Below are 51,561 nucleotides of genomic sequence, written 5' to 3'. Positions count from 1 at the left end.
GCCGCCGGTGTCATCTCCATCTGCTTCCTGCCGGCTCCTTGAGAGCAGGGCTGTGCCCGGGCAGCTGCTCCCAGCACCGTCACGGAGGGGACCGGTGCAAGGTGCCGGCATTGTTCCCGCGGCCACCGCATTCCTGCCACTGCCGGCGGAAATGCCGGAGCGAGCGTGAAGCCCTGCTGCTCCCCGGGGATGGGGCTGAAGGCTGGGCCTGCCCATCCTCCAGGCTCAGCCAGGGGCACGGGGGACCTTTGGGGCTGTTGGTGCACTGCTCTGCACCCTGCGTGGAGGTGGGGGGCTCACGGACGCCTGTCGGCCCACCATGGACATGGGGGGACTGAAGGATGCTGATGACACATGGATGGTGGGACTGGCGTAGCTGGTAGCATCCCAGCAGCACATGCCTGCCGTGAGCGGTGGGGCTCAGCCTGCAGTTTTGGCACAGCCGGTGTCCTTGTCCACCCTGGGTGTCCCATTGCCAGTCCCAGGCGGGGCAGTGAGCCCTGCCCATCCCCCTGGATGCAGCCAGAGGTCCCCAAGGACTGGAGGGCTCCAGCGATTCCTCAGCCCATTCCTATCCCCTCTCCCAGTGCACCCAGCATCCTTGTTTCCCCACTCAGTGAGGCGGGACCTGTCCTCGCCATGCCGGGACCGGCACCTGCACACATGCCCAGGGGCGGCAGCCAGGCAGCTGCCTGGGGTGGGGGGGGCTGCCTGTACGTGCTCGCCTTCTGCCCTTGGCTCTGGAGGCCTTGCAGCTCTCTGGCTTCAAAACCCCCCCCCCCCGGCAGCACTTGCAGCAGCCACCACGCTGCAGATGCTGTTCCAGCAGTGCCTCTCCCCACCTGCCCGCCTCTGCCCATGCCCCTGTCCTTGGCACTGCCCTTGTGCCCCGCTGCCCACACTGCCGCAGCTCCCCGCCGCGGTGCAGGGGCTCCGGCACCGCAGGCAGCGTGCAAGGGAGCTGCCATGGCACGCGGTGCATGGGGAACGTGGCCGAGCCCGGCAGCCTCCCACCTGCCTGCGGGCAGCCGGCCAGGCCAGGAAAAGCCAGAGATTCCTTAGGTCTCCCGGCCCAGGAGCCTTTTCCTCCGGCACTGCCTGGCCACAGCCCAACCGGGGGGTCCTCCCTGGCCTCCTCCTTCCAGGCTGGCGCGGGAGGGCTGGGGTCAGGCCTCAGCTGTGCATCCCCTGGCCGCAGCCCAAGCCCTCGCGCTCGGGGCTGGGCGATGCCCGGCGGGGCCGTGGGGCATCGCTGCCTCACAGCAGCCTGCTCCAGGGGAGGCTGCCAGGCCAGCCCCCGGCTGCCTGCCCTGCCTGCGCCCAGGCAGGCGCCCCAGCCGCGGGATTTTGTGGGCAGGGTGCTGGCTGCCTGCACCCAGGGCCGGGGGGGGCAAACCATTGGTGCTGAGGGATGGTTTGACGCGCAGGGGGAGAGCCCTCCCAGTTCAAACCAGTATCAGCAGCACCGTAGGGTGGCAATGGAGGAACGGGTCAGCCGGGGGGAGCTGTGGCCGGGGCGTCACATCCCGCCCCCATCACAGCACCGGTGGCAACCGCCGCCGCGGGCCGGGAGGCTGACGGGACTGGAAACCACGGCGCGAGGGCCAGGACGGGACTGGGCAGCCAGCTGGCAGCCCTCGCCCACCCACCCCATCCCGGCGCGGGGGGCACAGGCGGTGTCGAAGCAGGGCCGGCAGCGGCTCCCCGCAGGCACGCGGGGCGGCCGGCCGCCACGGCGGGCGTGGGTAGGCGGCGTGGCGGGAGCGCGCTGGCGTGTGGCCGGGGAGCACATCCCTCCCCAGTCCCGGAGGATGAGCTAATGGAGGCCAGCTGGGCCCAGCCCTGCTTCCCCCAGGCTCTGCTCCCAGCCCCGCAGCTGCAGCCTTTCCGCTCCTCGGCGGCCCCGTTAACCCCCTCCCAGCCGGTGCTGCCAACCCCCCCTGGCCCGTGCCCCCACGGCTGGCGCGCTCCCCTGCTCGCAGTCCCGCCGTGGTGCTGGGGCTGAGTTGCCCTCTGCCCCGGGATGTCTCTGGTGGGAGGCCTGCTGCAATCAATCTGGGGTTTGGGGGGGCCCTGCACGGGCACCGCCTCGCTTGGGGTGGTGGCTGGGGGAGGTCCTGTGCCCGGGGGTCCCATCCCTTTGCAGGGCTCAGCCCCCACCCACCTGCAAGGTCCTACAGGGACCCTCAGTCTGCTGAGCCCTGACGCGCTGCCCCCCTGCATGGATCCTGCTCACACACAGCCCTGTGGGCGCAGGGACACCAGAGACAGGGACACTAAGGACGGGGACACCAGGGAGGGGGATGCCAGGGACAGGGATGCCAGGGCTGGAGATGCCAGGTACCAGGCACCCACAGCTGCTCCTGCGTGCGGGGCTGTGGGAACAGCTGCCCAGGGCTGGTGGGGTCAGGCTGGGGGAAAAGGGGGGATCTGGCAGCCGCTGGGGCTGCCTGAAGGCAGCAGAGTCAAACGGAACCAGTCAGAGAGCCGTGCCCAGGACTGGGCCACCATCCCGCAGCACTGGGACGGCTGCCTGCCCTTCACCAGGGGCTGGAGCATCCCGGCAAGGTGCTCGGCAGAGACAGCTCCGGCAGCCACCACGCGGTCCACGCCTGTCCCACTGGCCTCATCCTCCTGCCGTGGGGCCAGGTCAGGCCCAAACCCTCCTCCCTGCCCCGGCACCGCGCTGCTGGACACGGGTGCTGCACCCTCGGCTTCACCCAGCACCCGTGGGTGCTGGTAACCACGGCAACGGCAGCATCGCGGGAGCAGGGCAGGAGCATCCGCGCGCCCGCACATCCCTGTAGAAACCGCCTTACAAAAGCCGTTATTCCAGCAAAGGCTTTGGCTAATGAGTCGCTCGAGTCCCCAGACCCAGGCCCCATTGGTGCCTGGGGGACAGTGGGCAGGATCGGCCGGGCTGTGTCCCCTCTCTGGGCATGAAGCATCCCTGCACAGCCCCTCGGCGGCAGAGCCCGTCCCACTGTCCTGCTCCCTGCTTTTAAAGGCGTTATTACTGCTCAGCCCTTCATCATGCAGCCGATGCCAGCCATGGAGGGGAATTCGGGTGAGCAGAAAAATAAACCCCAGAAGGGGATAAAGGCAGCGGGGCTCAGGGCAGAATTTGCAGCCAGTCTTTGCTCCACAGCCCGAGGGTCCCCCAGCCCCAGCCACTCCATGCTGCCCTGGCTGGGACCAGCATCCCTGTGCCCTTCCAGCATCCCCTCCTCCATCACCCAGCCCCTCTGAAAGCTTGAGGGGTGCTGACCTGTGTTTTCCCACCCTCCTCCCCAGTCTTACAGGCCAGGCAGCCCCGCAGCTTGTTTCTTTGCTGGGGGCATCTTCTCTGCCAGCACCGGGCTGGGGAAGGGGCTGCCTTGGCCCCAAGCTGCCCCCGGGCAGCTCCAGGAGGGAGCAGAGGGCCCCTGGGAGCCCTTCCCACTGGCAGGTGAGCAACCCCTGCCCACACCTCCAAAACTAAGGGTTTGCTGTCATCGTAACTCTTTATTATAAAGATGTATTTACACAGAATAAATCTTTACAGACACGAGAGACATGGTCAACAGGACCCAGTGGCACTCAGAGCAAGGGCCCCCCCCCTTTGGCATATGTCAGTGTTTGACAGAGACCCCCCATGCCCCTCCATTCTCCTGCTGTCCCATGGCATGGAGCAGGCAGAGGGGCCCAGGACCCCAAGCTGTGTCCTGGGCAGGCACCCCACGCCTTGAGGGTCCCCAGGAGGCAGGTCTGCCAGTGGGAAGGGGACCCCACGCTAGCCAGGGAGAGGAAGGCAGCTCACCCAGGGTGTGGGATTAGCACCATGGGAATAAATAGACCCCTCCCCACGACAAGCTGTGTGCTCACCCCGGCATGCGGGTGACTAGCAGGGACGGGGCAGGAGCCCCGAGGGAGCTCGCAGACCCCTGCGGAGAAGCTCCTCTGCCTGACAAAGTGCTTTGCGCAAAGCCCACAGGTCCCAGCAAGCCGATGCCCAGGGCAGCCCCGTACCCAGCGGGACAGGGGCAAGCATGGCGGCACCTGGCCCCACCATGAGCTACATGGGTGACCCACCCCCAGCCAGCCCCAGGAGGCGGTGAGGGGAGGCAGGAGGCACCCGTGGTGCCAGACATGGTGCCGGGGCCACCGGGGACAGCCGCAGGGAGGAGGTGACACCAGCCGAGGGCTCACAGGTGGGACCCTACGCTCAGGGCCAGGAGACGAGCAGAGCAGGCTAGGACACAGAGCGGGCAATGGGAGCCACGTCCCTGGAAGGCTGGTGGCAACCCTGCAACAAGAGCAAACCCAGGTACTTGTGAGTTCCCTCCCTACAATGTCACACGTGTCCCCTTGTCCCCCCGACACCCCGCTGCTCCTCACCTGCCTCAGAAGGGCATGGGGCCCTTGTGGGAAAGCCGGGGCCGGGGCCGCCGGTACCTCCTCCAGCCGCTCGGCCGGTGCCCAGCCCCGCGCCGTGCACCCCGCGGCCGCACCAGCGTTCGGATGAGGCCGTCCTCCGCATCCTTCCCATCCGGCGCCTGGCCCAGCGGCCCTGGGGACGGCAGGAAGAGCATTAGCCAGGTCCCCCTCACCCTGCATGTGGGACGGGGATGCTGTGGCGCTTGCCTGCACCTCCCGCTGCCTGGCCCAAGGCAAGCAGGACCGGGCAGCCGCCCGTTTCCTGAATTGCCCGCAGCAGGAGCCATTCGCCGGCCGAGTGCTTCCTGCGCCGAGGCGGCCAGGCCACCTGCGCCGAGCATGGCCACCTCGTGTGGCCGCTGCCACCGGCCTCGCCGAGGGCCACCCAGCAGCCCAGCCTCAAGCTTTGGCCCCCAGCCCTCCCCAAAGCCACCCTCCTGTGCCCCCCTCCCTGCCAGCAACGGGCAGGGTCCACCGAGACCCTCACCCCCTCTCCCTGGGCAGCGCCCTCTCCCTGCAGCCGGCTCCCCCCGCCCCGCTCCACTCCCCGGGGCGCCTGGCAGAGATGCTCCGGTGCCAGCACCGGTCCCAGCACCCCCAGTCCCACACCCAGCACACGTGTGGCAGTGCCATGCTGAGCCGGGACTGGGATGGCACCCGGGGAAGGGGGCCGAGACCCGCCGTGGGCAGCCTGGCAGGGCCGTGGCTCCCGCTGCCAGCACCCCGGCGATGCCCCGGGCTGTCACCCGCGGCACCAGGCGGGTCGTGCCCCGGCAGCCGGTGGCAGCGACGGCTCTCCGGCCCTCGGCCGGCTGTTGTTCTGCTCGCCTGCCCGGATGGACAGGGGGGGGTTTGTTGGCACCATGAAAAGAGCTTTGTCCTCCCCAGCCCGGCGGCAGCGGCTCCCGGCCGGCACGGGCAGGGGGTGCCGCTCCCCCCCCCCCGAGCCCCGCTCAGCCCACCCTGCCCCACGGTCACCCGGGCACGGTCCCCTCCATCCTCCCCGCTGCCGGCCCGGACACCGGGCGATGCCGGAGCGGGGGAAGAGGGGACTCGGGGGCGCGGGGGGGTGTCCCCAGTACGGCGCGGAGCCCGGGGGTCCCGGCACTCACCCGCGGCGGCCAGGGCGAGCCAGAGCAGCAGCAGCGCCAGGAGCCAGCGCGGCGCGGCCATGCTGGGGGGGCTGCGGGGCGGCGGGGGCGGCGGCGGCGGCTGCAGCGGCGGCCCCGCTGCGGGGGAGCCGCATTTGTAGGCGGTGAGAGCCCGGCCCGGCCCCGCCGCCCGCCCGGTCATGTGGCCGCCGGGCCCCCGGGGGGGGTGTCCGCCCCCCGCCCCGCCCCGCCCCGCCCCAGCGCCCGCACCCCTCCCGGGACACCCCCCAGCCCACCCCAGCCTGGTCCCCCCCACCGGCACCCCCTCCTGGGGATCCCCCACCCACATCCCCCCCCTCAGCCCGGCCCCGGCCCCAGGGCTCGGGGACCACCCCCCCCAGCTCGGTCCTGGGATTCCCCCAGCCAGCCTGGATTGGGGACGCGCTCCCAGCCTGGTCCTGGGACCCGGGACCCCCCACCCAGGCTGGACTGGGGACGCGCTCCCAGCCTGGCCCGGGACCCCCCACCCAGGCTGGATTGGGGACCCGCTCCCAGCCTGGCCCGGGACCCCCCAGCCAGGCTGCATTGGGGACCCGCTCCCAGCCTGGCCCGGGACCCCCCACCCAGGCTGGATTGGGGACCCGCTCCCAGCCTGGTCCTGCGACCCTGGGACCCTCCACCCCACCTAGACCAGGCCCCCCCTTCCAGCCCACCCCCCCCCTTCCCCCGGCATCCAAAGGGGCAGGAGGCTGTTCTGGCACCACCCCCCCCATGCCCACTGACCCTGGCAGCCCCTGCCCCTCTGCCCCCCCACCCAGGAGGTGCCCGCAGAGGGGTACATCAGCAGCCCCCCCACTGCCCTCCAGGTCATCCAGCCACTGCCCAGGGGGGGCACGAAGCCCCCTCTGCCCGGGGTGCCGCTGCCTGTGCAGGAATGGGGGACAGACCACCGCTGCAGGATGGGCGCTGCAGCCCCCGGCCCTGCGGTGCATGGGCCAGGGTGGGGGCTAAAGCACCCTGGGCCCCCCCGTGCACAGAGGTGCGGGCTGCGGGCACTAGTCCTGCATGGCCTGGGTGCTGGCTGAGCACCGACAGAGTCCCTCATTGACCCGGGTGTGCGGGTACAGCCGCTGGCATGGTGTCGTGGCGGGTGACGAAGGCAGAGCTGAAGTCTCCCACGGCCTGGTGGCCCCTTTGCCTGCAGCTGGGTGCTGCCAGGGAGGCCATGGGGACCACGCACCGTGCCGGGACATCACCCTTCAGCCCCCGCAGACCTCGTGGGAGGGTTTGGGGAGGCACAACCCTGTTTGTAACACTCCCCTCCCCAGCATCCTGGGGGTGAGGGCTGCTGGAACCCCCCCCCCGTGCCGCTCCTCAGGGATTTGGGGCTGGGAGATGGCAGCTGGAGAGGGGGCAGTCGGGACACACTGTGAAACATGCACCAAGGACTGACGCAGTGACAGCCGCAGCACACCGAGGACACAAGCGGGGCTCTGCAAGCCAACAGTCAGAAAGCGACTGCTCCAGGTCTGGGCACGGGCATGCCCTGAGCGGGTGGCTAAGGGCAGCATGTAGGTACACGTATGTGTTGGTTTGCATGGCAAGGTTTTGGTAGCGGGGAGGGCTACAGGGGTGGCTTCTGTGAGAAGCTGCTAGAAGCTTCTCCTATGTCCGACAGAGTCAATGCCAGCCGGCTCCAAGATGGACCCGCCGCTGGCCCAGGTTGAGCCCATCAGCAACGGTGGTAGCGCCTCTGGGAGAACATAATTAAGAAGGGGGAAAAGTTGCTGTGCAACAGCAACTGCCGCTGGAGAGAGGAGTGAGAATATGGGAGAGAAACCACTCTGCAGACACCAAGGTCAGTGCAGAAGGAGGGGGAGGAGGTGCTCCAGGCGCCGGAGCAGAGATTCCCCTGCAGCCCGTGGGGAAGACCATGGTGAGGCAGGCTGTCCCCCTGCAGCCCAGGGAGGTCCACGGTGGAGCAGGGGGATGCCCGAAGGAGGCTGTGACCCCACAGGAAGCCCATGCTGGAGCAGGTTTGCTGGCAGGACTGCAGCCTGTGGGAAGGATTCACGTTGGAGAAGTTCATGGAGGACTGTCTCCTGTGGAAGGGACCCCACGCTGGAGCAGGGGAAGAGTGAGGAGTCCTGCCCCTGAGGAGGAAGGAGTGGCAGAGACAAGGTGTGATGAACTGACCATAACCCCCATTCCCCATCCCCCTGTGCAACTCAGGGGGAGCAGATAGAGAAAATCAGGAGTGGAGTTGAGCTGGGAAGGAGGGAGGGGTGGGAGGAAAGGGTTTTACAATTTAGTTTTTATTTTCTCATTATCCTGCTCTGATGTGATTGGTAATAAATAAAACTAATTTCCCTAAGTCGAGTCTGTTTTTTCCGCGATGGTAACTGGTGAGTGATCTCTCTTGTCCTTATCTCGACCGATGAGCCTTCCATTATATCTTCTCTCACCTGTCCAGCTGAGGAGGGCAGTGATGGAGCAGCTTTGGTGGGCACCCAGCGTCCAGCCGGGGTCAACCCAACACAAGGTACAAGGTATCGCCACTGCAAAAAGTGGGTGACAAGTACAACTGCACCCTGGGACAGCACCTACCAGCAAGGTGAGCGAGGGGTGGCCCTGCCTTGCCAGCACCCTGACAGTGTGTACAGCGGGGGCTGTGCGGAGGGGCTGTACTGGGGGAGTGAGGGGGTGAGGAGGGGCTCCAGGGGGTGTGTGGGCACCACGTCACAACCCTGCCCTTGTCTGTAGGCACCGCAGGAGGAGGACATCCTCTGCGCCGGTTCCAGTCCTGCTGGCTGTGCCCCGCTCCCGCACCACCGCCGCCTGGCCAAGGGCTCTGGGCAGGTTCGCCTGCGGCCCCCCTGCTGCTGGCGCAGTGTGGGGTCACTGCTCCCCACCAGCATTGCGCGACCCTGAAGTGGGATGCTCCTTCGAGAGGAGGTCCAGGAGCTGGAGCCCCATGCCTGCAGGCCAGCTGCCAGGCTCTGGGGTGCAGTGGGGACCCCCCACAGCCCACCCCCCCCAGGCACGCATCACCTGCCGGGCTTCAGGGCAGGCAGCGGCAGGCAGGCCCTGCCTTCGCAAGGGGTTGTCACAGCATCCCCGTGCCACCGCTCGCTTCCGCATTCCTGCGGCCTCGCACACCCTCCCTCCCTCCCCGATCCACGTCCTGTTTGCCGGGCGCGTCACCCCGGCCTGAGTCACCCCACGGCCTCTGCAGGTGACGGAAGGCCAACAATAGCCCACAAAGGGAGGATGTCCCCCCAAAGCCTTCCTCCGGCCCGTCTTCGAGGAAACCTCCCGCGGGAGAGAAGGGCCCCACCGGACGCGCGGCGGCCGATGAGCTTCGTCCTGTTGACGCTGGCTTGCTTGGAGCGGCACGCGGCCCCAGGGGTCCCCAGGGATGGCCGGTGCCACCCCCCCCCCATGCTGGGCGAGGAGGAGGAGGAGGGACGTGTAGCCACAGGGCTCACGCTGACGCTGTACCCATGGGGATGGGACGGCTCAGCCCCAGCCCCATCCCTTGGATGTGGTGGGGGGGGGTGGCATCGGGGATGGGATTGCGGAGTTGAGCTCAGAGGTTGGGAATAAGGGGGTGGGGGGGCTCCCTTGTCACCGTGCGGACCCCATGGGACCGGGTGTGCAGCTGTGCGGTGAGGGGCGGCCGGCAGGCAGGGCTGGGGGGGGCCGCGGGGGCCTGGGCACCGCCGTGGACGCAGCCCCCACCCTGGCACGGGGAAGAGACCAGGCGGGGAGGATGGAAGCATCATTAGCGCATTTCACTAATTAGCAGGATGGCAGCAAACTGCTGCCTGACCGTCACCACGGCAACCGCGTCACACGTCCTTGAGAAACTTTTGTTGCCATAACAATTACAGGCAGCTTTGGTGTCCCCCCTCCCTCCCGTCCCTATCCTGCCTGCGCTGGGGCTGGGGATCCCCAGTGCCCCCCCCCCGCGGCTTCTCTGAGCGGGGGACCTGAGGGAGACGCCAGGGCCAGGCGGCCTGAGAGCATTTGTGACATGAGTGCGCCAGTCCTCGGCCCGCCCGCAGGCAGGGACGGGATGGCAGCGGGACCACCAGGCTTTGCTGCTGCCGGCCCCCGCGCTGCACCGGAGCTGTGGCAGGACCGGGTGGGTGGGCAGGGGACGGGACAGGGGGACAGGGGTCTGTGCGGCTCCACAGCGCAGTCCTGGTGCCACCTCGTGGTGAGCAGGATCCCGGTGACACAGCTGGACAGTCGCTGCGGCGACACACACAGCTGGACAGACAGTCGCTGCGGTGACACAGCCGGACGGTCACCGCATGGAGCAGACAGCCCCCGCGATGGCACAGCCGGACAATCCCCCTGCGGGCCAGGCAGCCACCGCACAGCCTCGGCAGTGGCTCGGTGGCAAAGCCGGGCAGTGGCCATGTGGGCACGCTGCCCCCCCCAACCCTCCAGTCCCAGGGCCAGGCTGCTCTCCAGCGCCTTGAGCCGACTAGCCGGCTCATGCCAGCAAAAGTAGGGTTGGAGGGTTGAGGGCAACAGGGTGGGACAAGAGGGTGGCCAAAGGGCCGCTGCGTGTGTCCCAGTGCCGGCAGGCGCTGCGGCAGCTTGTCCTGGCTGCAGCCCACTGCCCAGCGGGTTCCCTCTGTCCTTGCTGTCCTGGCACTGTGAGCTTCTCCACTCTGGGGGACAAGCCTGGTCACCCCAAATCCCACCGCCTGGAGAGGCGGCCTGTGCCGGTTCCCTTAGTGCTGCCGTGACGCCGGGATGGAACACGCCAGCTGCCCTGGGGCAGATGAAGGATTTCCATTGCCATTCAAGAGGCTCGAAGGATACCACAGAGGTGCTGCCACATTAAATGGGTTAAAAAGTGGCTGTCCAATAGGTCATAAAACGCTGCTGGGAAAAGGCAGCGCCTCTGAGGGGGTCTGTGGCTCCCATCCCTGGCCTGGCTGTATCCAGCCTCATGGCCGTGCCCGCGCAGGGGAAGCAGAGAGCTCATGTGAGACGGTGCAGGGACCCACAGCCCAGTGCTGGAGGTGGTCCCAGGAGAGGGGTCTGGCCACGCAGAGAGGCTTGTGAAGAGGAGGGAAGGAGCAGCAGAAGGGTGGTGGGCAGCCGGCAGAGCCGGCAGAGCCCGGGAGCCAGCCGGACAGGGCTTCCTCCCCGCCCATTGCACTGGGAGTCCACAGGGATTTGCTGCCCAGGTTTCCTGAAGGACCTCTTATATTTTCAGGGAGGTTTGTTTATAAAACATCTGTTTGTTCATTTACTGTAGGACCTACCAGATCTCCTGCAACTTGCATCCTGCAGTGCAAGCCACCAAGCGCAAGGTCCTGCCGCAACGGCAGCAAGGTCCTTCCAGCCTTCTCCGGGCATTTGCTCTCAGCACACCTCTCATCCTTGCCCCATGCCTCACCCAGTCCCCCTCTCTCTTTTACCCTCCTCCAAATGTGTGTTTGTGCCACGCAGCTGGCTGTGCCCTCAGACGGAGCCCCGGGGCCGTCTGGCAGTCAGCTGGCTGTGACAGTGATGCTGCGGCCACCCTGTGGTGCAGCAGATCTGTGAGACATGCCGGCCAGTGAAAAAGGAGCTTCACAGTCTGTGATGAGCAACTCTCCAGCAGGGACTCCTCCAGGTACCCCTGTCCTGGGCGGGTACATGCATCCTCCCCTGAAGGTCCGTGTCTGACAGTGGACGGACACCTCTGCTGCCTGCCAACAACAGGTCTGTCCTTCAGCCAGCCTTTCTCTTCAATAACCACAGAGAAGTCATCAAACCAGTTAGAGGAAATATGTGTGCAATAAAAGTGACAGGCCTTGGGGTCAAGGCTCATTATGACTAACATAACGAGCTTTTTAGCAAGGCAATGCCACAGCGGTCCGGAGCTCACGGGCTTGGTGGGACAAAGGGCACATCCCAGGGAGCGGGGTCCCAGTGCAGCCCTCGGAGGTGGCCGCTGGTCCCCGAGACCTGTGCCTGGGGTGTGGGCAGGGGCTGGTACCCTGCCTGCACGGCGTAGCTTGGTCTGTTCACCACCACCATGCTCCCCTCCCTCCATACACTGCCACCAAACGCATCTCTGATCGCGTAAGGCTGCTCGATGCTAAAATATTGCCGTTGTCTCCTTTGCCAGCATTTCCAACCCGACACACTAATGCGTTCCAAATTTATTATTCCTATTACTCCATTAGCAGGACCATGTGCTCTTGCTAGCACTGAAGTTACCCCGCGCTTACCTTCAAGGCCTCACGTGTATTCCTGCTCCCCAGAAGCCCGTACCCACACTCTAGAGGTGGGGTCAGACATTCAGCTCTGTCTCTCCAAAGCCCGGTCCCTTTTCTGTATAATTGCACTGGCTAAAAGCTGGGATGCCAGCACCACGCGTGCTCTGGCCCCATCCCTCCGCACTCCTCTCGGACACCATCTCCGTGTCCTGCGGGGTCCCCGTGCTCCCCCATGACCCCTCTCTGCCTCTGCCCCTACCCGCAGGCAGGGGCTGGGGAGGGCATACAGGAGCGGTGGGAGCATCCGCCTCTGCTCCTTCTGCAGTCCATGGGGGGGGCCCGTGGCAGGATTTTGGGTGCCCTCCAGCCAGCCTCCCTCAGGCCAGGAATACCCAGCAAGACCTGTCCCATCCCCAGAGCATTCAGGGTTTTCCTGCACCACCACCTCTCATGCAGCCCGAAGCATCTGCAGGTGCGTGGGACCCACAGCCGGCCTGCAGACCAGAGGCATCGGCAAGCACGGTGCACCACGCTGCTGCCCGTGCCGCCCCTTGCTCCTCTCCCATCCCCTTCTCGCCCCACTTTCCCCTGGCTCTGCCCACAGGCATCCCCGGGGAGCTCAGAGCTCGCCGCTGAGGATGGTCGGCTCCTTCCCACCCACGGCTGGGTGCCGGCACCTCGCCTCACCAAAGGGGTGCAGAGGTTTCAGCAGGGAGCAGCCAGAGTGGTACGGGCACTGACGTGGTCCTCGGTGCCGACTGGCTTTTCCCTGGCATAAAAAGCCTGCCGGTGCCAGACTGCTGACCCTGTTACTAGAGCCACAGTGGAAGAACAGCCGCATAAAAAAAATCAGGGGCCCAGCCGTGGCCAGGGGATGCAAAATCGTGTGTTACCGGCACACAGCCATCCGCAGGAGCCAAAAACTGGGGCGCGTGTTTCATCAGTGCTCCTGCTGCCCCACTGGCCAGCTCCCAGCCCTGCTCATGCAGTTAGGGCCCTACAGGGAGGAAGGGCATTTTTGCCTCCCCGTGACAGCTGTGATGTTTAGCAATTGCTGTGGAGTCCCCCCCCCGCCCTCACCCCAGCCTCTGCCAGCTCCAGCCTCGGGGGTGCCACTGGGCGCTGGGGTGGGGACCGGCACGGCCGTGCCCGGGGGGATGCTCTGCACGGCTCCATGTCCTGGTGGAGGAGGAGGGCTGGCTCCGGGAGTCGGCTGGCCGCGGCAGCATGGCCCCCCCGGGGTGCCCTCACCCCGGGACCCCCGTGTCAGGTCTCCGTGGCTCCAGGGGGTAGAGGTTTCCCCAGGGACACAAGGGAGCAGAGCAGAGCTCCTCGCCTGCTTTGAACCCCGGGCAGCTGGCACGTGCCAGGCTGAGCTGGCACAACCCCACCTCTGCTCTGGGAGGATCTTTGGACTTTGTGCTGATTTTGCTGTTTGCTTTTATTTAGCAGCAGGAATCGCTTTCAGTGCATAGGACAACACCCCCCCGCCCGTATCTGCTCGGGGCCTTGGCCCTCCCATCCAGCATCCCTCCACCCCTGGGGCAAAGGCACAGGAGGAGGGACCTGTCCCCCAAAGCACTGTGGAAAGGTCCCCTCCGCTCCCCGTCCTGCTGGGCACCCCCAGGGCAGCCATGCACCCCCCTCAGTGGATCGCAGCCTGGGTGCTCCTGCTCCACGGTATGTCGGAGGGGCTGGGAGGTGGGGTGGGCTTGCCAGGGGACGACACCTCCTGGGACCCCCCCCCCCCCCCCCCCCCCCCCCCGGGAACCAGGCAGGTCCCAGCATGGAGGAAGTAGGGGTGTTTTGCAGCACTCCAAACCACAACTTTGGGTGCAGGAAGGGTGGGTTTGCCCTTAGGAAGCCAGGGATGTGCTGCTGATCCAGCCCCACTGAGCAGGGGGCCGGGCTGCGGAGAGGGGCTCATCCTGCCTGCCTGACTCCAGGGACGAGCTCTGGGGAGGTGACGGGTAAGGAGCAGCTCCTGGGGGCAAGGAGAGACCAGGTACCCAAGGCCACACCATGGTAAGGGCGACCCATTGCCCCACAGACCCAAGCCTGGTGCCTTTGGCCTGAGATAAAGAACCAGGTCCCTGCCCGCAGACTGCAGCGGTGACAGTGATGGAGAGCTCGGGGAAAGGCGGTGCCGGTGGTGGCACCAGACGCAGAGCAGCACTGGGGAGAGGCCAGGTCGTGCCCGGGCACGGCTGCTGGCCATGTCCTCCAGCAGCCCCAGCGCCAGGGATGCTCAGGACTGGCTCCTGCCAACCCCCTCCCCGCCTCCTGGGCATGGTGGGCACTGGTTGCACCTCGCGCCTATCCCACCGCACCGCCGGGGCCGTCTCCACGCGTGCCACGGGTGTTGGTCATGCCCGGGAGCGTTTACTTCCTCTTGAGCCGGGTGATGCTGTTGGTTTTCACCCACCAGTCCTGGGGCTAGAAACACTGTTTTTTGAAAAAAGTCCAAAGCTGGTCTGGCTTGCTCTTTGGGACTGGGGAAAAGGGTCACGGCTGCCCAGTGCTGGCTCTGGGCTGGAGCAAGGGGCCAGCGGGACCCCGGGCTGCAGCCTCAGGCTCCAGAGCATCCCCGTGCCCACAGGCTGTGCCATGGACCGGCCGCCGCAGGCTGCCTCCGCCAAGACCGACATTCGGAACTGCTCCGCAGTCCCACCGGTGAGCCCTGCCGTGCCCAGCCCTCCCTGTTCCTGGGGCACCCCCCATGGAATCATCCCCCCCAGGCCCACCACTGCAGCTGGTGCCCTCCCCACCACATGTCCCTTTGTGCCACCAGTACCTGCCGCCTACGGCCATCAACACGACGGCGCGGCTCGCCGCTCTGCGGGGCACCATGCGAGCCCACAGCGTCCATGCCTACATCGTGCCCTCCACGGATGCCCACATGGTAAGGCAGCAGCCTGCCTGTGCCCCTGGGGACCGGCTCCCCAGCCGGCACCCACGGCCACCTCTCACGGCTCCATCCCCGGCTCCAGAGCGAGTACATCGCCGAGCGGGATTCCCGGCTGGGCTGGCTGACCGGCTTCACTGGCTCTGCAGGTGAGAGCATCCTTGCCACCCTGGGGTCCCTGCTGGCAGGGTCCAGCACCCGTCTGCCTGCTGGTCCTCATCCTTGGGGTTCCTCAGGGCAGGGCACGGTCCTGCTCCACACAGGAGGTCAGGCCGGGGATCCCTGGGGGTCCCTGCCGGCTGCCTGGAGCAGGGGGAGAAGTGATGCCTGAGCCCCCACTCCTGTCCCAGGCACCGTAGTGGTGACGTGGGACAAGGCTGCCCTGTGGACCGACAGCCGCTACTGGATCCAGGCAGAGCGGCAGCTGGACTGCAACTGGGAGCTGCAGAGGACAAGTCAGTGGGGGGGAGGATGGGGGGCTGCTGCATTTCCCTGCCCCCAGGACCCCCCCAGCCCCCACCACGGCCTCATCTGGGCTCAGCGTGGGCTAGGATGCAGTTCATCCTCACGGTGCCACCCAGCTCTCTCCTGCAGCCTGGATCAAGTCCATCGGGCTGTGGATCCTGGAGGCGGTTCCTGTGGGGGGGAACATCAGCTTGGACCCGTTCCTCTTCTCCATCGGTAGGGTTGGTCATCACATGGGGTGACCCCGCCTGATGTGAGTGCAGCTCCCGGGTGTGGATTTACCAGGTGCCCCCAACCGCAGGCTGTTTCCCCTCCCTCAGACACCTGGAACAGCTACAGCCAGGCTCTGCACGGCTCCGGCAGGACCCTGCTCCCCATCGAGACCAACCTTGTAGATCAAGTGTGGGGTGACCAGAGGCCCCCTCCAGCCTCCAGCGAGATCTACAGCCTCCCGGCAGCGTTCACGGGTATGACTGCCATCTTCCCCGAGGGTGCCGGGTGGATGCTCGCCCGTGGCAGCCCCCAGCCCCGGGGGCCGTGGTGATCCCTGGGCTGAGCCGGCCGCTCGGTCTCCTCCCAGGGAGCAGCTGGCAGGAGAAGGTGGCCGGGATCCGGCAGCAGATGGAGCAGCACGTTCGACGCCCCACGGCCGTGCTGCTGTCAGGGCTGGAGGAGACGGCCTGTGAGTAGCCGTGGTGCCGTGGTGGGCGCCGTGGTGGATTCCGTGGAGGGTGCCATGGGCTGTGAGCCCTGGGGCGGGAGGGCAGACGGTGGGCACAGGCTCGGAGGTCTCGTTCCTGGCAGGGCTCTTCAACCTCCGCGGAAACGACATTCCCTACAACCCCGTCTTCTACTCCTACACCCTGCTGACCAACACCAGCATAAGGTGGGCAGCATCTCCCCGTGGGCACGGGGCATGGACGGGGCTCAGCACCCCCCCTACTTCCCTTCCAGGGCCAGCATCCATGGGACCCTCCCCTGGCCCAGCTGCCCCCCTCCCCAGAGCCCACCACATCCTGCAGTGCCCAGCCCCGTTGTGTGTCCCTTCCAAGCCCCACATCTTTCCCAGGTCCAGCCCCCCCTACCTCGCAGCCCACCCTGGGGTGCAGCACTCTCCCTTCCAGCACAGCCTGAGGCCGACCCCCGTTCCCAGCCCAGCATCCCCCCTAAGCCCCCCAGCCAGCCCCCAGCCCCCTCCTCTCCACCGGCGTGCCCCACGTGGCCGGGCTCGGTGGGGACCAAAGGCGGCAGGCCAACGCCACGGCTGCGCCCACCCCAGCCCGCATCCTTCCCCAGCCTGTTCGTGGACGAGACGCGGCTGTCGGCGGCGGCACGGCAGTCCCTGCGGGCAGGCTGCCCGGGGCCGCTGTGCGTGGAGCTGCAGGAGTACGGGCAGGCACGTGCCCACCTCCGCCGCTACGCCCAGGGCAACGTCACCGTCTGGCTGGGCACCGAGTACACCACCTACGGCCTCTACGGCGTCATCCCCCAGGTGGGACACCGCCAAGTGCCGGCGCGGGCGCCCGCGCCGCTGAGCCCGGCCGTGGGCGACGTGGGTCCTGCCGGGCTCGGGGACGGCCCCGTGCCACCGAGAGGTGGGGGTGCGGGATGTGCAGCAGCCGTCCCCGGGGCACGAGGGGGTGGGTGGCCGTGCCCGGACCCCCAGCCTGCCCTTGCAGGAGAAGCTGCTGGAGGACAGCTACTCCCCCGTCATGCTGGCCAAGGCTGTGAAAAACGCCAAGGAGCAGGAGCTGCTGCGAGCCGCTCACGTAAGGGCTGTCCCCGTCCCCGCAGACCCGAGCACGAGTGGGGTTCAGCTGGCAGAAGCGGGGTGCTGATGCCCCTCCTTGATGCCACTGGGCCACCCCCAGGTTCGGGACGCAGTGGCTGTCATCCAGTACCTGCTGTGGCTGGAGAAGATGGTCCCGCAGGGGGAGGTGGACGAGTTTTCGGGGGCACAGCACATCGACATGCTCCGCCAGTCAGTGCTGCCGCCACGGCCCCCCCCCTCCCCTGGCTTAGGGCAGCCGGGGACCCCCAGCATCTCCCTCCCTGCTGCCTTCCAGGGCCCAGGAGCACAACTGTGGGCCCAGCTTCCAGTCCATCTCCGCCAGCGGGCTCAACGCAGCACTGGCCCACTACAGGTATGGCTCGGCCCCAGTCAGGACTGGGGGACCCAGGGCTGGCAGCAGGGACTGGGCAGCTGGAGGCTGGGAGCGGGCTCTGACACCCCTTCCCCTTGCAGCCCCTCCAACAGGAGCAGCAGGAAGCTGTCTGTGGATGAGATGTACCTTTCAGACACCGGAGGGCAATATCTGTGCGTAGCCCTTAGCGCAGACCCCCCCCAGCACTGCGCAGACCCCCATCCCCTCTCCATCCCCCCAGCGCTGGGTGGTGGTGGCAGGGGGCTCCAAATCCAGCGCTGGGGCTGCATCGTCCCAGTTCACGTCCCCCCTTTGCAGGGATGGGACGACAGACATCACACGGACGATGCACTGGGGTGTGCCGACCCCACTCCAGAAGGTACCAGCCTCTCCCACGCCCGCCAGCATCCCCCTGCGGTGCCCAGCATCCCCCTGCGGTGCCCAGCATCCCCCTGCGGCACTCGGCACCAAGGTCCCAGCCAGGGCTGGATGTGCAGGAGGAGGCGTCCGGGCACCACCACGCTCAGCCCCCCCGCCATGCCACTTGTAGGAAGCCTACACCCGCGTGCTGATGGGCAACATCGACCTGTCCCGCCTCATCTTCCCACCCAACACAGCAGGTGGGTGCTGAGCCAGGCATCAGGCAGCCCAGCCTTGCCCAGGTGCCCCCGGGCATGGGGCGGAGGAGGGCAGGGGGGGCCCTCGTCGGCTCGCTGGCCCCCATCCCACCTCTTCATTCCCCAGGGCGAGTGGTGGAGTCCTTCGCCCGCCGGGCACTCTGGAACGTGGGACTCAACTACGGCCACGGGACCGGCCACGGCATCGGCAACTTCCTCTCGGTCCATGAGTGTAGGTGTTGTGGCACCGGCACCAGCGCTGGGGACGTGGGCTGAGCTCCAGGGGACAGGGACAAGGACAGAGGCTCATCTGGGGCTTCTCATAGCCCAGCCGAGCCTCTTGCTGTGGGCGGGTGTCCCCTACTTGCAGGGTGCTGCAGTCCTTGCCAGGGTGGCCCTGCGGTCCTTGCCGATGTGGTCCCGTAGTCCTTGCTGGGGTGGCCCCGTGGTCCTTGCTGGGGTGACACCTCGGTCCTTGTTGGGGTGTCCCTTTGGCACGCGCCGTCCCCAGGAGCCGTAACCCACTCTGTGTCCCTTGCAGGGCCTGTGGGATTCCAGTCCAACAACGTGCCCCTGACGGCCGGCATGTTCACCTCCATCGGTACGCGCGCCCACGGCTCCAGCTGGTGCCTCGGGCTCTCGGGCATGTCCCTGAGGCGTGGAGCCCAGCCAGGGGAGGAAGCGTTCAACTCTCGGCCCCACTCAGGGGCCAGATCCTGCCCCTCTGGGGTGGGATGGGCTGGGGGAGTTGCTGGGGCTCGGGACTCACCGGGCACCTTCCCCGGCCCCCAGAGCCCGGGTACTACCGGGACGGCGAGTTTGGGATCCGCATCGAGGATGTCGCCCTCGTGGTGGAGGCGCAGACCAAGGTAGCGCAATGGGGCTGGGCTGGTGAGGGTGGCACAGCGCCGGGGGGGCTGCATCAAGGCAGGGGTGGGGGCACACACGCCCCCCCGGCGGGGCTGGGGGCACCCAACGCCACCTCTCTGCCGCAGCACCAGACCGGGGAGAAGCCCTTCCTGACCTTCGAGGTGGTGTCCCTGGTGCCCTACGACCGCAACCTCATCGACCTCAGCCTCCTGTCACCGGAGCAGGTACAGGGTGCTCGGGGCAGGGGGGCAGAGCTGGGGCGTGGGGCTGGGGTACGGGGAGAGCGAAGGGGGCTGAGGGAGTGGACGTAGCGGGAAACCGGGACCGCGGCGTGAGGTCAGGGTGGGTAAACGGGGCCGGGGCAGGGACGGATGCGTGGATGGAGAGGGGCAACGGGGTCTGCGGATGGGGCCAGTGATCAGGGTGTGGGGTAGCTGGATGGGGGGGCCAACGGGGGGCAGGTGGTGGGGGCAGCCCCCGCCACAGCCCCCCGCGGTGCCTGGCTGCAGATCCGGTACCTGAATGCCTACTACGAGACCATCCGGGCGCGCGTGGGGCCAGAGCTGCAGCGGCAGCGGCTGGAGGAGGAGTACCGCTGGCTGCAGAGGAACACCGAGCCCTTCCCGCTGGGCAGTGCCGCCGCTGCCGCCGCTGCCACCGCCACCCTGGGCACACTGGCCCTCGCCTCCCTCCTCTCCGCGCTGCTCACCGGGCTGCAGGCCTGACCCCGCGCCAGCCCCCTCCCTGCCGCGGCCGTTTCTTCTCCCCGCTGCTCGCTTCCTTTTTTTTGTTTTCTATTTGCTCATTTGTGATTAAACACGAGCAACGCCAGCGGGTGCCTGCGCACTGCTGTGCCCTGCCGCGGCAGCCCAGCCGATGCCTCGCTGGCTGGTGTGGGGCTGGGGTCCGGCCCCACGTGTCCCCCGGCCCCGCACATGTCGCCCAGCTCGTGCCATCTGCCCTGCCCTGGGGCGGCCAAGTCAGCACCGGCGTAGAGGAGGTGGATTCAGGGCAGATTTTAATTCTTGGGAGCAGAGATGGGGGAACCGGAGCAAGAGGGTGCAGGGGAGCCGGGCTGACCGGGGCCGTCCCCGCTGCCCCGCAGGTGCCGGTGCCAATGGGCACGTCCCACCGGGGCTCGATGCCCAGCCAGGAGGAGCTGCGGAGGCAGGGGACATCCCAGACCAAGCATCACCCAGCGGGCTTGGCCATCGTGTGCCGGCAGGGAGAAGGAGAGGGCACGGTGGAGGGGTTGGGGACCTTCATCCTTTGCATGGCGGGGGGCGGGGGGAACGCGGTGCCCCCCAGCAGCATCACCGAGGGGCGGCAGCACCGCCATGGGTTGGCAGGGTGCAGGCAGGCATCCCCCACCCCGGGGGGGCCCTGGGCAGGGCGGCAGCTTCGTGGAGGGTTTCCTTCCTCCTGCCCCAGCCGGCGCACCCGCCAGCCACCCTGATCCGCGCCGCTGCAAGCACCTCTCATGTGACCGCCGGCTTCCTGTGCGCTTCCCGGCCTCGGTGCCGGTGCTTCGGTACGTGCCGTGCCAGGCGCTTGCCCCAACGCTACACCCTTGCCACCGGGCCCCAGCACCATGCTGCGCCGCAAGCCCTCCAACGCCGGTGAGAAGGAGCCGGGACACAAGAAGGTGAGCGCCGGCGGTGCCCGGCTGCCCTCGGCACCTGCGGGTGCCCCTGCACGCCCAGCATCAGCCCGGGGATGCTGAGCAGGCAGCACCGGTGCCGGGGGGGCTGGGGCAGCCACGGGGCAGAACTCCGCGGGGCCTGGGGGCTGCACCGCTGGCCGTCAGTCCCTGCCGCCGCCGGCCGCCGCGGCCTCGCCGGCGCGTGGTCTCGGCCTCGTCCCGCGCCTCGCTCCCACCCCGGCGGGACGGGCGGCGGGGATGCGCGGACCCCCGGGGTCAGCGCGGACGCGGGCCGGGGCGCCGGTGGGACCCGTGGGGCTCTGGTGGGGGGCACAGCGGCTCCCCCTCCCCGCGGGCTCCCCGCGGCGTGGGCGGCCGCCTGCCGCTTCCTGCCGGGGATGGGGGGGGGCACGGCTGTGGTGCAGGGCGCGCAGCTCCCGCCCGGCCCGCGCAGCGAGGTGTCTGCGGTCGAGGCAGCGCGAGGCTGCAGCTCTTGTCACGTGCGTTGGCCGCTTCCTCCGGCAGCACCGCACCGAGCGTTGGGAGCCGCCGGCGGCACCGGCTGCCAGCACCGCGGGCTCTCGAGAGCCCCCCCGGCACGGCGGGGCCGCGTGCCGCCCCGCCTGGAGGGCTGGAGCCAGCGGCGGGGGGCCACGACCGGCCCCTCGGTCCCCCCCGCCGGGTCTCGCGCCGGCAGGTTCTTCAGCTCTCGCCGGGCCCTGGTGGGCTGGCTTCGGCCTCGGAGCAGGGGGACGGCGCCTGGTGCCGTGGTCCTGCCCACGGCGGGCAGATATCCCGGCAGAGCCTCGCGCCGTGGCGCCTCCTCCATGCTGGGAAGCTCCCCGTGGCGGCTTGTCCATGCTGGGAATCTCCCCACGGGGAAATCTGGGTGAAGCCCCCCCCTCCCCGTGCCGGGGGTGGCCCAGCGAGCCCGGCATGCCCCGGCGGGCATCCCCTGCCCTTGCTCAGCCACAGCCACCGCTCTCACTTCCCTCTCCGTGCTGTTCTCCCCGGGGCGGGCCCGGCTGCCCCGTTCCATGGGCACCCGCCGACAGGCTTTCCGCAGCTGCTCGCGCAGCCCCGGCCCTGGGGCAGCGCCCGATGCCGCAGCTCTCCCAGCTGCAGGGGGGGCACAGGGCGTAAAGTTGTTTCGTCTGAAGGGGGAGATCCGAGGGGTTCAAGCCAGCCGGGTCTGGTGGGTTCACGGGTGCTGGGGCTGGAGCAGAGCAAATCACCAGCATGTCCTCTGCACGGATGCACCAGCTGAGCTGGTCCTGCTAAGTAAAGCCACACTGGGGATGGAGCCAGGTCTCCCTCATCCGAGCCGGCCCTCTATAAGAAAATGTCAAAAACAAGTGAAAAAGGATGCTCAGTCAAGTCGATAAAAAGGAGGAGGAGGAGGGAAAGGCGCGGGGCCGTGCCTGAGCAGGGCCAGGCTGCGCAGGGGCTGGATAGGGCCTCGGCCACCTCTGGTGCAAGCAGGAGCCCGGGGCAGGCAGGACAACTCAAAAAAGGAAATTGCTGCATTTGCGGTCGAGGCAAGACCGCGCGCCATGGCGTGTGCTGCGAGGGTGCCAGCAGCCAGGAGCTGAGCTCGCCCAGCCCCAGCACGCAAGCCGGCTCCCACGGTACTGCTCGTGCAGGGCATACGGGGATGAGGGAGACCTGGGACTGCGTGGCTGTGCAGGGATCCCGGCTGGCCAGGACCGAGGGTGCTCCTGGCCATTGGAACTCCTTCCCACATGGGACAGGCATCTGAGGAGAGGAAGAGGAGGGAAGGAGAGCCAGGGGGGCAGGCAGGGGGCTCAGGGGAGACTGGAAGAGGCAGTGATAGAGGGTTGCACCAGGACTGAGATCCAAAACCTGCTTTGGTGGCTTTGGCACAAAGGCGGGACTGAGCTTGCTGGTGATGCTGGCAGGGGAGGTGCTCTCCGGGCTGTGGGACGATGCTCACAGGCAGAAAACGTGGGCAACTTTCAGGCCTGGAGCTGAACGTGAGGGTAGCAGCCCGAGCACGGCAGCACACATGCTCTCAGCTGCTGAAAACAGCCTTTAGCTGTCAGATACTCGCAGGGAAGGGAGGGAGCGACCCACGGCACAGCCACCGCAGCAGCAGGACTGAGCATGAGGCAGGTCCCACTCTGCTCTCGTTGCCAAAATCCCTGGCTCAGGGGCTGGGCCGGTGCAGCACGCTCACGTTTGGGTGCTGAGCAGAGTGGCTGTGTTGCAGAGCCCCTGTGTTTTCCCAGCAAGCGCCCAGCCCGTGTGCCACGACAGCAGCACGGCGCGGTCCTGGGCTGCTCCCAGCTCGGCGGTGCCAGGCTCAGTGCCGGAGCACCCACAGCGGGTGCTGGAGCCGGGGCTTTCGGCACTGCTCGGTCCACAGCAGCAGCGAGTGGCACCGTGCTGGGTGGCCCCTGCCCCGGGGACGCTGTGCCAAGGCGACGTGCGTGCACCGAGAGCGATGCTGGGTCTCTGCACCCCAGGTCCCCGGGGGGGCTCACAACACACAGTGGCTCTTGTGGGGTTGGGGCAGGAAGGGCGAGGCTGTGACAACCAAAAAAACTTGTCAAGAACCGGCATCGCCCCGGGGCTGCTCCGGCTTGCCGAGCAGCCCGGCTGCCGGAGGGGAGGGTGGGAGCTGGGACCCCGGGGCACAGGGAGAACCCCCCCACCTTTCCGTCTCTGCCAGCTTTCCCTCCAGCGCTCCAGCAGCTTCAAGGACTTCGCCAAGTCCAAAGTCAGCTCCCCTGTGCCGAGCGAGAAGGAGTTCAACCTGGAGGAGAACGTGAGTGCCTGGCCCCCCCCGTGGAGTGGCAGCACCCCTGCCGCATCCTGTTCCCCTGGGACCACCTCCCCGACAGGCACAGCCCTTTCCAGAGCCTGTTTCCCCAAACTCCTGGTTCTACTGGTGGCCCACATGCCATGGGGCAGCCCCAGGCGTTCCAGCACTGGCAGGATTTGGGGTCTTGCTCCCCATGGAGTCTTTCAGCCCTGTGTGACCCAGCTGAGGTTTGCCCAGGGGCTGGGGGGCTCTGCCTTCACTCTCCATCCCTCTGCCAGATCCCCGAGGATGAGTCCAGCAGCTCCGTCCCCGATGATGCTGCACGGAGCAGCGGCATGAAGCTGAGCAAGAAGTGGCGGGCCGTCATCTCCCGCACCATGAACCGCAAGATGGGCAGGATGGCCGTGAAAGCACTAGCCGAGGGGAAGGTGAGTGGGGGGCCTGGGCAGGCAGGGGGCAGCTCCCCCTCCCTTGGCCTGACCCTCGTCCCCTCAGCAGGGAGACGTGGAGGAGGAGGGGTCCCTGTGCCCCCTGTCCCCAGCTGGCAGCACCGAGGACCCGAGCCACGAAAAGGTGCCCCTGTCTTACCTGGAGATGGAGGAAGACGGGCACCCATCCGTCAGCCGCCAGCTGTCCAGCGGTGAGCCTGGTCCCGGCAGGACACCGGCCCCTCGCCCCGCAGCTGGCCACATCCTGATCTCCCTCCCCTCCACAGGCAGCGACGTTTCCAGCCCCGGGGGCAGCAACCGGGACAGCCTGCGGCTGGAGGAGAGCGGTCCAGCCTACAGCGGCCCCTTCTGCGGCCGGGCCCGCGTCCACACCGACTTCACACCCAGCCCTTACGACAAGGACTCGCTGAAGCTGCGGGTGAGCCACACCACGGCCAGCCCGGGGCTGGGGAGAGCTGGGGTGAAGGGCAGGACCACGGTGTGGGCCCCGGGGAGGGAGGGTGGCTGGGGACCCCCCCGAAGGCAGCCTGCGCCCGCCTCCACCCCCATCTCCCTTGGCCCAGAAAGGGGACATCATCGGCATCATCGAGAAGCCGCCTGTGGGCACCTGGACCGGGCTCCTCAACAACAGGGTGGGCTCCTTCAAGTTCATCTACGTGGATGTCATCCCCGAGGAGACGGCCCCTGCCCGCAAGAGCCGGGGCCCCAGCAAGAGCAAGCGGCTCAAGCCCAAGACCCTCCATGAGCTGCTGGAGCGCATCAACCTGCAGGTAAGGGACAGGGGCCCCTGGGGGGACAGCGGCACCCAGCACAAGCCCGGGGTGCCAGCGGCAGGACCACCCTCCCCTCTGTCCCCTCACGCCCGAGCACCACTGGGGGGGGGGGGGCAGAGGGGACACACGGGGCTTTTCCGGATGACTCTCGGGCGAGTGGCCGCCGTGGACCTGCGCCAAGGCGGGAGCCACACAGCTAGCCCCGAGGGCCAGGCGGAGAAAGCTGGGGTGAGCCATGCCGCGGTCCGCTCATCCCTCTGCCGCGCTGCCCGCCGCCCTCCCGCCCCAGGAGCACACCTCCACCCTGCTGCTGAACGGCTACCAGACCCTGGAGGACTTCAAGGAGCTGCGGGAGACCCACCTCAACGAGCTGAACATCACGGACCCCCAGCACCGTGCCAAGCTGCTCACGGCCGCCGAGCTCCTCCTGGATTACGACAGTAAGAGCTGGGGGGAGGGAGTGGGAGACACCCCACGGCCCCTGCACCGGGCAGCCCCAGCAGCGGCCTCGCTGCCTGCTAACGCCACGTCCCGTCTCTCCCAGCAGCGAGCGAGCCGGAGGAAGGCGACAGCTCTGAAGCCCAGCCTTCGCCCTTGGAGCCCAAGGGGGACATTCCCCGGGACTCAGGCTGCTTCGAGGGATCGGAGACCCTAGACAACAGCCGGGATGAGGCCGAGCTGGGGGGTCCTGAAGGGCAGCTGCAGGCTCTCTCCCTGGCAGAGTCCTCCTGAGCCCACCCTGCCTGCCGGCACAGCCCACAGCCGCTTCCCGCTCGGGCCCTGGCAGCGGGTCCGGACTGGAGGGGACGGCTGCAGGCGGGAGAAGCAGGTGAACCCCGGCAGCGGGACCCCTGCGCTGCAGGCAGGTGCTGCGTGGCTGCAGGCAGCTCAGCCCTCGGTCCCCCGAGGCTGCCCCATTTGCTGCCCCCAGGACATTTTGTACCGCTGCCCCGACGCGGGTGCTCCAGGCACCCTGGGGCACCGCGCTCTCCGCTGAGATGCCGCGGGCCTGGATTGCCTCTCCGGGGTTTGCCTGACTTTATCCACAGCTTTAAGAGCTTCTCCCGGAGCCCTCGCCTACCGAGGCTGGGCTGAGCGCGCAGGAGCCCGCGAGGACAGGGAGATCCATGGCAGGCAGGGATGGAGCAAACCCGGCGCTGAGCAGCCGTGTGCGAGAGGGCAGAGGTCCCACCGAGCCCAGCTCCTCGCCGGCAGGGAGGACGCCCGCGCTGCCTTCCTCCAGCGTCTTCCTCGCACAGCCAGGGCAGGCAGGGAAAGGTCTGCTGGGAAGTTTGGGTTGTGGGGGGAGAGGTTTGGCTGAGCTGAGAGCAGCCCAGCAAGGGCACCGTGAGCCCCCTCCCTCGGCTCAAGGGGAGCCCCAAAGGCTGCCCACAGCTTGCCACCAAGCCTGGTCTGGGGGGGGGCTACGAGAGGGGGCTGCAGCGACCACCCCGCTGCCCCACAGGCAGATGGGCTCAGCAAGGTGAGGCTGTCACCCAGCAGGACAGTCCCTGCCAGATCCCCCAAAGCACCGGCCACCCTGAGCACACCCCCCACCCCCGGGAAGGGGCAGGGGAGCTGCAGCCCAGCCAGGGCCCCGCAGAGCCTCCCTGGGCAGGCAGGAGCCGAGGCAGGGGCCGGCAAGGGAAGGCATCCACACGGGAGCATGGGGCAGCCTGTAACAAACACACAGGCTGGTACCTGGCTGGGGGCACCTACCCCAGCCCCCCCTCAGCCCAGCTCTCGCTGCTGCACGCGAGCATCTCCAGCTCCTGCACGGCAGCATCGGCCTTTGGGCACCCAGTTTGTTCCTTTGCGCTCTATCCCAATAAAAGCGTGCAAGACCGTTTCGCTCCGGCCTTCAGCCTGCTTCCTACCTGCCAGGAAGGCTCGGGGAGGGAGCTGGGGAAGGGAGCTGTGTCTGCAGGTAACAAAGCTTCCCAGGACGCTCCCCAGCTGCACCCGCCAGGATTTGTCACCACTCAGCCGGGGCTGTGGCACCTGTGCACTGAGACACCCCCCCCCCTTTCACCCACCGTGGGGGGACAGCAGGACGCAAATAAGACAACGCAGATAAGACACCCTGGAAGTGTGAGATGTAGAGGCTGGAAAAGTCACAGGGAAGGGGAAAGAGGCAGCCGGCTTGGGGAGGCACAGACAGAGGCATAAGCTACAGCTCAGCCATTTTTCAAACCAATTAAGTTTCCTTCATTGTTTTAAAATTAAAAAAAAAAAAAAAAAAAAAAAAGAAAAAATAAAGAAACCCCAACCCTCGCCCTACCCCCACTTCCTTCACAGAGAACCTGAACAGAGCAGACAGGAACCACAGGTGCAGGCAGCATCCGTGACGGCCCCAGCAGGCAGCACTCGACACACCGCATTAGAAAATAGATTAGTAAAACCAAAAAATACACTTTTTCACAACGACTTTGAGATTTGGTCAGTAGCGTGTTGGGGCAGGTGGGAGAGGAGGGTTGGCTCCCACTGCCAGCGGGCTGTGCATGGGGCCAGGCGCAGCAGCAACCCGGGGCTGGTCCCAGGACCCCCCCTGCCCTGGCTGGGGGGGGGGACACGGGCCAGGTCTGGCTGCAGGGTGCCAGCGGCTGCGGGCCGGGCAGCTCCGGCCCCGCTGGCAGTGGGAGGCCAGGGCTCCTTCCCTAGTAAGCGCCAGCAGGGAGCAGCTGAAGGCAGCTGCGGGGCAACTGTGAACCCGCTGCCGGAGCCCAGGGCAGCAGCTCTGCCCTCTCACCCGGGGGGAGGAGACCCCAGCACGACGGGAGAGGGGGCAGCACCGGTCGCCACCTTAATACCACTTCACCCGCTGCCAGGCACGGCCCAGGTCAACACTGCGAGAGGCCAGGGATGAGGAGCGAGTTGGGAGGCACGCATCAGGCTCCGGAGGGACGAGGCTCCCCACTTCGCTCCGCTGTCGAAAGCGGGATGGCAAATGAGGCCAGGGAAGAAGCAGCAGCAACTTCACGCTGCCAGGCAGGAGCATCACGGAGAAACAAGCAGAACTGCCCCGGCAGGACATCCTCCACCTGCCACCCACTCACCACATGTCTGCGGGGAGGCACAGAAGTACCCAGCACTCGTGGTACAGGATGGAGAGCTGCCAGGGCACAAAACGGCCTTCCCTCCATCGCCAGCCTTTGCGGGGACCCTGCAGACATGAGGCTCTTCCCAGCCCGGCTGCCAAGCGCGGGACAGGGAGCGTCGCAGTGGAAGAGGAGCCTGGCCATGGCACAGAGGTCTCCCACCACCGCCTGGCCCTGGCCTCTCCTCCCTCCTCTGCCAAGGAGATGCAGATGGCTGGCACCGCACAGCCAGCCCCAGGACAGCCGGCAAAGCCCAGGGGAGATTCAAGGCTCTGAAAGCCAGTCGAGGATGGCTGAGAAATGCAGGGCAATGCAGGGGGGAGAGGGACACAACGACACGACACAGAATCAGGGCTGAGGTTCTGCAGAGCAGCGGCTGAGCGGCGTGCCACAGCCTGGCGGGCAAGGGGAGGGCATGCCTGTGCTCGGCGCTGGCACCCAGGAGCAAATGCAGCCCCGGCACTAGCCAGAGACCCAGTGGCACAGGCAGACCCTTCCCTGCAGCTCGATACACCCCTTGCACAACCGCTCTGCGGCTGGCACGGGGCGGGGACAAGCGGCAGGAAGACGGGCTGCCCCACTCCTTCCCTTGAGCCCCCAGTTAGGCGTGAGCCCCGGGGAAGGAGGCCCCCGTCTCGACCGCTCTCACGCCGGCTAAGTCACATGAAAAGAAGGAGCATGGGAAGGAAGCTACTTTAAAAATCGTTGCCAGCAGAACTCCTTCCCGGTTGTTTTGGCCCTCTTGGCACCAAAATGTCTCCCGACAACCCCTGCCACGTTAACCAATAAAACAATGCCACAGATTAGAGGAAGGAGGAAGGAGGGGAGAGAGGACGCTACTGCCATAAATTGCTTTCCCCTTCCCATCAGGATTCCTCAGCAGTAGGGAGCAGGCCGACCCTAACGTCGCTTCTGAGCTGCTTGACCACAAGTCGTCTCGTCAAAGAGTCGGGGCCAGACGGAGGGACAGCCCCAGCCACCGAGCCGGTATTTAGCATCCAGGACAACCTGCAGAGCAAGAGGTCCTGCCTCGGCCTGCAGGCAGGCCAGCCTCAGTGGTGGTGAGTGCCCCTCGGTGACCAAGGTGGGCTACTCACGCTCGTTATCCTTTGACACCATGCAAGGCCAGCGCCAGCCCGCACTGCCTGCACATCGAGGTGAATAATGACTAAAGCAAAATGGCCATGAGGAATCGTTTGCCTGCCATCCAGCCCATCTCCTCCTCTCCTCTATCACTTCCAGCTTTGATTAGACAAAACAAGAAAGTTCTCCCTTTCAAGCAGATGCTAGTGCTCTGCTTGCCCAGCGTCCTGGGATGGGACTGGGAGCTCCCCAGACGTTAGCTGCTTCTCTTCAGGCATCTCAGCATTGCTCAGGGATGGCGCAGGGACCTGGAGAGAGAAGACAGCGGTGACTTGCATGAATACACCCCAATACAGAGCATCTGTTTGAGCACACAGACACTTGGCCCTGCTGCCCTGCTCCTGCCTCCAGCTCAGCTCCACCAGGTAGAGGTCTCAGCTGTGCTTGGGAAAAGGAGAAACCAGGGACCACCAAACAGGCAAACCAGCAGCTTCATGAAGATCTGGAGCACTGGACTGCTCCAGCAGAAGTGGTCTGGACTGTTTCCACCAGAGAAACAGCAGCTCATGCCCAAGCAGAGGTAGGTCCAGCCATTTCCCACCATGTTCAAAGAATAATTTAAGTGGGAAGGGCACTCTGGAGGTCTCCTGTCCAACCATACCCTTAAAGTGGGGCTAATTTCAAAGACAGAGCAGGCTGCTCGGGACCACATCCAGTGGGGCAATGGCTTTCTCCAAGGATGGAGATCCCACACCTGCCAGGGACCTTCCCAGGGACAGCCCTTCAGCTTGCACTCAGTGCCAAAACAAGATGCCTGCAATCTCCCATCCCTCCTCAACCCGTCCTAGCCTCCATAGGTGCCAGCTCCTGGGCACTCTCATGGCAGGACTGACATCAAAACGTCAGCCAGCTGTGATTTCCTTTGAGGAAATCAAGAGACACTGGTTTCCAGGGCCAGAGCACAACGGGCTTTTCATCGGCAGCCTCTCGACAAGGCCCCCACATGTTGCTTTGTTCCTGCTAAGTCACACCATCAGCTTTCTCTCTGCTGGCCCAAAGCACCAGCAGCTCCAAGCAGGCGCAGCCCACTCACCCCCCGGCCCTGCAGAGGGAATCACTCACGGCGCTCAGGTGAGGAAGGCTGCCATCCTTCTGCTGAGCGCTGCTCTCCTCTGCCTGCCCACCGGGGCCCTGAGCAGCAGTGGGCTCTTGAGTGCTGGGCCCCCGTGGGCACGACTCCTCCTGAGCTGTACTCTCCTCTTGCTGCAAGATGCCCCGTCTGTCCAAGACACTGCAAGAACAGAATCACACCGTCAGAGACGCACGCCTCCCCCGAAGCAGACTTCTTTTCCTGGCAGGAAAAGTGCTGGTGGAAGACAAACACTGGGGAAGGGGTTCCTCTCCAAAACAGGCCGTGCACAGCCCAGACCTAGTTTACAGTGTTTATGTTCCTCCTGTGAAAACCAAGCCCCTTGGAGAGCAGCCCAGTTCAGAGGGTGGGAGCCCACTGAAACAAGTGCCCTGGAAAGAGCCTCCGCTCCAAACACTGCCCCAGGGAAGGAGAGCCACTCCTCCACCAGCTTCCCAAGCCCACAGTGATAGGGAGCACACCACAAGCTTGAATCGCTGAAGATATGAGAGGAAAGCAACACAAGACCTTCCTCCCCAGAGCATCCAGCCGTGTCTCAAGTGACCTCCAAATGTCCTGAACACACACAGCGCTGGCAGAAGAGTGGCCAGGTCTGGTGCCCAAGCAAGGAGAGCTCCTCACAGTCCCTCACTGGGACCTTGGGGGCAAAAATGGCAGGGCTGCCCCTCGAGAGCTTACCTGGGGGGCAGAGGCCCACAAAGCACCTCACAGCAGTTCTTCACTATGTTGCCATGGCTGTAGGGATTCTGCACGCGGTTCTTCCCAGTCCAGGAACCCTTAATCTGCAACGGTCAGGGCACAAGCTCAGGTCTGCTCCACCGACACCTGCCCCCAGCCCGTGGAGCGCTGCCTCAGCCTGCAGGGCACGTCAGCAAGGTGGACGCAGCCGTGACACACTGAGGAAGCGACGAGAAACAGAGATGGCTCAGAGGAACAGAAAGACTCTACTTACGTCTTCGTTGGTTGTCTGATTCAGTGCCACCAGGAAGGTGTGGAACCCAGTTAACCCTACCACCGACCACAGCGTGAAGAAACAGATGAGCACCTCCAGTACAGTGAGGACAGTTAAGGACTGGGAACAGCTTGGGAACAGTCCCAACCCAGCTCTGTCGCTACCCCAGGCACACTACCCTAACTTCTCTTCTTCTCCTAGACATGGTTTTCTGTTTTACCCTCCTCCCAAAAGCCACAAAATTGCTCCCCGCCTTGTAATCGTGGGGCAAAATGCCCTGAAAGACTCCTTAGAGAAGCTTGGGCATCAAGGCTCCAGCCCCTCCATAACACAGCTCACACTAACCCCCAGATTTGGAGAAGCCAACCCCTCTGCACTGTGGAAGGATATGTCCCTGGGGTTTCCTTCAACGTGTTCAGAAACCCAATCTTCAGAGATTCTGGCAATACAAAGAGAGATATTTCTTTTCCCTGGAACATCGCACCGAGTCCAGTTCCCTTTCCCACTCCATTGTTTTTGCATTCGCAACACCATCTGTATCCCCCCGCTCCCTTAGCCAGCCCAGCCATCCACCTCTCCACAGCCAGACTCACTCAGTGCTACGTAGACTATGTTGAAGGTGAAGATGTAGATGGTGAGGAGTGAGAGCGAGAGGATGAAGAGGTAGAAATAGCGGTAGTTCCTCTTCCCCACGCAGTTGCCCACCCAGGGACAGTGATGGTCGAAGCGCTCTGTGAAAGCAAAGATGGAGATCAGTGCTGCTCTAGCACGGTCCTGCCTGCCTCCAGATGCTTACTCCTGTGCCCCGAACTCAAAAATTTCCAAGGCTGACAAGGACTCCCTGGGCCATCAAGTCCAACCCTCTGCTAACTCAGGGCCCCACATCATGACCCCCTTTCCAGAAGGGGAGGCCAGGTAAGAAAGTGCAAAATCATTTTACTAATGAGTCATTTTGCACTTTAAGATAGAGTTTAAGAGCTTGGCCCCATGTACGTCTTCTCTCCCAGAGCCCTGAGGTAGAATAGCTTTTACTAAAGCAGCACACAGGTTAGATGAAGGTCTGGGGGTTCAGAAGTTCTTATCTAACCCACGTGCCACTTTACTCCTACCAGAATAATTAGCAGAGGGTTCAAGGAACTGCATAAACACTCAAAGGGCTGGGAACCTGCAGAGGAGGAAAGGGATCCAAAAGAACGAGATTTCTTCCTTGAGAAGGGATGCTGAACACGAGCCAATCATGATATGCAAAGGGGCTAAGAGAGCCTCTGCTATGCAGCAAGGAGAACAAAAAACAGGGGCACTCAACATAACAGCAGAATCTCTGTGCTGATGCAAGGAGCTGCTTTCATGCAAGACACAGCTCTCCAGTGGAACCCTCTAGCCCAGCAAGGCCAGCAGTTCAGTGAAACTCAAAAATGGACTGCACATTTCCATGGACAAGTTAGACTTAAGTTAGACTAGTTATTCCCAAAGAAGTACTGGCAAAGATGAACCATCTGGCTTCAGGTTCTGAGCAAATCTCAAGCTCCTTGAGCTTAAGATGAGGCAGACTGCCCCGTCTGTTCACACACCACCATTCCGGACTTGCTCAGCAGGCGCAGTGTGAGACCCGATACGGAGCGAACCGGGTGCAGGTCTTCACCTGTTTTCTTCCAAAGACTTTCACCTAACACCCAGGTGCAGGAGCAGGCGCAACCTCTTCTACTCACCCACACAGTTGTCGCAGATGCTGCAGTGAGAGGCACGGGGCGGACGGAAGATCTTACATGTGTAGCAATACTTCAGCTTCACTATCTGGTTGTTGATCTGGAAGTTTTTAATCCGTGGGGGCGGACGCTGACCCTGCGGCACGGTCCCGTTGGTGGCCTCTGAGAGAGGGAACCAAGCAGAGATCAGACCTGCTGCTACAACACGACAGGCCTAGAATGACAACTCGCCTCCCTGCTTTTCCTACCAGCGGGATCAGAGCCTGCTGGGTCTAGAGCCAGCGGCTGCAGCTCTGCTCACGCGGTCCAGAGCCAGCCTGGCAGCTTGGAGGCAGGAAAAGGGATGCCAGAGCTTTCATGGGCATATTGAGAAGGGCTGGGGGGTGGTGTGATGTGTCACCCGCATCTACCAAACTTCCTCTCTACCTGAAGGATCAAGAGGCCCACACCAAGCTTCCAGCACCCCTTCCTGAAAGCAAACTCAGTTTATACATATACAGCTACAAGACAGAAAACAGCATGTGAAAAGGTTCCCAGAAAGGGAAGCAGGTACATCGCACCATCTTTTTGAGACTCAGCCAAGCAGAATTAGCCAGCAGGTGGCAAGATGCCCCATTTGGGGCAATCCTCACTTTTGGAGGGCCAGCTGGGAAGAAGGGCTCTCCAGAGAGTGTAGCCTATAGATACGCCAGAAATACAGAGGCTTTTCCAGCTGTTACTAGCTTGGCTGGCTCTGCACTCACCAATCTCCATCTCGATGAAGGCTGCCTCGTCAGGCAGGGCTCTTGGGATCACCCCAGGATCACTGAAGCTCGTCCGCAGGAGCGTAGCCATGGCAAATAGGAAGAGAACTGCTGCAAACACGGGGATGGCTGGGGACAGCTGGACTGCCAGGTACCGACACCTGCAGAGAAACGTCAGGAGGCGATGAATCAGACCACTGCAAGATCTGCCCGAGCCAGGGCCTGAAAGCCTGGCAAGGTATCAGAGTCCAGACTTTTCTGAACACTGGTTACATCCAGAGAAGAGAAGCTCTTCAGCACTTCCTTCTGATCCCACCACCACTGGGAAATACCCCTGGGGCAGCTCTAACAACCAGCCACAATCAAAGTACCACCATGTTTTTAACCAGCCAGGCACAGAATACTTCCCAGCATTTTGTTTTGTTTCCAGCTCCCATTTTGCTCAGAGTCACGGGTGACGCCAGAAATGCAACCAGCCAGCTAGAGGGATCTTGCCCAGAGGACACCCGCTGCCACCAGCTGCCAAGGGATGGACCATACCTCCAGGAGAAGCACCCATAGCCTGGTCCAAGAGCCCACCACTGGAGAGAGCTGGGAGGCATGGAAGCACATTGGAATGGTGGGAATCTCTGGCTGTCCCCTAAAGAGGCAGCAGCTTCCAGTACCACAGAAATTACTTTCCAGGGATTAACTGTGTCCTGTGCTTCTCAGGAACGGATTCACATGGAAGTGCAACATTCCCGTGCAACAAGATGTCTGGCTTCCTTCGACTTTTCTGAGGCAATGCTCCAAATAAAGCAGAAAGGCTCTTGCCCCAAGACAACCCCAGCTCGAAAGAGGAAACACGGCATAAGGTTTGTTTGCTTTACAAATACAGAAAAGTCCAATGAGGAATTTGTGTTACTAATCCGGCTGATTGAGGCAGTGCAAAGGGAGCAAGGATATTAATCTCACTGTGGCCCATGTCACTTCTGGACACCCGCAAACATGTCTCCATGGGCACTGCAGCACAGGATGTGCAGAAGGCCTGTACAGAAGTCATGGTTTAGAGATGTACTGGGCTGAAAGAAAACATATTTTTAGGCCAATTCCTTCAGAAAACCCCATTTATGTTGGGCTGAAGCTCCTACAGAGGTTTCCTACGGTTTAAGGGAAACCCCACCCAAATCCCAACACTTGTGCAAAATTTCACCCCTCCTTGCATGCCTTGCTTCCCCAGATTCCTCCCAATGAAGCTGCATACCCAGGCTTTCCAGTAAGCCCTGACTCCACAGGGCAGGATCCAACCCAGACTCCCGCTCTCCACAGCTGCTCTCCAAGAAAGCGTAAGGCTGCTGTGGTGAAAGGCATGGGATTACCCTCCCCTGTGGGTCTGTCATCCTGAGCAAGGCGATTTCTACAACATCCATAGCATTAACTATTTAATTCTAGATAGCCTTCCCACCCATAGCTTCTGCGAACGCAATAAAGTTTCTAGCTCCAGCTGGTTCCTTTGCAGCACCGAATTCTGCCAGCCCACCATCCGCTGCAGGAAGGCTCACCAGGCTTTAATTTGCCATTGCTTGACTGCAGTGACTGTCCCCTGCGTGCGACAAGGTACAGAAAGGGCTGCATACTGAAGCTACAGTATGCTTTGGCCACAACTGCAACATGAAGTGTCCACAGCGATGCACAGGGCCTGTCCCCTAAACCAGTGCTGTTAATTTTAGACACTGCAAACTCTGCGGTTACTCAAAACAACACAACCCTTAGAGTCATCCACGTGCAGAGTCCTGCCTACATTTGAAGCCAGGCTGAGCGGCCGGAAGGCTGAGCTTACCGTCTTTAGGCAGCCAGCCTAAGATAACTTTGCTTTCCCTTTGCAAGGGCAAAGTCTAGAAAGAGAGCTGTAAGTCAGTCAGCAATTAAACAGAAACCTTGGATCCCATTTTGGGAAGGAATATGGGTTTATTCTTCGAAAAGCTGGACACGGTCTGCCCCGAAGGGCTGCAGCTTGACCCTTGTCCAGCTGACACAACAGCTTTTATAACTGTTGTAACAACATGAACATATCACGGGCTTAAAATATGGATTCACGAACTGTGTTAAAGCTGAGCCAAAACTGCGCCAGAGCTTCCAGCCTCAGATATACACTAATGCCTTATAAGTTTCTTCAGGGTACTGTCAGCAAAGAGATTTATTACCTGCAAGCACATGATCCGTGCCGGGTGTACTCTCCCAAGCACAGACCTGAAAGCTTTACACAGCAGTACTCAAGAATAAACAGGATCAGTCCCTGCAGCGACCCGCACGGTCCCCGCTCAATCTGCGTATGAGCACGAGCGTGGGATGTGACTCACTCCCTGCTGACCATTTCCTATGCATCTTTGTAAGGAAACCTGCCCTTTGGGGATGCAGCAAGTCCTGCTGTCCCTGAGGCACAGCAAGAGTGGCCTCAAGATTGATGTTACCACACCGCAGAGCGTGGCGTGGGAATGGGAAGAAACCTCTGCAATTTTAGGAGATGAAAGAGATGAGTGAGCCACAGTCCTCCATGCTGCAGCAAGGGAAACAGCACCATCCAGCTGGTATCCAGTCCTTCCATCCATCCAGCTCCCAGCGTGGCACAGGCACCAGGCAGGTTAGGTCCCCAATTCAGGAGGGGAGAGAAGCGATTCCAGACAGACTGCCTGTCTGCCTGGAGGTGGGCAGGGGGGGAGGACAAGGACAAAGCCCCAGAAAACACCAGATGCCTGCTCTCCTGTCCGATGAGGAAAAGATACCAAGAAACTCACACAAGGAGGGATTAACGCTAGCTCCTTCGGCCTCCATTCACTGAAGCGCATGAGATGTCTGCTCAGCAAAGCCATTGTGCTGTTGCCATCGTCTCTCCGGCACGAAGCAAACATCCAGGCACTGTGCTGGACGCTCAACCCCGTCACTCACATGTGCCCTGGCACAGCGGGGGCTGAGCAGGGCCCTCCTGCTTCCCCAGGTAGCAGGGCTGGCAAGCGCTGCTGCATCCCCTCGGCACAAACACGGCCTGGAGGCGAGGTCAGAGATGCACAAGCAAGACAAACCCCCACCACACTGAAACTGCATCCCGAGACCCAACACTGAGCCCACCACGTGCCTCCTGTCCTTCCCTGCGCCGACAGAGCCTTGCTTTGAGGAAGGTGTCTTTCAGGGAACATGCCCAGTGCATCTGCCATGGCAGAGAAAGTCAAGTGCTGTCCAGAATGGCTGAGCAACAGGTAAGGCCACCATGTGAGGTTTTGACTTGGTACTCACTAGTGCTGGGGAATCTTCAGTCTATGCCTTGTCTACAGCACGATTACGCTCGGCAATTCATTTACACTGCTAAGTACCAGACATTTTAAAGATCTTTTGTTTGGGAGAGCTGAGAGTCAACAGAGACACACTGTTGGCATGTAAGGATATTGCTCCTCCTCCGCTCCCAGTGTGCAATATCTGTGTTCTTGAGCATTTTGTCATCTAATAGCAGACAATAACAGCACTATCACAAGTCATCATCATGGGGGGCGGGGGGGGGCGACGGACACAGACATAATGACTGGGGGGTGAGAAAGGCTTAAACAAAGACATCATTAGAATGGGGGGGCTGGCTGGGAAGCAGCAAGAAGCAGCAGCTGGGAGGTGCCATGAGTTCATGGTGCAAGGACTGCTTGACCGGTTATTTTGCGACCACTTGGGAAGGTCTGTTGTAACCAGCCCGTTAAGCAAAGCTCTGGAGGAAGGGGAAAACAAACACACCAGCCCCCATGGAAGTGGTCTTCAGCCACAGCCATCAGGCAGCACATCTCACGGCCAGGTCCCTCCAGGGTTCAGCGGAAACTCTTTTGTACAATTCATTTACATCTCACTTGCAAATCACCTATTTAACTTTCCTGTGTACTCGTCCGGAACGCTAGCAAAGCAAAGCAAAGCAGTATCTTTACCAAATCTTTGACCCTCACCAGAGCACTTACAGTCATCTGCACCTCCCAGACCTGGGACGACTTCCAGAGGCTGATGTACTTGCGGTAAGTGCGGAAACCGTTGCTCTGAAAACCTGGGTAACCGCTGCACTGCAATGCTACAATTTGGGGCCCTTTCCCAAGCAGCACTCAGGCAGAACTGGAGCTGTCTACAGAAACTCTCCCCGTCTGTCAACAGTGACACAGAAAATGCTCGCTAGAGACCCACTTCAAGTGCAGTTCCACTGTGAGCACATGCCACGCGCTTCCAACCCAACCGATGCGGCAGCCGACTTCAGGCAGGAGACAGAAACGTTATGCCAACGTTACTGCTCTTTTCCCAGCTACACTCAAGTCTCCACACAGGCAAGAGAGCACCCCGAGATCCGTGTGGGGAATGGTGGTGCTACAGAGGACATGCACGCTGCAGGGAGAGCGAAGTTGTCTTCCGAAAAGGAGCCCGTGTACAAGAAAAAGGGCATGCAATTCAAAAACCCAGGAGCAGCCACTTCACGCAGAAACGTCTTCGCGAGCAGAACTCTGGATACCAACAAGCTTACCTCTATCGAGAGAAACTATAACTACTAAGAAGCACCGATCAACTTGTGTGTAACTTTTGACAATGCTTGACATAGACCTAACCAGAGGTAAAAGCCATCTCAGAAGCACCTCTTTATCAGTGTAAAATCTTGGATCTTTGGGCTTTGGGGGGAAAAAAGAAAAAAAAAAAAAATTAGGTCACATGAGGGGTCAGCATAGGTTTTCTCAACTCATCAGAAAACAAAGAAATGTTAATCTCTACATAGCTAAGAAAGTAGGAAAAAAAAATAAAGTGATAAACATGCTTGGTTATTGGAAAAGCAAACAGCAGCCCCTTTCCGTACGCAGGAGCCTGGCATTGCTGGCGCTATCTTGCGTGTAACGTTTACAAACATCAAGCATTTGTGCTGAAAAGCTGAAGACAAAAGAAATCCAGTTCTCTCACAGCTGCTTTGGAGAGCTGAATGGAGAACTCTCGCTTCAGGAGGGCCATTACAGACACCCTGGCAAACTGCAAAGAGGAAACTCCCAGCAGCCAGAGAGAGGACGCTACATCCCATCATCTTAATTCCCAAATGGATTTCACAAGTGCTTTACCCGGGCTTGTCCTCGTGCTCGAATACCACAAGCATAGTTAGACAACTAAGCGCCCCATCACGAAAGCTGACATACCCATTAAGTGTCTGAAATAATGCCAAGAGGATATTAAACAGAATTTTATGTGACACATTACGGTCACAGAGTAGACCCAATTAAATATAGGTCTCGGACCCTGCAGGGACCAGCCTCAGCCCTTGAGCCGTAGGAGCTGCTTTCTGCCAAGCTGGTGGTGAGAGAGGTGCCCTTGGGCAGAGGACTCTGATCGCAGCAGAGCACTTCCCCAGGAGCCAGTACAGCTCCACGGCCCTCTGCTTTATCTGGGAGGGAGGAGCCGGACCTCCAGGTACAGCACTGATAGCCCAGTCAGCCCTCTGGGTCACACTCGCTCCCCAGTGAAAAGCCTTACCCGATTCCAGACCACAGCTTTGCAGTCTAGGGGATAAAAACATAAAAATTCCCACACGTGGGGCTGAGGCAGCTTCAGACCATTCAACTGGAGACACAGCAGATGAGCCGATGGCATCAGAACTACTTGGAGGAAAAAAAAAAAAAAATACCACCAGCAGCAGCCCAAACAGAGAGGCTGTCATTTCATGGCTAGGGAGGACTCTTTCAGCGACGAACGCGGTGGCTTATCTCATGACGTGCGATGCCAGTCACCACCGGCTCTCCAGCGACAGTGTTTGTAATCAGAGCCGAGCCAGAGCAGCCTGGAGGGCGAGGATCAAACCCGCACTGGCTTGGATCGCGTAGCGAGACATTTTCTGGCTTCAGGCGTCCCCAAGCCTTGTTTAGACAAGGTGTGACTGCGCAAGTGATTCAGCTGAATGAAATAAGCATTCACAACACAGGCACCCCTGCAGTGAGTGTACAAGAATTAAAAGGACTCCTCCACCCACCACAGTCTGCTTCTCTCCAAAACCAGATCCTAACAACCCGAATTGTTCCTCTGTGGCACAAACTTTAAGGGGGGAGGAAACCACGAATTTCCGTGCAAATGCTGAAGAATTTGCCAAAAGCTGAAATGAATAGGAAACACAGCGAAAAGATCAAGGCCGAGACCCTTAGGCAAAAGCACCCTAACGCAGGCAGAAGGCACACAGGGTAAGCAGGGGTCTCGAGCAGCCAAGCTGCTCATCTTCTCAGCTTGGTCAGTGAAACAGACGTTGTGGAGTGTTTCTGGTTGGGAAGGCAACATTTCATCCCTATCCCAAATTCAAAAATCCCCAAACAATTTCAAAACAAACCCATCTCTTTCAAACAGAAAACATTAAGGTGTTGTGCACTGAGAGAACCAAACGGATATTGTGGATTTCCCCAAACTTTTCCTCATCTCCCCAGTCGAAACCACTCAGCCGATTTTACTAAAATTCAGACACGATCCTGTTCCCAGCAAAACTTCCCCTGGGCCAGCAGCCCCCGCAGAGGACACCCTCCAGCTCTGAGCAGAAGGCACGTCCTGCACGTCTGGGTGCGAGCGACCCCTCCTCAGGCCTCTGCCTCCCAGAGCACGGGAAGGGGTTTCTCAAAGAATTTCCAGTCACGTACCCGCTGCGCCCACAGCCAAACTAACCATCGCGCCGCCGACTCTGCCGACACGGCCGAGGACTGGAAAGGCAGCCCTGGTTTGCTCTGCCCCACGCAACCACGGCGGGCAGCTGGCAGGGGCAAACGTGGCAGAACGGGATGTGGCTTCGCTCTTCTGCTAAGGACAGGCTCCGCAGGGAGTGAGAGCAATTATCCCTCACAATAAGTGTTTCTGGAGCAGTAATAAGCGTTTCTGGAGCAGTAACACTTATTAGTTCTTCCTGCAAGGCAGGAAGTCTTAGCCCCATTTTTTCAGATGGGAAAAAAACCCAAACAACAAAACAAACAGCGGTGTCATTTCATACCTTTGAATTCAGACTGAGTCAGGGATAATTTGGGCCCTTCCACACTCGGGAACCCCAACACCTCGCATTACAGTTGTACGGCGCCTGCCTCCAAAGCTACACAACGACTAAGCAGAAAAACCAGTCTCATACCTGACTGAGACCCGACATTAGCCACTTCATCGCTAATGTTGGGATGTGGCAAGCCTCGGCAGACTGTTCCAGAAAGCCCTTTCCAAGGCTGCCAGCGATATCCGCTAGTGAGAGGAGCTAGGGAAAGCAATGCCAGGCCAGGGGAAGTTGAGACAAGTCCCCTGGTCTGGGGAAGATGTCTAGGAGGCCAGCATCTGGGCCAAGAGCTTTATGTATCTGGAGGAATAGCCAGGGCTTAACCAGCGAGCAGTTTCTTCCGCTTGCTTTCCTGGCTTAAAGAGCTTTTGCATTACCCAACACTGTTTAGGACCTTCGCCTCCCTAAGAACAACATAAACATGCTGATGGAAACAGAGGAAGGAAAGTTTCATGGTTGTTTAGCTGATCCAAGCTCATCCTTAAAGGAGGCAAAAGGGGCAGTCCTGCCCCCTCCCCGCAACATCGGTGCTTAGGCAAACACGGGCTTTTTTTCCTTTTTGTTTGCTTTTTTTGTAGGACTAGTCTAAGGCCAGATCAGTTCCCCAGCCCAGCTCACCCAGGAGAGCTGTAGGGAGGGGGCAGGTCCTGCTCTTTTGGCAGCATCCGAGACTTCGGCCGCAGCTCTTTAGGCTGCTGAGCTGACCTAGGAGGGTGGCCAGATCCTCTCCAAACACCAGGGCTTCAGCTCACGGGAGGGTCTGCTGTAGCGCAGCACTCTGCAACACCTAGCTAGCAGGCAGCTGCAGGGCAAGTTGGATCAGCACTAAACCCCGGTGCCACCAAGCTCGCTCCTTATTTTGTTGATTCTCCGGCTGGGTCACCTCCCTAATTGGGCTGAGCCGGGGGCTGCAGGGACGCAGGCTCGGCCCCGCCGCTCGGCCCGCGCTGGCCTCGGCCGCTGCGACAGCAGTGCCCTTGCACCCCGGCCGTCCCCGAGCAGGGAGCGCGCCCCAAAGCCCTGTCCCCTCTAGCTGCGCTCAGGACAAGGGACCCGCAAGTCCCAAACGCAGGGAAGCACAACCGTGTGGGACAAAGAGCCAGCGTCGCATCGCAGGCAAAGCCAGGGGAAAGCTCCGGCGGGGCCCTTCCTCCCCCAAAACTGCCGGGGTCAATCTGCTAAGGGCGAAGCGGCAGGTCCCGCCAGAGAGAGCCGCACCGCGCCAGGCTCCCCTCCCTCTCCCGGGGCCACCGGGCAGACGAGCCCCCACCAAGCCCCGTCCCCGGGGCCGTGGGTCACCGGGCCGCCGCGGGGAACTCACTCAAAGGCGAAGAAGAGGGCGCAGGTGCCGAGGATGAGGAAGAGCGTCAGGTAGAAGATGCCCTTCTGCCGGGCCATCATGATGCGGCCGTCGCAGCAGAAGGTGTTCCTGCCCGGCAGCTTCTCCCATTTCCGAACCACCTTCTTCCTCGCCACCATCACCGACATGGCGGGGCCCTCACTGGGGCGGCGGCGGCCGCCACACGTCCAGGCGCTGCTCCTCCGCCGCCCGCGCCCCCGGCATCATCGGGGGCCCCGCGGGGCTCGGCTGGGCTGGGGGGAGAAGGAGAACGCCTCAGCACCGGGGCGGCGGCGGCGGCTCGGACCGGCGGGGCCACGGCGGGAGGGGGGGGGGGGGGCGGCGGCCGTCGCCATGGAAAACGCCCGCGCCCCGGGAGGGGTGTCGCCATGGAAACCCACCGGGGAAGGGGGGGGGGGGGGGCAGGGCGCGGCCAGGGAAACCCTCGGCCCTGAGGGGAGAGCCCGGCGGGAGGGGAGGGGCGGCAAGGTGGCCCCACACAGGCCCCACCGGGAGGGGAGGGGAGGGGACGGGGCAGCCCCCGCCCCGCGGACCGCGCCGGGACCCGGACCCGGGCCGGGAGGGGAGGGAAGGGAGGAGAAGGGAAGGGGAAGGAGCCCGCGACGCCGCCACCGCCACCGCCGCTCACCCTGTGCCGGTGCGGGCAGCGCCGGGCGGGCCGGGCCGGGCCGGGCGGGCCGCTCGTTCCCTCAGCGCCGCGGGAGGGGTCGCCACGCCCCGCGCCGCCGCGGGGGCGGGGCCGCGCCAGCTATTGGCCCCTCACAGCTCACCGCCCCGCCCCGCCGCTTCCCGCCTTCCCGTTGGCCGCGCGCAACGTCACTCCGCGGCCGCTCCCCCACCCCCCGCCCCGGTGCGGACAAGGGGAGGCGGGGCGGGGGGCGGGGCCGCCCCGGGGTTCGGCACGTGGCCGGGGGCGGGGCACGGCGGCGCCGGGGGAGGGGGGGCGGCGGAGGCCGCAGCCCCGGTGCGGCGGGAGCGGCCGGGACCGGGGAAGGGGGTGGCGGCGGCTCCGGGGGGGGCCGGGGCAGCCGGCGGGGCTCGGGAGTGAAGCCCCACCCCGGGCTGGTCCCTCCGGGCGGGGGCGTTCCCCCCCCCCCCCCCCCATTTTGGGTCCGCACACCCGTTTTCCCGGTGTTTTGCACGCTCAGAGCCTGCGTTTCGGTGCGGGAGATCCCGCCCGCCCGGCGGGGTGCGTGGCTGCCGGCGGAGGCAGGGCCGGCGCTTCAAACCCGAGGGGGAAAAAAAAACCAAACCAAAAACAATAAATAAAAAAAAGAACTTTCCCGGCGGCTGTTGCTATGGAGACTGAAGTAGCGGGGGTCAGCTCGTTACCCCCCCCCCCCGCTTTGGGGCCCGATTCGGGAGGGCGGCCCGCAGGCAGGGGTGGAGGAGGAGGAGGAGGAAGGATGCCTGGGGCCTCTGCTGCGGGAGCAGCTCTGCGACCTACCGGACCCCGTAAAAACAAACAAAACAAAACAAAACAAAAAAAACCAAACCAAAAAACCACGAAAGGCTCCAAAAAGTCCGGGGCCCAGCGGGGCAGCGAAGCCGCCGGTGCGGGGGAGCCGGTCCCGGGGTCCTCGCCTCCGCCCGTCCGCTCTCCCCGGAGAAACCACGGGTGTCCCGGGGAGCCGGGCGGGACCCCCGGGGTCTCCCCGCTCCGGGGCCAGGCCGGGGCGCGGCCCCCCCCGCTCCGCCCCCGCTCGCCGGGGCCCCGCTGCCACGGCAACCGTGACGTCAGGCAGGGCGGGCGGAAGCGCGGCGGGTGGCGACAGCCCGGGCGGAAGCGGCTGCGCGCTTTCCGGCAAGATCGCGAGGAGAGCGGCGCGGCGCGGCGCTTTCCGGCTGACCCCGGCTGTGCGGCGCGATGGCGGAGGACTGGCTGGGCGTGGAGGCGGCCGTGAGCGCCAGCGAGGGCGAGGAGGAGGTGAGCGGGGCTGGGCCGGGCTCGGCTCCTCCGGCAGCCGCCGCCGCCGCCGTACGCGGAGGTCCGGGCGCTCCCCCGTCCCAGGCGTCCCGGGGCGGCCGCAGCGGAGGGCAGCCTGGCCTGGCCGGGGGAGCCGGGACCTGGGGCGAGGCCTGGCGGTGAGGGGCAGGCGCCGCTGCCGGTAGCGGCGGTCGGGGCTAACCGCGTCTGCCGTGTGCCAGGGGCAGGAGGATGACGAGCGGCGGCACCGGCAGCTCCTGGAGGCGGTCAGCTCCCTCTCCGGACGGAGGCGGTGAGTGAGGGGGGTGGGGGGTGTCCGAGGGGCTCCCGGGGCTCGGCCCTGGGGCTCCGGCAGCAGCCGCGCTGCATCTCGCCCCCCCCCCCCCCCCAGCCCCGTTTCCCCCGTGAGGCTGCACGGGAGCGCTTTGAAAAAGGGGGTGGGAGGAAGGACCCTCGGTTCCCCGGCCTGCTGGCACCATCGCTTCTGCCTCTGCCGTAGCAGCAGGTAGGAGGAGAAGCACGTGGGGGGGGACGCGAGGAGCCTTTTGGTTTATTTTCTTTTCTCTTCTGGTAGGCGGAAGCTGGCAGAGCGTACGGAGGCAAGCGTGCAGGTGTCCGAGTTCAATGTCAGCTGCAAAGGTGAGATCCCTGGGAGGCTGGGCAGAACTCCCACTGTCCAACTGGGACGGCGCTGCCCACCCGCAGCTGACGGCTTGGTATTTGCTGTGTCTGCCCCGGGTCTTTGGGCTGAACGCAGCTGCAGCCCCTTGACTTGGTGGTGCGGGACCCTCGTCTAGGTGCTGGGGAGAAGCTGGTTCTGTCCGAGCTCCTGCAGCCCATCCGTCCCAAATCCGCCCTGAGCAGCGTGAAGAAAGAGCTGGCCAGAGTGAAGCAGAAAAAGGCAGTGGAGCTGCCGCTCAGCAAAGAGGAGGCAGAACGGGTGAGTGGGCCTGGGCAGGCAGCAGAGGGAAGTTCTGGCCTTACAGGGCAGAAGAGCTGAGCCCCTGAGTGCCCCTCTACTCCTCTCTGATGCTGACAGGCTTTTCTCACTCTTCACGCCAGTCTTTCTCTGCTCATCCTTTTCCCTTCTTGCCCCTGCCTGCAGGTTGTGAGGGAAGCTGCCTACGTCAGGACCTCTAAAGACGTGGGCAAATGGCAGCAGGTGGTCTTGCAGAACCGACGGGCAGAGCAGCTGGTCTTCCCTCTGAAGCAGGAGATTGCTACGGTTGTCCCCCTGGAGCAAGTGGCTTCAGCATGGAAGGTGAGTGCTGTCGGGTGGCACGCAGCTTCCAGGGATTGGCTGGGGCAGCTCGACGTTTCCTGGCTGCACTGGGAGGAGTGACGTAGGCGTGAGGAAGGCCGAGCCTGTAGCTGAGGCTCTGGGCAGGTGCGCACTGAGCTTCAGAAGATTAGAAGGGGAGTCTTCTTCGTTCCTCAAGCATAGCAGATGTGTAGATGCTCTCTGGGAGAAGCCGGGTAGAGGGTTTGGAGCCTGCTCTGTCCCCTCTTCTTTTTAGTCTTCCAGCCCGAGACACGCAGCCCGAGTCTGCAGTTTTTCAGTCCCTGCACTGAGCCAGCTGCTTGCTAGTAGCCCTTGGCCACTTGTGCTGAGGTGGGGGCGGGGGGGTGGGGGTGGTGGTTTGCCAAAGCCTGCACATCTGTAAATCTTTGTTATGAAAGAAGGATGCTTTTGGGTTTGAATGCGAGTTCCCGTGGGGGTTATGCTGCTGGCAGGAGAGTCACTGTCACCCCTGATAGCTCTCCCAGCTGTCCAGATGCTCAGGTGAGAGGCAGCCCCTGCCGAGCTCCCCACGTACCTGGCACTCGCCTCGATCTGCCCAAAGGCCCCTTTCCACTTCAGTGGGATGTGGTGTCGAGTGGCCTGGAACTCCTGCTGCCTGCTTCTTGTCTGGTGCTGCCCGGTCAGCACCGCCTGCAAGCCTATTTCTCTACCTTCAGAGGAATTCTGCCTGCCCTAACCTGGCAGGGTGGCTGGGAGGGCACCTAGGCAGGCCCGTAGCGAGCCTTGGGCTGTTGCGTGGGACCCATGAGCAGGGCTGTGACCCCAGCCCCCAGGAGGAGGGGCGCACGCTTCTCTGGGCCCTCCTGTGGACCTGCTGTGGGGCACCAGGAAGGATAGGGATGTCTAGGGGAGCGTTGGCTCTTGCAGTTGTTCTTTTCTCATCATCGTCTTGCTGTGTTTGTTCTGCCCCAACAGGCCCGAACTCCCCTGGAGCAGGAGATCTTTGGACTGCTCCACAAGACGCAGCAGCCCATCACAGACCCGCTCCTGACGCCGGAGGAGACTGCCTCGCTGCAGGCAATGAGCTTGGAGGAGGTGAGTGCTTTCCCCCCCACTGCCATCCCCTGGCTCTGAAGGCCTCTTCCTTGGCACTTGCCCTCACTCTGCACTCCCTGGCAGGCCCGGCAGCGGCGGGCAGAGCTGCAGAAGGCTCGGGTCGTGCAGTCCTACTACGAAGCCAAGGCTCGGCGAGAGAAGAAGATCAAAAGCAAGAAGTAAGGCCCTGCCCTTGCTGGGCTGGGTGCGGCGGGAGAGGGCCAGGTGCCGGCCTTGGCGCTGGAGCCGACCCTGTCCAGTGCGTGGGTATGGCCAAAACACAGAGGAAGGCAGGACGGCCCCCTTCCTTCTCGGCATCTGCAACGTATTGGGCAGCCTCCTGCCCAGAACAGTGCTGCGTTCCCAAAGGCCTCCCCGGCACCATGAGGTCTCACTTGCTGGCTCTCTGCCCTTGTTCTGCAGGTACCATCGCGTGCTGAAAAAAAGCAAGAGACGCAAGGCCTTAAAGGAGTTTGAGCTGCTGCATAAGTCGGACCCTGAGGCCGCCTTGGCGAGGCTGGAGGAGCTGGAGCAGCTCAGGATGCAGGTGCTGCTTTTGCGCTTCTCCCCCGCCCCTTGGGAAGTCCCTGCTCATGAGGGTGCTCTTTCTGATGCTCTTCTCTTCCTCTTGCCCCAGGAGCGGATGAGTCTTAAGCACCAGAACAAGGGAAAATGGGCCCGTTCCAGAGCCATTATGGCTAAGTATGACCTGGAGGTGAGAACACAGAATCACAGAAGAGTTTGGGTGGGGAGGGACCTTCAAAGACCATCTAGTCCAACCCCCCCCCCCGCCATGGGCAGGGACACCTTCCACTAGACCAGGTTGCTCAAAGCCCCATCCAACCTGACCTTGGAACACTTCCAGGGATGGGGCATCCACAACTTCTCTGGGCAACCAGCTCCAGCGTCTCGCCACTCTCATCGAAAAACATTTCTTCTTTATATCTAATCTAAACCTACCCTCTTTTAGTTTAAAGCAGTTGCCCCTTGTCCTGTCACCACAAGCCTTGGTATAAAGTCTCCGTCTTTCCTATAAGCCCCCTTTATCTATTGAAAGGCCGCAATAAGGTCTCCAGTTCTGGTTGGGGAAGGGGGAGACAGCTGAGGTGGGGCAAGGAGGGTTGGCGTGTTGTTTCTGGCCTGCGTTAGAAATGTCTTGATCCCCTCCCAGGCCCGCAAGGCCTTGCAGGAGCAGCTGGCCAAGAACAAGGAGTTGACGCAGAAGGTGCGGGTGGAGCTGCCTGAGGAGGAGCCGGCTGATATGCCTGAGGAGGACCTCACCTCAGTGACCGTCCCCACCGTCTCTGTGGGTGCCAGCGGAGCTAATCCCTGGATGCTGGGCAGGCCCAGTGACCCGGCTGAGGAGCCTGAGGTGCCAGAGGGTCTCGGAGATGCTGCGGTGCCTGGTGCTGCGGAGAGCAAGGAGGAGGTAGAGGAGGAGGAGATGTCGGAGGAGGAAGCTCTGCTACAAGACTTTGCGCAGAAACGGCACGTGCGGCAACAGCAGGCAGGGAGCCCTGAGGGACAAGGTGAGGATCTCGCAGCCACAAGCAGTGCGGGTCTGGTGTGCTGCAGGGTTGGGCAAAGGAAGGGGGGTCTGGGGGCTGTTTTCTGCCCGGTTTCACACGGCTGTCCTGCTCTTTCACTCCCTGCTCGTGGGTGACCGTTTCTCACCTGTTGCTTCAACGCGTAGGTGCTGATGAGAGGGAGGCAGTTTCTGAACTGCCAGGGGACAGCCCCGTCCACCCCGTCTGTGCCGAGGAGCAGGCGAGCCTAGGGATGGAGCAGCCTCCCCAGGCGCAGGAGGAGATCCTGCTGTCGGAGCAGCTGGGCCGGGTGCGGACAATGGAGGACGTTGAGGCTCTGGCCTCAGAGGAGCGTGTGGAAGAGCTGGAGAAGCCGGCGGCCACAAGAGCAGAGAAGCGAGTGCAGCAGCAGGAGGAAGGCAGAGCTGAGAACAGGCGTGCCAAGAAACCACCGGTCAAGAAGAAGATGATTAGCCTGCAGGCTGTGCTGTCTGGGAAGTCCCAGGAGGTTCAGTGCCCCAGCCTACCTGTGGTCATGGAGGAGGAGGTGAGCAGGACGGGCCTGCCCCTTGGTCCCAGGGCAGGGTTGACTGCAGGGGACTGACCCTTCTCTCCACAGGAGGGTGGCATCGACCAAAGAGGGGTCATCACAGAGGCCTTCGCCGGGGACGACGTCGTCGCTGACTTCCGCCGGGAGAAGCGGAAGGCAGAGCAGGCTGCGAAGCCGCAGCCGGTGAACCTGGTGCTGCCGGGCTGGGGCGAGTGGGGAGGGACGGGATTGAAGCCCAGCGCTAAGAAAATAAAACGGTAAGTGCGGAAGAGCTGCAGCAGCGTGCCTCAGCCCGGCACCGGAGCCTGACTTCTCACTTGCCCAGCAGGTTCCTGCTCAAGCCGCCCCCGGCGCCTCCCAGGAAGGACCAGCATTTGCCCCATGTCATCATGAGCGAGAAACGCAACATCCACGTGGCAGCACATCAGGTGGGTGATGCCCGGCCTCTGTGAGCGGCAGCGGCGAGCGCTCCAGCACCCGGGCTGGCCCAGAACCTTCCCCAGACCCGTTCCCAAAACATCCTGAATCCCTGCCCGTCCGCTTAGTTTCCAGCTTTGACAACCCAGAGGCCGGCAGGGTGATGGAGGGAGGAGGAGTTTACAGGGCTGCTCCCTTGACGGTGGCTGCTGCTGCTGTGCCAGCCCTCCTGGGATCTGCTAGAAGAGGGAGGGGATGGAGCGAGGTGGTCAGCAGGGGGCTGGAAGCACAGCACAAGTGGGAATCGTTGGCAGCGTGGGATGAAAGCAGCCCCTGGGGTGCTGGGCCAGGTTGCAGGGGGAGTTAGCCCCACCACGCTCTTTCCCCGCAGGTCAGCGAGCTGCCCTTCCCCTTCGAGAGGCACCAGCAGTTTGAGCAGAGCATCCGGACACCCGTGGGCCCCACGTGGAACACGCAGCGTGCCTTCCAGAAGCTGACCGCCCCCCGTGTCATTACCCGGGCGGGCCATATCATCCAGCCCATCTCTGCCGAGGATGTCCCCGACGTGGCCACCGCAGCTGGCAGTGGAGCCAAGCCGGCGCTAGAAATTGCGCCCAAGCGGCAAGAGCAGCCCTTTCGCCGCCCGCGCAAGAGAGCGCGATAGCTCTGTGCCCGTGTGTCTCCAGTGCTCGGACTGGAGCAGGCGGAGGAACCGGGAGAGGCTCCTGGTTCTGACCGGTACCTTCTACCGCTTTCCCCGCAATAAAAACTCCTGGGCTGCCTTGTCTGTGCGGTCTGGGTGGCTGCCCTCGCAGCGCCCCAGGGACAGGACAGCTGCTGCCCTCCTGCCTGTCCTTGGGGCCCCGCGCGGGGCAGGGTGGTTTTGGCCTGCTGTAACGTGAGTGAGCGGCTGGAACAGCTCGCTCGCTGCCGGTCAGGCCGGGGAGGTACGGCTTGGGGCTGGGAGTGTGGCAGGGGGGTGGAGCAGCCGCCAGCGCTCCCTCGGGGCCAAGTTTCACCTGCCCGGCCTTTTTGTCTTTCATACCCCCCCCTTTTATACATAATACAACATGTATGTATATATTTTTTATTTTTTTTAATCTTGGCAAAAGGGGCTTTCTCACAGCCCTGAGCCTAGCCCCAGGGCACCGCTCCTCAGGTTCACCTGCAGCTCCAGAGTAACTTCTGCCCAGCTCAAATAAACCCGATTAGCTGGAAAACGGGTCTGTAAGGTGGTGCTGCTGTTCTGCACACGCTGGGAGCTGGCTCCGCTCCCGGAGCAGCCACCCTGCCTTCTTCCTGCTGCTGAGCCCGGCCTCCCTGCCCAGCCCACCCCTCGGAGGGTGACGGCAGGGTGCTCGGTGCGTCCGCCACTAGCCTCCGCCACTAGCTGAGGGATGTGCCGGAGCCTTACGGTAAAATAGGGGCAGGCAGGGAGCCCCCCCCCCCAGGCCTCACTTCCCACGTGTGCTGTGCTCACGCCAGCAGGAGAAACACTCCCCAGCCCGAGCGAAGGAGCTGGAGCTGCTGCTGTTCCTGGGAAACACGTCCCTCGTGCCAGGGACGCCTCCTCCCACATTGGCACCGCAGCCTGGCCGGGGAAGCAGCCTGTCCCCCGGGCAGAGCTGCCGCCATCGCCCTTCTCCCCTGCAGCTGGGTCATACTGGGGAAGGCGGGGGTGGGGGGGGGTTGTCGTGTGGGGCTGGGGCCCGATTCTCCCCCCAAAACCACGCAGGGCTCTTCTGCTCTGGGTGCTGGCACTCTTCCCGGGGAGGTGGGGGCCGCCGTGGGCGTCAGCTCTGCCTGGGATGCGGGGTTGGGTGCTGCCTGCGCCATGACCTTGCCAGGGACCCGGCCCGGGTGTTGCTGGCCCCGCACAGCACCCTGGGGCAGCCAGATAGCGCTCGCCTGCGGACGGGGGCCGTGGTTGCGTTGCATGAATTTACCCTGGGCTAAAAAAAAAAAAAAAGGAAGCGGAGAGCATTTCCGTGCCGTGACGCTGGAGAGCCCCTCACCGGGCTGGTGGCCCCAGCTTGGAGCCCAGCTTCCCTCCGCCCTGCCTGCCCCAAAAGCTGTGGGAAACCTTCGCCTACGGCCCCTGGGGATGTCAGAGGGTGGGGGGTAGAGGGGATTTCTTGTTTGTTTTAGTAAAAGCTGAAGTGCCCTGGAGCCAGGGGAAGGCAGTGCCCAGCGTGGGGCGTGCGCAGCCCCTCCGCCTGCCCGCAGCCAGCCCTGGGCTCCCCCGCAGCCCCAGTTTCCAGCTCCCTGTGGCACCCCTGTCCCTGTCCCTCTCCGCGGTGGCCCTCCCTCGTCTGCCCCAGCCAGGCCCCCCACCCCAACCCAGGTCTCTGCCTTCCTCCTTCCCAGCCCCGGGATGGTGCCCGGCTGGGTGCGATGGGCTGTCCCGGGACCCAGGCCAGCTCCCCCAGCTCCGGGTCCTGGGATGCTCAAAGAGTACCTGGGCTGGGAAGGGTTTTGGGAGGCCTCCAGGCCCAACGCCGGTCAGAGCAGAGCTGCCTTCGGGCTCAGAGCAGGGTCTTCAGAGCGATGTCCTGCCATTCAACTGTCTGCAAGCATGGGGAGCCCCGCACACCTCTCTGGCCTCTGTCCCCACACTGGACCTGCCCCATGGCAAAGGACTGTCTTCTGCCTTACGCCGTGTGTCCCCTGCACCCCCGAGGAGGGGCTGTGACAGCCCAGCGGGGTCTGGCCCTGCCCCAGCCTGGGCTGGCACCTCCTCAGCTGCCCCAGAGTGGGAGCGATGCTCCCCGCCGGGGCTGGGGTGACGATGGCACCGGGGCAGTCCCTTCCTGGGGTGCAGATCCAGCAGAGGACCGAGGCCACCGCGCCTGAAACCAGCTCGGGCTTCGGCACAGCAGGCGAGTTTACGGCTGTCACAAACTGGGACCACCTGAAGCAGCAAGCAGGACCTACTGGCACTCAGCCCCTCGGTCCAGAGGCTGCCTCACACTGAATTTTGGCTGGTGGGTCCTGCGGCATGAGCGTGGCTGATGCTCAGCCTGCATTGAGAGGGGACAGCTTCAAGCCGCAGAGCTGGATGTGCTTCATCCTGCGAGGAAGGGCAGCACTGGGCTGGACTGGGCTTGAACTGGGTCTTCCACTGTCCAGAGATGCTTCAAAAATAAACACAGAAAGCATCAGTGTGAGCTGCTGGGCATGAGTTAGAGGAGGGACCCAGATGCAGCGGGGCCACTGGTGCTGCCATACCAGCCTCTCTGGGCTGCTCCGCTCCGGCACAGGCTCCTCCAGAGCTGCTGCGCTCCCGCA

The 51,561-nt window shown here is 63.4% G+C and overlaps 5 protein-coding genes across 10 annotated transcripts; 3 read left to right on the top strand and 2 right to left on the bottom strand.

Annotated features, from left to right (window-relative positions):
* Positions 1-3,484: 3,484 nt before the first annotated feature.
* Positions 3,485-5,709, bottom strand: APLN (apelin). Its single transcript, XM_029997122.1, has 3 exons — positions 5,529-5,709; positions 4,378-4,549; positions 3,485-4,285 (listed from the first exon to the last, which is right to left on the bottom strand). The coding sequence occupies exons 1-2, from the start codon at positions 5,707-5,709 to the stop codon at positions 4,383-4,385; spliced, it is 348 nt and encodes a 115-aa protein (XP_029852982.1). The 3' UTR covers positions 3,485-4,285; positions 4,378-4,382.
* A 7,553-nt stretch (positions 5,710-13,262) lies between these two features.
* On the top strand, positions 13,263-19,569 carry XPNPEP2 (X-prolyl aminopeptidase 2). 3 transcript variants are annotated; one of them, XM_029997110.2, is made up of 21 exons: positions 13,264-13,417; positions 14,337-14,410; positions 14,529-14,639; positions 14,728-14,791; positions 14,993-15,097; positions 15,237-15,323; positions 15,428-15,574; positions 15,688-15,789; positions 15,912-15,993; positions 16,404-16,599; positions 16,787-16,876; positions 16,979-17,088; positions 17,174-17,251; positions 17,353-17,424; positions 17,570-17,630; positions 17,802-17,871; positions 17,996-18,100; positions 18,410-18,469; positions 18,661-18,737; positions 18,864-18,962; positions 19,248-19,569. In XM_029997110.2, exons 1-21 carry the CDS (start codon positions 13,372-13,374, stop codon positions 19,461-19,463), a joined length of 2,052 nt encoding a protein of 683 aa, XP_029852970.1. In that variant the 5' UTR covers positions 13,264-13,371; the 3' UTR covers positions 19,464-19,569. The 3 variants fall into 3 exon arrangements, with proteins under 3 accessions (XP_040974999.1, XP_029852970.1, XP_040975000.1); XM_041119065.1 differs by having other exon boundaries at positions 13,263-13,417; positions 18,661-18,962; XM_041119066.1 differs by lacking the exon at positions 13,264-13,417 and adding an exon at positions 13,644-13,707 and having other exon boundaries at positions 18,661-18,962.
* A 393-nt stretch (positions 19,570-19,962) lies between these two features.
* Positions 19,963-26,236, top strand: SASH3 (SAM and SH3 domain containing 3). Of its 3 annotated transcripts, none has more exons than XM_029997114.2 (8): positions 19,963-20,383; positions 23,073-23,168; positions 23,444-23,593; positions 23,661-23,805; positions 23,881-24,032; positions 24,178-24,384; positions 24,677-24,827; positions 24,932-26,236. In XM_029997114.2, the coding sequence occupies exons 1-8, from the start codon at positions 20,330-20,332 to the stop codon at positions 25,117-25,119; spliced, it is 1,143 nt and encodes a 380-aa protein (XP_029852974.1). In that variant the 5' UTR covers positions 19,963-20,329; the 3' UTR covers positions 25,120-26,236. The 3 variants fall into 3 exon arrangements, with proteins under 3 accessions (XP_029852974.1, XP_029852976.1, XP_029852975.1); XM_029997116.2 differs by having other exon boundaries at positions 20,085-20,383; positions 23,664-23,805; XM_029997115.2 differs by having other exon boundaries at positions 20,085-20,383; positions 24,935-26,236.
* A 1,940-nt stretch (positions 26,237-28,176) lies between these two features.
* On the bottom strand, positions 28,177-42,254 carry ZDHHC9 (zinc finger DHHC-type palmitoyltransferase 9). The gene is made up of 10 exons (XM_029997113.2): positions 42,144-42,254; positions 41,477-41,748; positions 33,120-33,280; positions 32,380-32,538; positions 31,264-31,401; positions 31,061-31,109; positions 30,671-30,773; positions 30,397-30,500; positions 29,691-29,859; positions 28,177-28,876 (listed from the first exon to the last, which is right to left on the bottom strand). Exons 2-10 carry the CDS (start codon positions 41,641-41,643, stop codon positions 28,772-28,774), a joined length of 1,155 nt encoding a protein of 384 aa, XP_029852973.1. The 5' UTR covers positions 41,644-41,748; positions 42,144-42,254; the 3' UTR covers positions 28,177-28,771.
* A 1,052-nt stretch (positions 42,255-43,306) lies between these two features.
* UTP14A (UTP14A small subunit processome component) lies at positions 43,307-49,054 on the top strand. Of its 2 annotated transcripts, XM_029997097.2 has the most exons (14): positions 43,307-43,442; positions 43,664-43,734; positions 44,017-44,081; positions 44,240-44,382; positions 44,548-44,703; positions 45,661-45,780; positions 45,865-45,959; positions 46,204-46,327; positions 46,418-46,495; positions 46,952-47,309; positions 47,474-47,853; positions 47,926-48,113; positions 48,185-48,284; positions 48,665-49,054. In XM_029997097.2, exons 1-14 carry the CDS (start codon positions 43,383-43,385, stop codon positions 48,935-48,937), a joined length of 2,211 nt encoding a protein of 736 aa, XP_029852957.1. In that variant the 5' UTR covers positions 43,307-43,382; the 3' UTR covers positions 48,938-49,054. The 2 variants fall into 2 exon arrangements, 1 of the variants encoding a protein (XP_029852957.1); XR_005931050.1 differs by having other exon boundaries at positions 43,319-43,443; positions 43,662-43,734; positions 47,926-48,284; positions 48,665-48,815.
* The last annotated feature ends 2,507 nt before the right edge of the window (positions 49,055-51,561 follow it).

This window comes from Aquila chrysaetos, chromosome 21 (genome assembly GCF_900496995.4).
Source record: "Aquila chrysaetos chrysaetos chromosome 21, bAquChr1.4, whole genome shotgun sequence".
Taxonomy (NCBI): Eukaryota; Metazoa; Chordata; class Aves; order Accipitriformes; family Accipitridae; genus Aquila; species Aquila chrysaetos.
This window is presented reverse-complemented; position numbering and strand designations above follow the sequence as displayed.

Excerpts from the sequence above, each read along its gene's own strand:
- APLN (XM_029997122.1), bottom strand. The coding sequence starts at position 5,709 with ATGACCGGGCGGGCGGCGGGGCCGGGCCGGGCTCTCACCGCCTACAAA. Across the intron at positions 4,550-5,528 it reads GCTCGCCCTGGCCGCCGCGG|GGCCGCTGGGCCAGGCGCCG; the intron begins GTGAGTGCCGGG and ends TGCCGTCCCCAG.
- XPNPEP2 (XM_041119065.1), top strand. The coding sequence starts at position 13,372 with ATGCACCCCCCTCAGTGGATCGCAGCCTGGGTGCTCCTGCTCCACG. Across the intron at positions 17,425-17,569 it reads GACACCGGAGGGCAATATCT|GGATGGGACGACAGACATCA; the intron begins GTGCGTAGCCCT and ends CCCCCTTTGCAG. Across the intron at positions 18,470-18,660 it reads CGGCATGTTCACCTCCATCG|AGCCCGGGTACTACCGGGAC; the intron begins GTACGCGCGCCC and ends CCCGGCCCCCAG.
- SASH3 (XM_029997114.2), top strand. The coding sequence starts at position 20,330 with ATGCTGCGCCGCAAGCCCTCCAACGCCGGTGAGAAGGAGCCGGGACAC. Across the intron at positions 23,169-23,443 it reads AGTTCAACCTGGAGGAGAAC|ATCCCCGAGGATGAGTCCAG; the intron begins GTGAGTGCCTGG and ends TCCCTCTGCCAG. Across the intron at positions 23,594-23,660 it reads AAGCACTAGCCGAGGGGAAG|CAGGGAGACGTGGAGGAGGA; the intron begins GTGAGTGGGGGG and ends TCGTCCCCTCAG.
- ZDHHC9 (XM_029997113.2), bottom strand. The coding sequence starts at position 41,643 with ATGTCGGTGATGGTGGCGAGGAAGAAGGTGGTTCGGAAATGGGAGAAG. Across the intron at positions 32,539-33,119 it reads CTTCATCGAGATGGAGATTG|AGGCCACCAACGGGACCGTG; the intron begins GTGAGTGCAGAG and ends TCCCTCTCTCAG. Across the intron at positions 30,501-30,670 it reads ATCAGACAACCAACGAAGAC|ATTAAGGGTTCCTGGACTGG; the intron begins GTAAGTAGAGTC and ends TGACCGTTGCAG.
- UTP14A (XM_029997097.2), top strand. The coding sequence starts at position 43,383 with ATGGCGGAGGACTGGCTGGGCGTGGAGGCGGCCGTGAGCGCCAGCGAG. Across the intron at positions 44,383-44,547 it reads GCAAAGAGGAGGCAGAACGG|GTTGTGAGGGAAGCTGCCTA; the intron begins GTGAGTGGGCCT and ends CCCTGCCTGCAG. Across the intron at positions 47,854-47,925 it reads CTGTGGTCATGGAGGAGGAG|GAGGGTGGCATCGACCAAAG; the intron begins GTGAGCAGGACG and ends TTCTCTCCACAG.